Source organism: Bombyx mandarina, chromosome 15 (assembly GCF_030267445.1).
Source record: "Bombyx mandarina strain Sakado chromosome 15, ASM3026744v2".
Lineage (NCBI taxonomy): Eukaryota > Metazoa > Arthropoda > Insecta > Lepidoptera > Bombycidae > Bombyx > Bombyx mandarina.
Genome location: NC_143221.1, coordinates 14,024,141 through 14,096,229, shown reverse-complemented (window position 1 = coordinate 14,096,229; position 72,089 = coordinate 14,024,141). Strand labels below are relative to the sequence as shown.

General features: G+C 39.9%; 3 protein-coding genes across 3 annotated transcripts; 1 reads left to right on the top strand and 2 right to left on the bottom strand.

Moving 5' to 3' along the window:
• Positions 1-20,644: 20,644 nt before the first annotated feature.
• On the bottom strand, positions 20,645-35,779 carry LOC114248606 (gustatory receptor for sugar taste 64e). Its single transcript, XM_089732870.1, has 13 exons — positions 35,605-35,779; positions 33,381-33,456; positions 33,203-33,273; positions 32,160-32,316; positions 31,965-32,083; positions 31,320-31,496; positions 30,791-30,945; positions 29,851-29,973; positions 27,477-27,634; positions 25,102-25,161; positions 22,065-22,227; positions 20,904-20,993; positions 20,645-20,704 (listed from the first exon to the last, which is right to left on the bottom strand). Exons 1-13 carry the CDS (start codon positions 35,627-35,629, stop codon positions 20,645-20,647), a joined length of 1,434 nt encoding a protein of 477 aa, XP_089588996.1. The 5' UTR covers positions 35,630-35,779.
• A 7,782-nt stretch (positions 35,780-43,561) lies between these two features.
• Gr8 (gustatory receptor 8) lies at positions 43,562-50,399 on the top strand. Its single transcript, XM_028181855.2, has 10 exons — positions 43,562-44,159; positions 44,237-44,355; positions 44,653-44,838; positions 45,317-45,477; positions 46,121-46,243; positions 47,337-47,494; positions 47,771-47,824; positions 48,706-48,862; positions 49,326-49,415; positions 50,259-50,399. The coding sequence occupies exons 1-10, from the start codon at positions 44,002-44,004 to the stop codon at positions 50,304-50,306; spliced, it is 1,254 nt and encodes a 417-aa protein (XP_028037656.2). The 5' UTR covers positions 43,562-44,001; the 3' UTR covers positions 50,307-50,399.
• Positions 50,400-53,289: 2,890 nt separating this feature from the next.
• Positions 53,290-70,013, bottom strand: LOC114248607 (gustatory receptor for sugar taste 64f). Its single transcript, XM_089732845.1, has 11 exons — positions 69,736-70,013; positions 65,277-65,395; positions 64,122-64,307; positions 62,595-62,755; positions 62,107-62,229; positions 61,083-61,231; positions 57,709-57,871; positions 55,040-55,126; positions 54,319-54,391; positions 53,726-53,886; positions 53,290-53,325 (listed from the first exon to the last, which is right to left on the bottom strand). Exons 1-11 carry the CDS (start codon positions 69,888-69,890, stop codon positions 53,290-53,292), a joined length of 1,413 nt encoding a protein of 470 aa, XP_089588971.1. The 5' UTR covers positions 69,891-70,013.
• Positions 70,014-72,089: the final 2,076 nt, after the last annotated feature.

Sequence of the window (72,089 nt, the reverse complement as noted above, 5' to 3'; positions counted from 1 at the left end):
ATGAAGTTGAATAAATAAATAAATGTTAAGTATAAAAGCGATCACAAAATTCTATGCAAATATAAAATTATCTAGAATATAATTAAAATATAATATCTAAAGGGACGGATGAGTAAATACTTTGGAAACAATTAGCTAGTTCGAACCATTTATTCAGTGGGATAGTTTGAATTGGTCTACAATTAATTATGTTGTTTATCAGCACTCTAGTCCAACTTTGAAATATATTTCAAAATACCATAAAATAAAGTAAGCAAGCGTGATATTTATTTTAAAAAAAATCACAGTTTAATTCCTTTCAAAAATAAATCCGCGACGTTGTCATAAAGTAACTTTTAAAACACCATTTTCCCCTTGATTAGATAAGAAAGCAATTAGCGAAGTTTCCTACCCACCTTTTGTTTTACACGGCGTGATGAATCCCCCGGGTCCGGTGACGTGATCTCAATATCTTAATGACGCTCTCACGTTTTATTCAATCTAAATTGAATTTAAAAAGAAATCTTGCCGCAGATTGACTTGTTGAAAAAGCTTATATAGGTAAGGTTTTATTAGTTTAGACGAAATTTTCAGGAAGAAGCAAAACATGAACGAAAGTTTTATTAAATTTCCAAAATTTGGTTTTTCAATAAGAAAACTGTGAAACCTATTAATTTTAATAACATTTTTAATAAAAACTTAATTTTATATTATGTATGATACATACTAATCGTATTAAATTGTCCACAATCAATTAGAGCGTCGCTTAAGGAACCATTATTTGCAATAGCTATAGCTTAAAGTGCAATAATATAAAGTAGTGATCCCGCAGTAGTCGAAATTCGACTATAATTAATTGAAATTATAAGCTTGAACATTATTATGGTTCAATTGTCAAAAACTATTATACTTCTATTTATATTTATACATATTTATATAATCACAGATCTCGCCAAAACTACACTGTAGGCAAATAATATTAAAGATAAACAATATTATCCTATTTTCAATTTGACCACAGGCTTTTTAAGCAATAACAAAAGTTTGACGAAAGTAAAGCATGAAAGAGGAGTGCACGCGGCAGAGATGCGAATGTTGAGATGGATGTGTGGAGTGACAAGAATGGACAAGATATAGAATGAGTATATCAGAGGAAGAGTGAAAGTGGCCCCGGTAAGCAACAAATTAAAGAGCGGACGGTTAGCGTGGTATGGACATGTGATGCGTAGAGAGAAGATGCATGTGTCTAGGAGATGTATGGAAATGGTAGTGCAAGGTAGAGGGGGAAGAGGTCGACCGAAAAAGGATGGAGTGTGTGAATGACGATATGAGAGAGAGAGGAGTGAGTGTTGAGATGACGGCTGATAGAAGAGAACGGAAGAGAAAAATTAGCTGTGCCGACCCCACTTAGTGGGATAAGGTGGAGAAAAAGAAGAAGAACAAAAGTTTGACAATAAACATAGAGTCTAAATATGGGTGTGTGTCAAATACATGGTAGTGTGTCATAATGTTTTTTTATTGATTTAATGTATTATTAATGCATAATTTAAAAAAATATATTAGCAGTATGCTCTCCTTCACTGCATTCTCTATAAGTGTGAGAAATTTCATAATCCTCCGTCCGCGCAATTTTCGTAAAAAGGAATACAAAGTTTTTGCTTCACGTATTAATATATAAATAAATGCATGGATTAATAGGTCTTCACTAATTTATCCAACTAAAATTTTATTCGTTCCAAAGCCTAAGATCACCATTTACACTAATGTATATTACTCAAAAGTACTCTTGAAACTTCGAACATTAAACTTTTCAAGCCAAAACTCATCTGGATAAGTGCGTGGCTTATATTCGCTCTTCATTCCGTAGGCTTCCTAACGAATTTAACTTTTCGGTGGAGTACCGAATGTTGAACAGATAATTAGACGTTTTCGTATTTAATTTTAAAATTTGTGGCTGTACACTATATATAGGTATATGTCGGCGCGTGTTTTTATAAACCACTAGCGACCCGCCCTCGCTTTGCTTCGGAAACATTAAAACACACATGAAACCAAAAAAATAAAAATAAAAAAAAAATTAAAAAAAGTAGCCTATGTTCATCCGGGACAATGTCGGCTTCTAATGGAAAAAGAATTTTTCAAATCGGTCCAGTAGTTTCGGAGCCTATTCGAAACAAACAAACAAACAAACAAATCTTTCCTCTTTATAATATTAGTATAGATTAGTTTATGACTAATAAAGATGGGACGACAAACAACACGTGCAAGCATTCATCGAAAACAACACGTGTAAGATAAGAATCGTAAACAACATCGTCCCACCACGATACCTTGCTATAAAAACGCTTCGTTGTTGTCTCTCGAGCTCAGCTCGCATTCCGATTTGAGCAACCGACGCGCGTGGACGTGCTCATTGTTCGTTCGATTGCCCGACCTCGGTTCGTGGCACATCTGGCGTCCAAGTGTTTTGTCGGAAGTGACTACCGGTGATAATAGATCATTGTTCGTGGCACATCTGTGGCCCAAGTGTTTCTCGGAATTTGTACCTGCGCCTAATTGCAAGGCATTGCCGCCCGGGAACTGTGCAGTGGTTCTATTCACTCTAATTCTATTCTATTTATTCTATTTACTAAAATTTCTAAAATTCCTAGAATCGCTTCGGCCAATTTAGTGTTACCGACGCAGGGGCCTCGCCGCAAGACGAGCGCGTGTTTAAGTCCCGGGGCCGCCCCCCCCGGGCGAAAATCACGTGAAGATGGAGGAAAAACTTTTCATCGACTTCATTCGGGAAAAATATCCGTCAATCGCGCCCGAATTCGAAGCCTATAGGGCCTCATTTGGTAAATATTCTCCCCCCGCATCTCTCGCCGCCGTCGCCAAACATGCCTCGCAGGCATGCCTCGCGTGCCCCGCCGCCGGTCCGTGTTCAAGCGCACGCCGCCGCCGTAGCGTCTAACGCCCCCGCTCCCGCTACCCCCGCGCCCGCGTCAATCACGTCAGTTTCGTCCGTCGCGACCTCAATAGCGTCTAGTTCAGGCTCCGATACCGAATCGGAGATGGACTTCGAGTCCGCGACTAGCCCTCAACCCGGAACCTCGGATGGGTTCCAAACTGTAACGCGCGGTAAAAAGCGTACTCGCGTCGTGGAGTCCCGGAGCTCCATGACGAAGCAAACCAAGTCCGCGACCGCCTCCCGACCGCAGGTAGTCGTAACGCCGGAGTCGGACTCCGCCCGCCGCGTAATCCCACCGCCGCGCCCAAAAACCGCGCCCGCGCCTGAAACAGTTGTCCCGCCCCCGCTGATACTCCAGGAGAAGTCAGCGTGGAATCGCGTATCCCAGGCCCTTCAGGCCAACAAAATTAATTATACCCATGCGCGTAACGTCGCGCATGGGATTTAGATTAAGGTCGCAACGCCGGGCGACCACCATAGGGCCCTCTCTGCTTACCTCCGAAAGGAGAACATAGGTTATCACACCTATGCTCTTCAGGAGGACCGCGAACTCCGCGTAGTGATACGTGGAGTCCCCAAGGAACTCGACATAGACTACGTAAAGGAGGATCTGATCGGTCAGTCCCTCCCAATAATTAGTGTGCACCGGATGCACAGCAGACGCGGCAGACAGCCGTACAATATGATTCTCGTCGCGCTAGAATCAACCCCGGAGGCAAAGAAAAGAATCTCATGTGTCAAAACGATATGCGGCCTCTCCGGGGTCACCATCGAAGCCCCCCATAAACGTGGTACTCCCGGGCAGTTCCACAGGTGCCAGCTCTATGGCCACTCAGCGCGTAATTGCCACGCGCGCCCCCGCTGCGTGAAATGCCTCGGCGATCACGCAACCACAGAATGTTCGCGTGTTAGGGAAACCGCGACGGAACCCCCAAGCTGTGTCCTATGCCTTAAGCAAGGACACCCGGCAAACTACCGCGGATGTCCTAGGGCTCCGCGTAAACGCCCGAACCACCCAGCCCCCCGAACCGTCGACCCAAAAACTTCGGCGCCTTCAGTGCCGAAACCAGCCTTCGTACCGGCTGCGGTTCCCACCGTCTCGGCGTGGAAAAAACCGCTGCCGTATACGAAGGAGGGAGCACAAAACGTACCCGAGCTCCCGCCTGCGACACGTCACGCGCCTCAGCCCCTGCTCGCACCTCGCCCCGCGCCCGCGTACCGCCCCCCGCAACCCTCAGTCGTCAACGACTTCGCGCTCGTGCGCGACTTCGTCACCGCGGTAAACTTTGACCGTCTGCGATCGTTCGCAGATGCTATCCGTAGGTCGGTAACCCCCGAACAGCGGCTCGCGGCCGCTTTCGATCACATGGACGTCTACGAGTCCGTGTCTCGCACGTTATAAAAATTCTTTACCGGTAATCAATGGCGCAAAAAGGTAGAGAAAAACCGTATTCCCTTACGTTAGCATTCTACAATGCTAACGGACTCGCGCGGCAACGCGATCAAATTTTCGAATTCCTCCGCGACAATCTTGTAGATATTTTGTTAGTGCAGGAGACCTGTCTGAAGCCCTCGCGTCGTGACCCGAAAGTCGCGAATTACGTCATGGTTAGGAATGACAGACTCACCGCCTCCAAAGGCGGGACTGCCATTTACTATAGGCGGGCCCTGCACGTTGTCCCTCTCGATACTCCCTCGCTCTTACATATCGAGGCGTCAGTGTGCCGTATCTCGCTGACGGGACACCAGCCGATCGTCATCGCATCCGTTTATCTCCCCCCGGACAAGCCCCTCCTGAGCAGTGACATCGAGTCACTGTTCGGCATGGGAGACTCCGTCATCCTGGCAGGCGATTTAAATTGCCACCACACTAGGTGGAACTGCCATCGTACGAACGTTAACGGTAGGCGTCTCGACGCGTTTATAGACGACCTCACCTTTGAAGTAGTCGGTCCCCCAACTCCAACATGTTATCCGTATAACATCGCGCTCCGTCCGAGCACTATAGACCTGGCATTGCTTAGGAACGTAACTCTGCGCTTACGTTCCATCGAAGCACTGTCAGAGCTCGACTCAGACCACCGACCTGTCCTTATGCAGCTCGGTCGCCCTCACAACCCAGTCACTGTTACGAGGACCATGGTGGATTGGAATAAGCTGGGCACGTGCCTAGCCGAAGCCGCTCCGCCAATCCTCCCTTACGGCCTGGATTCGAATCTATCCCCCGAGGACACCGTCGAATCCATAAACATCATTACCGATCACATCTCTTCCGCGATCATTAGATCTTCAAAAGAAGTCGATGTGGAGGACAGCTTCCACAGCATCAGACTATCCTCCGAACTTAGGAATCTCTTAAGAGTTAGGAACGCGGCAATCCGGGCCTACGATCGGCTTCCCACGCATTCAAACCGGATTCGGATGCGTCATCTACAACGCGAAGTCCACTCCCGCCTAAGCGACGCGCGTAACGATAATTGGCATAGTTATTTAGAACAACTCGCGCCCTCCCACCAAGCATACTGGCGACTAGCTAGGACTCTCAAATCCGAAACTACCGCTACTATGCCTCCCCTCGTACGCCCTTCAGGCCAACCACCGGCATTCGATGACGATGACAAGGCTGAGCTGCTGGCCGATGCACTGCAAGAGCAGTGCACCACCAGCACTCAACACGCGGACCCCGAACACACCGAGTTAGTCGACAGGGAGGTCGAGCGCAGAGCTTCCCTGCCGCCCTACGCGACTCCAGATCGCAGTAGCCACCATGGGACAGTGGTTCCGGAAGTGGCGAATTGACATCAACCCCACGAAAAGCGCAGCGGTGCTCTTCAAAAGGGGTCGCCCTCCGAACATCACTTCGAGCATCCCACTCCGTAGTAGGCGCGCAAACACCTCCGCCGTTAGTCCCATCACTCTCTTTGGCCAGCCCATACCGTGGGTCTCGAAGGTCAAATATCTAGGCGTCACCCTCGACAGAGGGATGACATTCCGTCCCCATATAAAAACGGTACGCGACCGCGCCGCGTTTATTCTAGGACGACTCTATCCAATGCTTTGTAGTCGAAGCAAACTGTCCCTCCGCAATAAGGTAACTCTCTACAAAACTTGTATACGCCCCGTCATGACGTATGCAAGCGTAGTGTTCGCTCACGCAGCCCGCACCCACTTGAAATCCCTTCAGGTTATTCAATCACAATTCTGCAGGATAGCCGTCGGAGCGCCATGGTTCCTTAGGAATGTGGATCTCCATGATGACCTGGAGCTCGACTCATTTAGTAAGTATCTACAGTCGGCATCGCTGCGCCATTTTGAGAAGGCGGCACGACATGAGAACCCTCTCATCGTAGCCGCTGGAAATTACATACCCGACCCAGTAGACCGAATGGTAAACCGTCGACGTCGCCCAAAGCACGTCATTACGGATCCTCCTGATCCATTAACGGTGCTCTTAGGCACCACAAGCACCGGTCACCGTCCTCGTCGAACCCGTCGCTTGCGACGAAGGGCTCGAGGAGCGAACTAACCCACAGACACAGCCCACTGAGTTTCTCGCCGGATCTTCTCAGGGGGTCGCGTTTCTGATCCGGTGGTAGATTCTGCGAAGCACTGCTCTTGCTAGGGTCAGTGTTAGCAACTCTCCGGTTGAGCCCCGCGAGCTCACCTACAAACGTTAGGGTGAAGCTGAAATAGCCTCTCAAGGCTATCAGCATAGGTAGGAAAAAAAAAAAAAAAAAAAAACTCTCGAGCTCAGAAGCGAGCGAGTCGCCGTGTCGGACGGAGCGCTCTTGACTAATATACGCTCTGAGTTCATTTCTGGTTTTATTGACTTACGAAGACCGCCCGCTTACCTTGTCGCTACCCGAAAGTGCAAATACTCCAACATCAGAACAACATCACCACGTGACGAAAAACGGCCTAACGACGTAATCCAAACTATGGAAAACAGAATGAGATTGCCGTGTCGGCGTATGAATTTCCATTAGAAGAGATCAATGAGATACAATTTTTGGAATGAGGCTTCTCTTTGTGTGCCTAAGTTTGAACACCAGCGTGGAGGCTTGGTTGTTGCAATATATGGTGTCGATACCCAAGTTAAGTATATCCCAATTTATCTCAACTTAGGTAATATGCAATGCTCGTTTAGACCTGAAATTTGAGTGCCAGCGTCGAGGCTTGGTAGCTCTTCTAACATCTTAGGGCCTTGGAGCCTGGAATCTAACTGCCAGCGTCGAGGCTTAGTAGCTCTAGATTATTAAGGCTTCCAGGCTTGAAATCTGAACACCAGCGTCGAGGCTTGGTTCTTCTGGTATTCTAGGGTTTCGAGACCTGAGTGCCAGCGTCGAGGCTTGGTAGCTCTTCTGACATCTTAGGGCCTTGGAGCCTGGAATCTATCTGCCAGCGTCGAGGCTTGGTAGCTCTAGATTAAGGCTTCCAGGCCTGAAGTCTGAACACCAGCGCTTGGGCTTGGTTGTTGATGCCGTGTAGGCCAGATTTTGAACACCAGCGTGTAGGCTTGGTTGTTGCAATATTAGTAATGGCGTGTAGGCCTAAGTTTGAACACCGGCGTCGAGGCTTGGTTGTTCTGGTATTCTAGGGTTTCAAGACCTGAAATTTGAGTGCCAGCGTCGAGGCTTGGTATCTCAAATGACATAAAGGAGTCGAGACCAGGACACTAAAAGTCGAACTCGATAGTAATTTAGTGTAATAGTTAAGTGAGATGATTTATGTGAAGTATATTATTTTGACGCAGGGACGCGTCATGAGCAGAATGGCCGTGTCGGCGCGTGTTTTTATAAACCATTAGTTCATGACTAATAAAGATGGGACGACAAACAACACGTGCAAACATTCATCGAAAATAACACGTGCAAGATAAGAATCGTAAACAACATCGTCCCACCACGATACCTTGCTATAAAAACGCTCCGTTGTTGTCTCTCGAGCTTCCTCCCGATCCACTAACGGTGCTTTTAGGTACTTCAAGCACCGGTCACCGTTCTCGTCGAACCCGTCGCTTGCGACGAAGGGCTCGACGAGTAAATTAACTCTCAGACACAGCCCACTGAGTTTCTCGCCGGATCTTCTCAGTGGGTCGCGTTTCCGATCCGGTGGTAGATTCTGCGAAGCACGGCTCTTGCTAGGGTTCGTGTTAGCAACATCGTCAGGTTTGAGCCCCGTGAGCTCACCTACTAAAGTTAGGGTTACGCTGACATAGCCGCTAGGGCTATCAGCTTAGGTAGGGAAAAAAAAAAAAAAAAAACTCGAGCTCAGAAGCGAGCGAGTCGCCGTGTCGGACGGAGCGCTCTTGAGTAATATACGCTCTGAGTTCATTTCTGGTTTTATTGACTTACGAAGACCGCCCGCTTACCTTGTCGCTACCCGAAAGTGCAAATACTCCAACATATATACATTACCAGTTTTTAAATACGACAACGGACCATAGTAGGTGATTCCTAGCACGATCGCTCTAAAAACATTTATACTCTACAAACCATATTTTAAGCATCCGTTTGAAATTGACAAAAAATTATTCCAAATTCAATACACATCCCTTTGAAATTCGCATTACGAGCAATAAAATCAAAATTGAATTATTACGTGTTTCGTTGTGTCGTTTTAAGCTGTGGGTGCACGTAATATTATGAAGTTCCTAATTGGCACGTATTTATGCTTCATCAGACATCACGACGTAAATATTACCACTCTGTTTCAACTCAATAATCATTTATGAAACGAATTTAGCTAAATGGTCAACGTGGATGGCTAGTGGTATTTGTGCCTATATTACAAGTATGAACAATTTTTTTTTATTGCTTAGATGGGTGGACGAGCTCACAGCCCACCTGGTGTTAAATGGTTACTGGAGCCCATAGACATCCACAACGTAAATGCGCCACCCACCTTGAGATATAAGTTCTAAGGTCTCCTCAAGTAAGTTACAACGGCTGCTTCACCCTTCAAACCGAAACGCATTACTGCTTCACGGCAGAAATAGGCAGGGTGGTGGTACCCACCCGCGCGGACTCACATGAGGTCCTACCACCAGTAATTATGCAAATTATAATTTTTGCGGGTTTTGATTTTTATTACACGATGTTATTCCTTCACCGTGGAAATCAATCGTGAACATTTGTTGAGTACGTATTTCATTACAAAAATTGGTACCCGCCAGAGAGTCGAACACCGGGTGCATCGCTCAACACGAATGCACCGGACGTCTTATCCCTTAGGCCACGACGACTTGAAAAGTTTCATAAATTTATGAATAAAAATTTGTAGCTGCTGAAACTGGGTGAAGACAACAATGTAATCATTCGATTTAACAATGTAATCATTTTTCAGTAGGTAGCGGCTTGACTCTGCCCCTGGCATTGCTGAAGTCCATGGGCGACGGTAACCACTCACCATCAGGTGGGCCGTATTACGGTCGTCTGCCTACAAGGGCTATAAAAAAAAATCGGTTTACTGACGATAGTTGAACGTGACAACGTCATAAGAAAATACTGATGGAATGGTTTCATTTTTCAATTATCGCAATTATCGTTGCTATAAACAATTGACACACCATTCACTTTTCACTGAACTTCATACTTGACGAAAACATGTAAATGTATAAGTATTATTGTATAGCAGCTGTCCACGCGGATGCATAGCTCATTCAAGTAGGAGAGAGACAGATGTCGAACGCTGCCGAACGCGGAGGCCGATTGTGCCTCTTAGTCGCTCGTTGCGCGCTCTCGCTTGCACTTCAAGCCTTAAATGGAACGCCTCAGAGCGAGGTAACGCCGCATGAGTCATGTTTTTTCGTGCGTGCAGCCGGCTTCATCGAAAAATAAGACGTTGTCAAGTCAAAAAAATTTGACACACCTAATTTTGAAAGAAAAAAAAAATGTTGCTAGTTAAATAAAATAATGATTTCAGTCGGAATTTATTTGATATAAATAAAACGATAAAAACAGTTCTGGTTTTAAAAAAAATCATCTTTAAAATGGTATATTAAAATGAAACAAAATAATTATGAATATGGAAGTATAGGTAACGGCTATGACTTATGTATTTAATTAACAACCCAATAAAAATACAATATTTTAGGATCGACTAGAAAGCAACAAACAAACTATATTGTCGTTATCTCTCAAAAACGCTAATAGCTAAGAGGCATGAAAAAATTTCGGCTTTTCATACATCGCCTGGGGTGTACTTGATGGAGCACTGGAACAAATATTATTTATATTATTTGGTTAAACGTGCGAGATTTCGAATAATTGAAGTCTTTGGTTAAAGACCGGTAGAAATTTGCCGAGAATTGTGATCACCAATTTTTTGTTATTTAGTTTTAGAAAAGCAATAAAATTAATATTTCTACCTTGTTGAAGGGCACTACATATTTAGTGCAATAAGGGTCAATATCCGCAATTGAAAAACAGTCTAACAATCACCCTAATTTGGCGGTTAATAAAACCCAGAGGCACAACAACGCGATTTCGCATTATATCTTCGAAAATAACGGTGAAATTGTTCTTTGAAGTTGCGGTCTTGTGATTCAAATTTGAAATTATCCGATTTTGTTACGCATTGATACGGTGAATTTGATAACAATGAGAAAAGAGATAATCATGATAAAAGAGGGCGAGTGGATGCTTTTAGAAAGGAATCTGGAACATACAAGGAATCTTAAAAAAATATCGGTAACATCAATTTTTTTAATAGTGGCGGACCTGAAATTAGCTTGGAGGAAGAGGAAGAGGTAGAACTAAGAAAAATGGATGGACTGCGTGAAAAACGACATTTGTAAGAGGGAAGTGAGCGAAGAAATGGTATATGTATATATAGGTAAAAAGAAATGGCGGCGTTGGCGGGGCTAAGGACCAGTAGAGCTAGGAACTGTCCCACGGCCAGGGCAATTGCGCTGTTAAACGAATTTATTTCCCAAATCCAGGATATTGACATGTTTGCCGATAGTTGGGGAATACTTTTAACACAGTGGGTAGTCTGGCGCTCCGTTTACAACGGGATTTTTGAACGGAACTTGGCGCCAGATTCTACCGAATCTGTGGATCTAAAATAATGTTACTTTTAGCATAATAATAATACTTAACAATTTTAGAAATGTTTTTGTGTTATGGAGTTAGACGTTTTGATGCAAACTGTAAGTCTGACTTTGTATTGAATTGAATAAATATGTTAAAGGAGTTTTTTTTTTTATTGCTTAGGTGGGTGGACGAGCTCACAGCCCACCTGGTGTTAAGTGGTTACTGGAGCCCATAGACATCTAGGACGTAAATGCGCCACCCACCTCGAGATATAAGTTCTAAGGTCTCAGTATAGTTACAACGGCTACCCTTCGAACCGAAACGCATTACTGCTTCACGGCGGAAATAGGCAGGGCGGTGGTACCTATCCGCGCGGACTCACAAGAGGTCCTACCACCAGTAATGGAACCAGTATGGAAGGAGAAAACATGTTGCGCCGATCCCAGGTGACTGGGAGAAGGGCAGGAAAATGATGATAATGATGATGGATCTGAAATGGACTTGAACTGGACCTAAGCCCAGTATTGGGCGTCAAAGGGCTGAAGATAAAAAAAAAATGCTAGCTTCTAACGTTAATGCTGCACGAATCAGTTTTTAATTTTGTACTTCGCTACTACATAAACGTTATAATTTTGTATCACAGCATAAATATCATGAAGACAAAACCATGCTTTTAATTTGAGACCGTTCCCAAGACTCATAACTCAAGTAGCTGACGACTCCCTTGAAACGAATTAATTATGAAGAGAACGCTACATTTTACAAGACTTTTCAAGAATTCATCTTTAAGGTATCTACAGCCAGATAAGAAGAAGAAGAAGAAGGGTCGTCGCACCCCCTTTCGGGGGCACGGAACGGGCCTCGGGGCAAACCCCACCGCCCGGGACGAAGCTCCCTGCCACATAGGGCAGGGGTGAAATGATGCAGGGAGGATTTGGGGATAGGTACGCTGTTCGCTGCGTGTTCGGCGGCAATTTACATCTATATATACTTATATATAATACGATGGGCAGTCTGGTGACGGCTCGATGCCCGCGGCGGTGACGCCCCGACGCCGGCTGCTGTCCTCTGCTTCCTTTTTTTTTTTTTTTTTTTTTTTTTTTCGGGTAGACGGCCGAACCTCCTACGAGGTCCCCGCGCAATAGGGGCGCGCGAGGTATGTGAGACTCAACGATCTGCATGGTGTTGTGAGCAGACCGCGGGCCCAAGGATTTTAGGACCCACCCACTAAACGACTCCCCTGCACTCTTACACCCGACGTCCGATCCCCTCCGAGGTCAGAACCCGGATGAGGTAGGGGGGCTACCGCGGTCAACACTACAACCAGACGGCGCGGCTCACCCCAAGGACGCCCAGCCGACGGAGCCTTCGAGGCGAATCGAAGGCTCTGAAACTTCGGCCGTCTCGGTACGGCAACCCGTCGGGCCGCCCAGACGGTGCCGCTGGTGTCCCGGAATACCCCGCTGGACCAGAACCAGCCTGCCGGGTCGGGACGCGATACACCGTGGACCGGTTGCTCTATTCACTCCACGGCAGCGCGCTAGAGTGCTGGTAGCGCGCCGCGCGGCCTCACCCCCTCAGGTCGCCACTTGACCTTCACCGGGGGGATTCCTCTGCTTCCTAAAGCTCAGATTTTTTTTTTTTCCAGTACAAAACCAAAACCTTTGCATCCTCGAAATTGCCGCAGAGGGGAAGTTGGATGACGCGAAGTAGGCGCTGTCGTCGGCAAACAGCGCCAACTTCACGTCGGCTTCCCACGCTTGGAGGTTTCCCTCGAGCGTGGGATAGGGATATATCGTTGGTATAGAGAGCGTAGAGGAATGGTGCCAGGACGCTCCCCTGCGGAACTCCGGCCGTGACTGGGCGCACCGACGACTTGGCGCCCTCGGCCGCGACAAGGTAGGATCTTCCCTCCAGGTACGACCCCAGCAGTCGCACGTAGGTGTGCTGGAGGTCCGTGTTCTGCAACAGCTTGTAGATCAGTCCCGCATGCCAGACACGGTCGAAGGCCTTCTCGATGTCGAGAAAGACTGCGTCCGTGTATTGGCGCGCGTTGGACCGATCCGCCAAGTGATGCATAATGCGGACCAATTGCAGCGTTGTCGAGTGACCGCTACGAAACCCGAATTGCTCGGGTCTGAGAAGGATGTGCGGCGACACCCTTCTCAGCAGCAGCCGCTCGAACAACTTGCCCACGTGCGACAGCAGCGTGATCGGACGGTAACTGGAGGGATTTCTCCTGTCCTTGCCGGGTTTGGGCAAGGCGATAACCTTGCCCAATTTCCAAATTCCCGGGAAGTGTCCTATGGACAGAATGGAGTTGAACAGCCGTGTCATATATGACACGAACGTTTCAGGGAAGTGGAAAAAAGCGAGGGAGGGAATACCGTCCTCGCCCGGCGCCTTGCGCCTCTTCATCCGCTTGATGATGAGGCGCAATTCGCTGGGAGTGATGAGATCACCATCTCCCAACGGTGGCACCGGGGAGGAGAGTAGGCTTGCTACGCTCTCTTCCACCGATTGGTGGAATGCGGCCTCTGAGGGTGCAGAGTCATTTGGAGCGAACTGCCGCTCCAGCATTTCGGCCAGGATATCGGCGCGGGCCTAAGCCGAGAAGCATCGGTTGCCCTCTCGTCCACGAGTGGACAAGTCGGGGCAGGCCGATTTGAGAGCTGGCGACAAAGCCGGTGGAGGGATACTGAGGAGGGGTCCTCGCGGGCCTCCTCGATCCTCTCCTGCCAGGCATAGCCCCCAAAGGTGCTAATCTTTGTCGCCAGCTCCGCTTCCAGCTCATTAAGCTCGCGCTTTATCCTGGGACAACGAGTTGTCGCCCAGAGCCTCCTCAAGCCCCTCTTCCGGCGAATAATCGCCTTCAGATGGGCCGGGAGTATACCTCTGGGCCCGCCGCTGGGCACAAGAGTCGTCGCCTGGTCGATCGCTCCCCTGATGGAGTCAACAAGGCGGATTGCCGTATCGTCGACCCCATCAGGGGTGTTGGGGTCCTGAATCACGGGAAGGTCGACTAGTCGTCTCTTAAAGAGCTCCCAGTCGACCTTCGGTCGTAGGGGCGAGGTCGCAACCCGGGTGAGCCCCATTCCCATTGTCACCAGGACAGGGAGATGTGGGGTACCCAGGTCGTACAGTGCCTCGATCGTTACGGGGCACCGTAGCCCCTTGTGCACACACACATCCAGCACATCGGGCTGATAGCGCGCGGCGGTCGGGATGTGTGTGGGTTCGTCGGGGCCGACCACAGAGTAGTCGCCCCTATCGGCATCTTTTAACAGCCGCCTGCCCACTGCTGGGTTAAGTCGGGAGCCCCACGCGACGTGCTTCGCGTTGAGGTCCCCGACCAGCAGAGCTGGGCGGCTGTCGTGTTTCAGGGCCCGTCTTATGTCCTCAGGGTGAAATTCAGGCCCCGGGGGTCTATACGCGGCATAAATCCGCATATCTCCCCCCGAGGTGTGTACCCTCACACCGACCGACCTTGTCGATGTGAAGGACAGCAAATCCAACTGATCATGTACCACGTCCCGCTTGACGAGGGCCGCAGTGCCCCTGAACGGCCGCCCGGCAGGGGTAAGCTCGTCACGTCGGTACATGAAGTAGTTAGGAATCCTGAACGCATCCTGAGGACGCAGCTTGGTCTCGCCCAGGAGCACAACCTCTGGGTTGTACTCCTGGGCAAGAACAAGCAGGTCGTTCTTGCGGGTTTTTACCCCGCCGGGGTTCCAATAAATGATGCGCAGCTCCTGGCTAGCCATTGAACTGCGCAATCATTCGGTAGAACCCCGACAGAAGCGCCCCGAAGGGACTGGCTCCCGAGACGATCTCACGGATTACTCCGGAAATCACCTCGGACAATTTCTCCCACAGAGCGAGCAGCCATGCAGCAAAGCCGGCAGGCTGGGAGGCCTGTCGACCGCTGCGGCGCTCGCGCTGAGGGCGGGAGTGAAGGGGGGGCTGGCTATTTAATTTGTAATTGATATTGCCTTCGCCCGGAAGGGCTGAAGGCAATGGTTGACTTGATGTCGGTTGGGCAGTAAGGGAGGCCTCAGAGACCTCCATGGTTTCAGTGTTGGTTGGTTGGGGTTCTGGCACTATAGGCTCAGATATACCCCTTAATCTTTCTCTTTCCTCCCTTTTTTTTAGCTTCCTTTTTGTCTTCTTCCTTTTATTCTTCTCCCTTTTGGTGGACGTAGGGCCGCTAGTCGGGCGTGGTTGAGGTAATGATATACCAGCAGTGGTACGACCACGGGGAGCAGGAGTAGGTTTGGATTTATTTGACTGCCGTGGCGGGTTGGCCTTTTTTTTTTTTTTTTTTTTTCGGGTAGAGAGTCTTGCGCGGGGTATGTGAGACTCAACGATCTGCATGGTGTTGTGAGCAGACCGCGGGCCCAAGGATTTTAGAGCCCACCCACTAAACGACTCCCCTGCACTCTTACACCCGACGTCCGATCCCCTCCGAGGTCAGAACCCGGATGAGGTAGGGAGGCTACCACGGTCAACACTACAACCAGACGGCGCGGTTCACCCCAAGGACGCCCAGCCGACGGAGCCTTCGAGGCGAATCGAAGGCTCTAAAACGTCGGCCGTCTCGGTACGGCAGCCCGTCGGGCCGCCCAGACGGTGCCGCTGGTGTCCCGGAATACCCCGCTGGACCAGAACCAGCCTGCCGGGTCGGGACGCGATACACCGTCGACCGGTCGCTCTATTCACTCCACAGCAGCGCGCTAGAGTGCTGGTAGCGCGCCGCGCGGCCTCACCCCCTCAGGTCATGGCGGGTTGGCCTGAGCCATCAGCGTAGACGCCGATGGCAGTGCCTCCACCACCACAGCAGACGGAGCGGAGTGGGAAGGGGGAGGGGGCTGGGAAGTTTTCCCTTTCCCCTTCCCCTTCCCTTTTGCTACAGGTACTGAAGCCGGAAGAGCTGTACTCCCGGCTCGAGGCGCCTGTGGGGCAGGAGGAGGGACGGTTACTCCCATCATCCTGGCCCGTTTGCGGAAGACCGCACACCGTCTGTCGACGGCGGCGTGGTCCTTCCCGCAGTTGGCACAGGAGAACGGGCCGTCCCTCGGCCTCGGGCAGTCCGCTACGATGTGCTCCCCGGCACACCTTACGCAACGGACCGCACGATGACAGTTGTAGGAGGCGTGTCCGAAGGCCTGGCAGCGATGACACTGCGCAGGCCCTCGGATTGGACGCCATCCTTCGACCGTCACCCCCGGCAGGTACAGCAGTTCGTTGACTGCGTACAAGCGGGCGAGGTCGTCCTTCGAGAGGTAGTCCAGGGCTACGTGAAACACGCAGCCCGGACGCCCTCTCTGGGACCTAATACACCTGGCATATCGAGCCGGGAATCCCAGCTCCTTCAGGGCATTGACGATTTCAGCCTCGTCGGTGTCGGCAGGGAGGCCCCGGATCGCCACCTTCGAAGGCATCTCCTCCGCCAGGGCGTAACAGTACCATTTAATGGCACCGTCCCTGGCAGAGGCCTCCGACAGGTAGGCCTGGACCGCCCTATACTCCTCCACCGACGTCGGCAGAAATCTAAAACCGGCGCCGAAGGGTCGCGCCGAGGGGGCGCGGCCTAGGCGCTCCCTAATGGCCACCATGTGGCGGGACCAATTTGGAAGGGCCTCCACCATAATTGGCGGGTGCCGGCGCAGTACCTCCTGGGCACGACCCTTCGGCCTCGGGGGAGGGACTTGTGAGGATTGGGAAGTCCTCTGGGTGGTGGGAGCACCTGGCCGAGCTGCCATAGCAGCATAGGAGGTAGAAGGGGTGGGATTGGGCTTTGGGACGTGTGGTCTGGTAGACTCGAGGTCCATGTACCTGGTCGAGTCCAGGTTACCCGCCGTGCCGCTTAGGGCGGGGGCACCTCGGGTTGAGTCTACCGGGATTGGAGATAGCGTTGGGGAAGGAGAGCGAGGAGGGGATCTTACTTGCCTTGGGGCTGTGCCTGTCCTGGCGGGAGCCCTAGGCTTCGGAATTGGTTGAGCTGGAATTGGACTCCCAGAGGGGGACGAAGACCTAGATGAGGAAGGAGTGACCGATTCGGTTGAAGAGTGTGCAGAGGATGTGGTCGCACTTTCCTCTCCCTTCGATCTAAATGAGGGGCCTATTCTAGGACGCTTGTCCTTTTCGCTCGATGAGCCTCGGTCAGACTCGGACCTGGCCCTATTCCGCGGCCGAGAGGGCCCACAGGGATCGGCCAACGGGGCAAGGACATCTTCCTCCGGTTCGATCCTCGGAGTCCTCGGGGCCGCGACCGGAGTCCCGGGCCGGCTGTCCGTCCCGAGTCCCATCGAGACTGTACGGGTTGCTGGTGCTGGTCTGAATCTTAGACTCGTCGTAACTTGGCGTCCCTTGCGGGACGGGCCGGGGGTGCTGATAATGGGGGGCGATGTCCCCCCAGACATGATATTAAGGTCTAGCAGGCTTAATTGGTCATTGGATCCCCAGGGAAATCAATTCGGTCAAGCTGAATGTTTTTGTTAGTTACCGACCGACCATATACATATAGTTGTCGGTATTCAAAATAAATTGGTAACAATAAACAAAACTTGAATTTCTATATTATTAGAATAACTAAATTTTAATATTAAATAATAAGATAAAAGACTGTAATTTAAATGGACTAATACAGCCAGATAATCAATTACAGAAGAGTGTACACTGAAGATGTGGCGCTCGAAGAACTAATCAAGATCGAAAAACAGGTAGAGAGTCACCAATTAAATTTCTTGAACTATAAGCATTTTGCTCAGTTTTCACGAATCATAAACACAATTAAAAATACTTTTAGGGTTTAATTTCACGTTTTTCATTGTGATTAAATTATTTTCGATGTTTCCGGTATTTTATAGTCACTCACTTAATTTGCCTCAGCTAGCTCTAAGTATTTTAATAGATTTAATTAGATGGGTTTCATGTTAACGTAAATGGGTTGAAAACATAAAGGTTCATCGGGTTACTCAAGTCCATAGATAGCATGATCAACTTTCTCACCTTGAGATCAATTCAATGACAATCGAAAACTCTCTCTCAAATCTTTTAATCTGGAAATTTTTGTTTGCCTACTCACCAAGATTTTCATTGCAAATAGCTCTCCTAGCGTGACACTCGTTTACGTAATAAATGTACGCTTTCTTATATCTGCTGTACATCATGCAGATTGGCTGTCGATCGAACTTAGGAAGATCCATGCAAACGTTAGCACAATTGTTTGGTTTTAAGCTTGATTGCATTTCATTATCAGGAGTTAACGTCAAAGCGTGAACTGAGGAGATAATGTTGATAAATAATTGGTCGTTAATTGGTTAAAAGGCCAAATTCCCAAAATCCATAGATTACTCAGTGAATGATCTTCCATTGAGTGGGCGTTTTTTCATCAGCAGACCGAAGGTTTTTTATAGACTTAGATTATAGGAGCGTGGGGCCCGCTTTGTATTTATTGTCACCTAAGGACTATATTGCGACTAGTCGGTGCAACGTTACTACTTAGTCAACATTTTAAAAACACCATGGAACCAGTGTATCTCCGTCATAAAATATAGTATTGAAGACTCTTTTTGATAATTTTTATGTGCAGGTAAGCTGTCACTGCAGAACTTTGGTTCAGTATGACTTTGTCTGATTTGTGTGTCCCTTCTATTGTACTGTTTGTTTTTTTCCTTGAAACTAACTTTAGTTTAATCTTAATTTGAGGAAAATGGTACTTAAAAAAATACGATTTGAGAATATATCTAATTGTTTAAATATTTTAAATTCCCTTTGAGAGATGAATATTATGTTTTTCTTTTTTTCTTTTTTTTAGGAAGGGTCGTGCTTCTTGAAGTACCTAGAAGCACCGTTAGTGGATCGGGAGGATCCGAGATGACGAGTTTTGGGCGACGTCGACTGCTTTCCATTCTTTCCGCAGGATCGGGAATGTAGTTACCGGCGGCCACGATGAGAGGGTTCTCGTGTCGTGCCGCTTTATCGAAGTGGCTATTTTAACAATATTTCTCTATTAATATTTAATATTTCTTTCCTAGAATACTAAATTCGAATAAACCATAAAAAAATACGTTACGTATCAATTATAAGCCTTCTCTAGAGTAGAGTTTAGTACTGAAGTGGGTACCCAGTGTATATAATATACATTAAGTATGTATTTATATCAGTGATATTATATGGCATCTCCTGTGTTTCAATATTATAGTTTTCCGCAGACCTGTGGGTGTCTTTTGAATGCCATGTCTTTCACTGTATTTTCTTTCAAACAACAATTGTTTATGATTCCATAAATCCTTTGCTACAAACAACTTCATGATTCCTTTCTTTGAAATTGCCAGCATTCCCTAACTATTTACCACAGTGGCACCAGCGTGAAATGCCAACTTATCACAATCTAGTTTAAACGTAATTCAACTATAATAAAAATACAAATCATTCGTACCTGAAAACATAACATTCGAGTTTACAAATACAAATAACAAAACTTTTATCGACATTGAATTATATTTTGTTTAAATCCAAAAAATTCCACTAAATTCAACTTGAAAATAAAATACAATCATTTCATTTTCACATTATTGATAAAAAAACAATAGCTATTTATGATACAAAGAAATGCAAGAATACGTTTGTTTAGAAAATTTTTTTTTTGTAACAAGTTTACCTTATTTAAAACAATTTATGGACTTTTTCACTCTTGTTACATTAATTTTTACAGATGTCAACTAATGTAAGGAAGTAAATAATTTAAATCTAATTCTAATATTTTATATAGAAATTATAGTACAGGTGCAATAGGCTATAGTTATAGATTCGATTTTAATCTTTTTAAGTATCTTATCTTATCTTATCTCTTATACCTTTAAACGAGCAATTCTTGTATAACTAAATATAATCTGAATCTCGGAAACGTCTCCAACGATTTTCATAAAATTTAGTATACAGGGGATTTCGGGGGCGATAAATCAATCTAGCTATGATTTATTTTCAGAAAATCTTGTTTTATTCGTGTTTTCAATAATCAACTCTTCCCGACATCTATTGGCGAATAATAATACTATTTTTCTTAATTGAGGGCAACTAACCGCTTTAAAAACTCAACAAGATGGCGTTATTAAAAAGAAAAGCTCGGTCATCATCTAGAGTATATTTATTCGAGACAACAATTTGCCCACGAATAATTGGAAGGCAGGTCATGGGCTTTTTAATAATTCCTAAATCCTTATTAAATATGAATTCATTGGATTCATCTGCTCCGATGAGTAAGTACGTTATTTTGAAAATATTTTAGCTATTTATTATTCAAATTCTCAGTCTGTTTGCCAATGGTAAACTAGCGTTTTAATTAATCGTGAATTCAAAATTCTAAATGTTTAATGTTATTAAAAATATGAGGCTAATTTAGGCATTATCAAAACAATAAAGTGAAAATCACCCGTTTGATTAGTTACTTGATTTAAAATAATATCTGCCTTTGAAGCTATTAAAAACAGAATAACATTAAGAGAATGCGAGGCTTTAAAAAAACCCGTTTTGAAACTTGGATGGATATAAGCATGCAGTTTTTTAGTAACCATATGAGATAAATTTTATCTGTATTATAATAGTGAATCGTTATACTCATATTAATTTGAATTTAATTAATTGAATTAAATAATTAATTATTGTTTGTTGTTTAATCTTCATTGCTAAATTGAAGCAACACCAGCTCGTAAGTGACAATAGTGCCAGCAACCTAAAACGAACGGTATTTAGAAAATATAAGATAATAATAAGACTAAAGAGTAAATAGCAATATGTAGACGTTATGAATAAGCTTAAAATAGAAGATTCAACTCTCAATAGAAGCATATTAGAATTAGAAGATTCAACTAACGAAGGATCATAAATGATTGGTTTAAATAAATAAAATATTAATAATGTAATTGACATACCGACAAAATCAGGTCTCTGGTGACGTAAAAAAAATGAAGTCCGCTCAATGCGACCTTATCACCATGCACTTGGTCCAAGAACCTTTGAACCTGAAAACAATTACAATATTTCAGTATCGAAGGGCAGGACTATTATGATTTGATTAAGTCCGAAGTCGTCGTGGCCTAAAAGATAAGACGTCCGGTGCATTCGTGTTGAAGCGATGCATGGGTGTTCGAATCCCGCAGGCGGGTACCAATTTTTCTAATGAAATACGTACTCAACAAATGTTCACGATTGACTTCCACGGTGAAGGAATAGCATCGTGTAATAAAAATGAAACCCGTAAAATTATAATTTGCGTAATTACTAGTGGTAGGACCTCTAGTGAGTCCGCGCGGGTAGGTACCACCACCCTGCCTATTTCTGCCGTGAAGCAGTAATGCGTTTCGGTTTGAAGGGTGGGGCAGCCGTTGTAAATATACTTGAGACCTTAGAACTTATATCTTAAGGTGGGTGGGCGCATTTACGTCGTAGATTTCTATGGGCTCCAGTAACCACTAAACACCAGGTGGGCTGTAAGCACGTCCACCCATCTAAGCATTAAAAAAAAAAAAAAAAGACTCCTGATGTACTTTATTACTGGAGGTAGGAACTCTTGTGAGTCCGCACGGTTAGGTATCACCACTCTGCCTATTTCTGCCGTGAAGCAGTAATGCGTTTCGGTTTGAAGGGTGGGGCAGCCGTTGTAAATATACTTGAGACCTTAGAACTTATATCTCAAGGTGGGTGGCGCATTTGTGTTATAGATGTCTATGGGCTTCAGTAACCACATAACACCAGGTGGGCTGTGAGCTCGTCCACCCACCTAAGCAATAAAATAAAAAATGTACCTAATCTTATTGGGAGAGGCGATTATATCCAGCTTGCAAGTACCAGTCAGATTTTATTAATGACCTTCAAAATGAAGGAATCTATAAAATCGTATAATAAAAATCAAAGAGGCAAAGTTTGCCTAATTTGTTGTAGGGCCAAAGTAGGGGTGTCCTATAGATTTAATTCTGGAAATCACGAGACAAAAACAAGAACGCACAGACCCTGAATTTCAAACAACGGGACAAAGACACTGTCCACTAGACCAAGCAATTACCATAGTTCTGAACAACAAACTTCATACTTACTTCCGAACAGTACATATTTCGTGGTATGTTATACAAAGCTGAAGCCGGTACCACCGAAGCAGAATGTACTTTGGCTGCGATGAGCGAGACGAATAGTGAACGACCCAATAGGAACGACAGAGAGAACAATAAGTACATTATGTGTTCGTAGCCGCCTAATGGCCTGAAAGAAAACAGTATTTTTTAATACGCTTTTTTATTAGCTTCAGACGTATGTATGTTAGTATGTAACGGAAATCAGGAGACTGGGCCTCGACGTGGCGCTCAGTAAATCCGAGGCCATGTGGTTCCACAGGCCCCGGAGAGTGCCACCGGTCGATGCCCATATCATGGTTGGAGGCGTCCGTATCGAGGTCGGGGTGCAGTTGAAGTACCTCGGCCTCATTCTGGACAGTCGTTGGACCTTCCGTGCTCACTTTCAGAACCTGGTCCCTCGTTTGTTGGGGGTGGCCGGCGCGTTAAGCCGGCTTCTGCCCAACGTGGGGGGGCCTGACCAGGTGACGCGCCGTCTCTATACGGGGGTGGTGCGATCAATGGCCCTATACGGGGCGCCCGTGTGGGGCCAGTCCCTGGCCGTGGGGGTAGCGAAGCTGCTGCAACGGCCGCAACGCACCATCGCGGTCAGGGTCATCCGTGGCTATCGCACCATCTCCTTCGAGGCGGCGTGTGTACTGGCTGGGACGCCGCCTTGGGTCCTGGAGGCGGAGGCGCTCGCCGCTGACTATCAGTGGCGGGCTTACCTTCGTGCCCGGGGCATGGCACGTCCCAGCCCCAGTGTGGTCAGAGCGCGGAGGGCCCAATCTCGGCGGTCCGTGCTGGAGTCATGGTCCAGACGGCTGGCCGATCCTTCGGCTGGTCGTAGGACCGTCGAGGCGATTCGCCCGGTTCTTGTGAACTGGGTGAATCGTGACAGAGGACGCCTCACTTTCCGGCTCACGCAGGTGCTCACTGGGTATGGTTGCTTCGGTGAGTTCCTGCACCGGATCGGAGCCGAGCCGACGGCAGAGTGCCACCATTGTGGTTGCGACTTGGACACGGCGGAGCACACGCTCGTCGCCTGCCCCGCATGGGAGGGGTGGCGCCGTGTCCTCGTCGCAAAAATAGGAAACGACTTGTCTTTGCCGAGTGTTGTGGCATCGATGCTCGGTGACGACGAGTCGTGGAAGGCGATGCTCGACTTCTGCGAGTGCACCATCTCGCAGAAGGAGGCGGCGGGGCGCGTGAGAGACGCACAGGCCCGCCGTCGTCGAGCGGGGGCCAGGGAGGCGGATTTCGCCCAAGCCCTGGCCCTCTAAGTGTTTCGGGTCTCCCTCACATGTCGGCCTGGGGACCGGCGAAGGGGGCCTAAGAAGACGACGTGCAAGCTGCTCTGCACGCGTTTTATGCATGAGCATCCGGGTGATGGAAGGCCGGCTATCCTCAACCCACGCTGGTTCTGACCCAGCGGGGTATTCCGTAGGATAGACCATTCTAACCGGTGCCATCTAGGCGGGCTTCGGATAGCCTGCCGACCGAGAGGACTGGTGGTCGTGGCGCCGACGACCGCCAGTCCGGCGCCCCGAGGGGGAGGGTGATGGGAGAGATGTGCTCCGCACTAAACGCTTCACTTTCCCCCCTTTGCCTTTTCATTAGTTCTGTCTCATGCGAGGTTTGGACGTTGACGTTGGTTGTTGAGCGACAGGAGGTTTTAGTTGGTTCGACTCCGACATGCCCCGCCCTCCATCCCCAGTGAAGGGCGGAAGTCCGGCGATTTCCTCCTGACAAAAAAAAAAAAAAAAGTATGTAACGGAATCTTTGAACATGTTTTGGACCCCCATCCAAACGTCAGATTAACTCAAAATTTGGTATTAAGGACTGATGACAACTCAATATTTAAAAAAAAATTAAAATAATAATAATATTTGTAAACATTGAAATTCAACTAAACAATGAAAAATAAATAATAGTTTAAAAAAAACTAACAAAATACGCTTTTATAGAAAATCCAACTAAAAAATAGAAAATAAATTTTAATAAATTTGAATTAAAAATTGTGTAAGAAAAAAATCTTTTATTGTAAAAAAAGGGTAGGGTGCATGGTATCAGTAGTTATAAATAAATTATGAACATATATGAGTAGAAGGGTTATTTTAATAATATCCTGAAAAGCACCCCACGCTTTTTTACAATAAAATCATTTTTTCTTACACTATTTTTAATTCAAATTTATTAAAATTTATTTTCTACTAGCTGACCCGGCAGACTTCGTAGTGCCTCAATCGATAAATAAAACACTTAAACTTTGTATACAAATAAACTTAAAGCAAACCAAAGGAATCCGTACGATGGGGGACACATCGAAAGAAAAACAAAATTGTTATTTTTATATAATTCCGAGCATTTTCATATTTATCTACCTTTTAAACCTTCTTTGGACTCCACAAATAATTCAAGACCAAAATTAGCCAAATCGGTCCAGCCGTTCTCGAGTCTTAGCGAGACTAACGAACAGCAATTATTCATTTTTATATATAGGTATAGGTATATAGATAGATTTTTTAGTTGGATTTCCTATAAAAGCGTATTTTGTTAGTTTTTTTAAACTATTATTTACTTACTGGATCAGTTCAGAAGATGACGTCACTCTAAAGCTAAACCTTGCACTCTGCTATCAAAACTCATATCCACCCAAACGTAAATGCAATAACGCACCTTTAAACAGTTTTGTAAAGTCTTAATTCGTTTTTGAGAATTAAGAATGATACTGAATCAAGATACAAGCTTGGGTACGAATCTTCGCAGTGAGTCGCCATTCCAGTGGTCTAGAATCTATTCTGCGAAGCACTGCTCTTGCTTGGGTTAGTGTTAGCAAATTCTCTCGGGTTGAGCCCGTGAGCTCACCTACCCCTCCGGGAATGCTGGAATAGGCCCATAGGATACCACAAAATAGGTAGGGTAAAAAAGCTGTGGTCAAGGTCGCAAGACCGTATGTTCTGACTAATGTGATAATATTATTTTTAACTTATTTCAAATCACACAAACACCCATCTAAACTTACCCTGACGGATAGTTTGGGCACGTTTCCTTCAATAAATAATACTTCGATGTTACACTGTTACTGAAAACAAAATATTGAGAGTGCACAATTAGAAAGGACATGGGCCATTTTCGGCCCAGCTACTCGTGCTCACAAGGACACGAATGAAATATCTATAGAAAAAAACGTTTCATTTTTACATACTTATTATAAAATTTAAGGGTATTTTAATGGCGGGATAATTAAAGTCATAAATAAATAGAAATTAGCATGACTAAGCTACATTGATAATATTGAAGGAGTTGCCATAGGTAAAATATATTTATATTTTAAACAATTCACATTAAATCTTCTTAAAAATACATTATATTGCAAACAACTAGCAAAAGATATTCACATATTTAATTAGTGGATTTTAAAACTAATATAAAACATTATATCTAAGCAAAAATCTATATTAATACTTTTAAATCCGTAGAATAAATCATTACATTGATCAATAATTTATGATCTTAAACAAAAAAACAAAACACATTTGATCAGTCGTTTTCGCACTCGTGCGCATTGCGTGCGCATTTTTTTTTTTTTTTTATTGCCTAGTTGTGTGGACGATCTCACAGCCCACCCGGTGTTAAGTGGTTACTGGAACCCATAGACATCTACAACGTAAATGCGCCACACACCTTGAGATAGAAGTTCTAAGGTCTCAGTATAGTTACAAAGGCTTGTGGATTGTGGATCTTATCAAGTGTTTCGTTGCGATATACCTGCTTATTATATTTTGTTGTGCATAAAATTAAGTCTTCGCGTTCATTGAATGAGATCTGTGTCATAAAGTATAGTATAATATAAATAATATTTAAGCTGATGATGATGTTTAAGTGTAAGTGTATTGACAGCAAATCATATGATTTAAGTAACCTAAAAATCTTATCTTATTTTTTAAATATCTCTGTATCCCCATGAACAATATTGATTTTAATTTATTTATTATAAAAGGGATAATATATAGTCTGTTATTTAAACTTAATTTTATTACTGTTCTTGAACTTCGTGCAGTGGGCCGTGCAATGTATGGAGAGTGGCCCATGTCCTTTGAGTGCCGATTTGAGCCAATGGGCTTACTTTTGTCATACAGAAACTCAATAAATATAATTTATGTTTTTACGAGAATTTTCTTGAGTAATAAAGTATTAACTAAGTAATTAAGTCTTTTTTTATTGCTTAGATGGGTGTACGAGATCACAGCCCACCTGGTGTGAAGTGGTTACTGGAGCCCATAGACATCTACGACTTAAATGCGCCACCCACTTTGAGACATAAGTTCTAAGGTCTCAAGTATAGTTACAACGGCTGCCCCACCTCTCAAGTCGAAACGCATTACTGCTTCACGGCAGAAATAGGCAGGGTGGTGGTACCTACCCGCGCGGACTCACAAGAGGTCCTACCATATTCATTCTAGTCTTACTAAATAAGTGATTGCAGATTTTGAATGACTTCGATAAATTGCAAATTACTCAGTATCAATTTTATTGATTATTTTGTTTCTTCAAGAAAAAACTTGTAATACGTATTTGATAAGCGTTGAAACCTGCTGGACGACCTATCCTTTTTATTGCACTTGTAGGTAGACGAGCATACGGCCCACCTGATGGTAAGTGATTACCGTCGCCCATGGACGCCAGCAATGCTAGGGACAGAGCCAAGCCGCTGCCTTAGGGTAAGTACTCTCCACAAGCCTCGTTTGAAGAAGGATATGTCATAGCGCTCGAGAACCGAAGCCGTATGGTACGTTGCAGGAAAGATCTCTGGATACGCACTGTGGATGAACGCAATGGTTCTAGGTACATTGTATGGGCGGTGGCGGGGGCGGGCAATACGATGGTAAAAACGACATGGTAGCACCATCTCTAACAATTCTTCAGAGCATTCCCCATGGAAAATACAGTACAAAATAGAGAAAAAACCGAAGTCCCTCCGCAGACCAAGAGGCTCCAAAAAGGTTCCAGTCGCCCCAAATATAATCCAAGCTACAAATCTATTATCTTAGAAATTTAATGGCTGATCCGAATTGCATTCAATTTGCATATTGCTTACTGACCCAATGTCACCGGTGGTAGGACCTCTTGAAAGTCCGCGCGGGTAGGTACCACCACCCTGCTTATTTCTGCCGTGAAGCAGTAATGCGTTTCCGTTTGAAGGGTGGGGCAGGCGTTGTAACCATACCTGAGACCTTAAAACTTATGTCTCAAAGTGGGTGGCGCATTTACGTTGTAGATGTCTACGGGCTCCAGTAACCACTTAACACCAGGTGCCCACCTGTGCCACTGTGAGCTCGTCCACCCATCTAAGCAATAAAAAAAAATGTTTGTTACAATAAAATCAGTTATACTCACGATAGTATATTGTGCAATTGTAGACATATAAAGAACAGATTTGAGGCAAACGATAAAAATATAACGCTGCTAATTGTATCGTCGAAGCTGCGAACGAGACGCGTTGCTCTTGTGTAGTCTTCTCGTAGTGTTCGCCAGAACGGTATAGGCAGATGATTCTAGAAAGTAGTGGTCATTGTTAAATTGGGTTCGGTTGAATTTTTACTGACTATTTATACTTCTATACGAATATTATAAAGAGGAACGATTTGTTTGTTTGTTTGTATTGAATAGGCTAAGAAACTACTGAACCGATTTGAAAAATTATTTGACTGTTTAGAAGCTATACTATTTCCGAGTGACATAGTCTTCTTTGAAAAAAATTAGGGATCCTAAACTTCAATAATTAACCCAATGTGTAAAAAAATACCTAAAATATTCTTTACATCGCGTGCCCTGCGAAAACTATTGATGATAGAATAAAATAATGTACTACGACTTTGTAGAACACATTATTATTTATAAAAAGTGTCGCTATAGCATATGTCTAACTATTATAGTTATGCCGCAATAAGTGTTATTTTATTTTAAAAAATAAAGCAACGTCAAATATCGTTGAAATTTTTGTTAAAGACCCGAGCGGAGCCGGAGCCAGGCGCTAGTTTTTAATAAAGTGTACTAAAAACTATTCATCAATATGATTCGTTCTTGTGTTTGATATAATTACGAATAATATGAAAAGAAACATTTTGGTCCAGACAGAATCGAAGCTAGTTCTAAAATGACGTAACAATTTAAACATTAAAGATGGCTGCCTAATTTTAAAGTCGTCTCTTCTTTAAGCATGACATAAAGTAGTGACAGTGTAATAAATACGGAAAGCTCATTAATTCAATATTTTAGTTAAGTTTTTCGAATTTGCTGTATAATAAAAAGTAGCAAAGCATTTTTTTTTATCTGCAATCTTGAATATCAATAAGATCAATATAACGATTAAAAGCTAGACGAAGCCTAGATTCTAAGCAATTTTTTTAAATGAAATATATTTTCTGGATTTTAATATTTATAATTGGCGATAACATAAGAATGTGCATACTTCTAAAGACGTAAACGAGTTTCAGTAATAAATGGGAGATAAACAGAAAATTTGAATTTTAATAGTGAAATCTTATTCCAATTAGGTAGTCTTCCGTTGTCCGATATAAATTTACTAGTTTTTTCATGAAGTTGACGATCCAGTAATTTATATGTTTTTAATGTGTTTGGATGGATATAATTGGGCTTGAGTAATGTGGTTTTGAGTCAACAAGATGCGATAAGCGTAAACGCTCTTAAGCGTATCTCGACTAATGGAAACTCCGTAATTCTGTAATCACTGTGTGTAACCAATTAGCTAAATTGAATTAGATAGCAAAATGGAAGCTAGTGTTTGAAAAACCGGAAGAAACAAGAAAAAAGATATATAGAGAAAAGAATATCGCCTCAAAGATCTCTTATTATTTTATACTAACTATCAGGTGTATTAAAACTAAACTACGTTATATACGTGATAATCTCAGTACCATCCGTATAAATACGAGGAATAGGGAGGAACGGGATCCAATAAAACATTTAACTACAACAACATCATAGTCAACGTGGTCATGAAACCTCACCCTCATCGACACGATTCCATTACTGCCATAACCCTTTGTAGCAGCAATATTTCTGCCATTTTTCCTTACTTGGCACAAATACGTACATTCATAAATATTTTGTAAGAAAATGATAATAAAATCAGCAAAACTGTAAATGATAATGCTTTATTCTAGATCGATCGCATGTAGCTATGAATACTGAACCGTGTTATAATCAACCAGCATACGCCAGTCATTTGCTGCTAGATTTTAAAGTTCTCATAATAACATCTATACATATAAGTAAAATTGGAATGTCTGTTTGTAATATTGAAATAACCGCTTTTTACTACATGCATATGAATATATTATATACGGTACATACACCAAAATAACATTTTTTACAATTTTTGTCTGTCTGTCGGTCCGTCTGTCTGTCTGTCTGTCTGTTTGTTCCGGCTAATCTCTGGAACAGCTGGACCGATTTTGACGAGACTTTCACTGACATTATATAAGGAGTAACTTAGGCTACTTTTTTTAGACTAGCTTCTCCCCGCGGCGTCACCCGCGGTACGACAATAACCGCGGGTAGCATCGCGGGACTCAACTATCAATAATAAAATTTAATGTTCCGAAGCGAAGCGAAGGCGGGTCGCTAGTATTTAATAAAGGAAAACGATAAAAATGCACAAAGCACCCGAAGCATAGTTTATGAGGTCATTCCAATTTACTCATTCAATAATTTTCCTGACTTTGCTTACGCAATAAAAGATACTCACGGATTTACCAGCCATCTCTATTTTCTTGTTGATCTGTTTTAATATGGATGTGAGGTAAATGCTCATGCACACTATGAACAGATCTGAGTAGCTCCAGTTAATCGTTGAAATCAAAGTCAGGAACTGTAGTCAAATTAAAACAATTAAATCTACCTGATTCCACTATAGCCCCTAGAGTTTGATCCGGCGTAAAGTTTATGCTTGAAGACATTTCACATTGATTGAACAATTGGCAACTGATACTATATCGATGGGAATAATAAAATAAATAGCCAGAAGTGTCAAAATCATACGAAGAGTGAATGGTTTTCGAAAAAAAACTAATTTTCGTTATTGCTCCAGTAGGTATATGTAAATTCCGTTTGGGAATTACAACGAGTTAGTTTGAATAAAGTCATTGTCATAAATCTGAAGAAGCAAATGCCTTTGTAAAATATTAATTTCTCTTGAAGTTCCTCTTAAAATATACCGTACTTGTTATATGATAAAGGTTTTAGATTTAACTGTAGGTATTCATTATATCCATTGACTCTTCCAGGCACTCTATATTGGAGTATTTCGTAAAATAAGCAGTAAAAAACTCAAGCCATACATAATGTCTTCAAATAGTTGGCAAGACTAGAACCATCGACTATCCGAGGGCTTTATCGTTGTTTGGAGTTCTGGAGAAGTGAGAACCCTGATCCTGTTGTTTTTACTGTGCATTTTACTTTATCCTGTCGCATGATTTATAAAGTAGAAGCCTCTAAGTGGGAGCTTACTAACGCTTTACGTTAAAATGACACAAAACGCCCAAGATGTCAAACACTAGGATTTCAATGCTTACAGTGCACATAGTAAACTAAATAGGTTCCGACAAAAATATATCCACGGTGAATACACAAACTCAATAGCCTCATGCTCTCTATAATAAAAATATTAATGCTATTTTGCTATGTACCTGCAGCATAATTCCAACAGGCAGAGAATACGGGACATCAAATTCGAACAGCCATGGAAAGTTCCTGATGATGTACTCTTCAAAAAGATCACTGCCCTCTGGTAAACAGTCCATCGTTATAACGAATCTTGAAAGCAAAGAAAGCATGTGCTCCGCTGAAAATGTTCATGCAAGGTGTAAAGTATTTTAGAATTCTTGATGCCGAAAAGGTAATTTTAAATAATGTAGACGAAATATACGATTAATCCGTTAAAGGCTCATCGCAGAATTTGCGAACATATTAGGCCCTATAAAACTTTTGAATCAACGACTTAATTCACTCAACCTTACATGACAGCTAATGGATTACTCCGAGCTTATCAGGGGTCATTGATCGTGTGCGATACCCAATTTTAAGCGTAATTTTTAGATTTTTAAATAAGCTACTTAAAACCCGTATACATTTTTATATTTTTTAGAATCAGTTATTTTCTCTGTTACATTATTTAATTTTGAACTGAACAAAATTATGTATTAACTAAATACTCACTCATTGATAGTGAAAAGAAAATAATGTATGCGGCAAAGCACTTGTTTTTAACTTTGACATCGATATAGCTGTCGAGCTGAGTTTCGTACACGTGTTTTATTAAAGTAGGCCATTTTGATGCAACTCTCAAAAATATGAAAGTATTGCAACCAGTGGATAGATAGAATGCAAAATAAGCTGAAACAATTTTGACAAAGTCTATAATTATTACGTTGCTTGACCGACTTTTGACTTGAACGAGGTTGTTCCCAGCGGCGAGTGTATTTGGCAGTGTCCATGCACTACAAACCACACAAGCTATCAATTAAATCAAATCAAAATATAAAGATGAAGAACAAATTTAGGATAGACTGCTACTGCTACTGGTAGTAATAAAATGTTGGCCTAGTACCCTAAAAAAGGTAGTGAAATCCGAAGAGTATGAATTTAATCCTTAAAGTTAGTTAAAGCCCTGGTGCGAAGTTGACGGATAGTAAAATTGAGTTTTATCAAAAGAAATATATGTTATCATTAATATATATTATGAAGGATTAACGAAGGCAATTGAGTTTGTAGCTCAGACGTCTAAGTATCTGCTAACCCTTAAGGACTTTTCAAATTCATACACAATTTACAAATAAAGAAAATCTAAATTATTAAGCTTACCTAACACAATAATAGTAACACTATCCTTCAGGAGTTTATAGAAGCACAAAACTGTGACACATGCTTGGGCACTGCCAATTGTTACACCATAAACAAATTTCCAGGAAAATACTGTGAACCTATTAAATGTAAGTGATTAGTAAAACATCGTTAATATTCTATAGAAAATCATAAAAAAATACTAGGGTCCCATACCTTATTTTAGTCGGGTTATGATCTGATATACGACTAACTGGATTCAGACCCACACATTGACCGCTTATAAGTAAAAGTTTCATGGCAGTCTGGAACAATTGGAACTGACAAGTCAGAGGTATTTTACCGTTTTCTTGTATGGTTACGGGTGATATTTCTGAAATATTATACACATATTATTATTTTTTATTATAACTTTTTTTTTAAGTTTTACTTTTATTACATCGTCTCAAATTTTTCGTCTATGTGTTGCATGTCGCGTGACGGTCAGCCGCGGAGTAAGGCTAAAGTGAAAGGCGCTCGTCACAGCAGCCAAGGCCAATATGGCGGCGCCTATAGTTAGCAGCAACTGACCGTGTAGTGTTTAGACTATTTGACTCTATTAGACTATTTGACTATTTGAGTGTATAGACTAATTTGTGCCAGTGCTCCACGCCTCCTTTGTTTTTGTTTTTGTCAGTGTTTAATGTAAATGTTGTTTGTCAGAGTTAAATGTCTATAATGTGAAAAAACTTTCACTTTTACCGTGGTTTCATAAAACCACACAATCCTTTTTTCCCTACCCAATCACTGGTAGCCTAAGGGCTATTTCGGTCACGGACCAGTAGGTAAGCTTACGGACTCAACCTGAGAAAATTTGCCAACACGGTCCCTAGCATACGCAGGGCTTTGCTGAATCTACCATTGGATTGGAATCACGAGCTACTAAGAAGATTCGGCGAGAAACTTAGTGGGTTGTGTGTATGGGAATTATAATATTACTTGTATTGTTTAAAGTCGCCTTTTTTATGGCACTATATAATTTCCGACGTTTCTAGTACCTACTTTACAGTTTTCAAGGTCAAGGATGACTTGGACAGGGGTGAACAACCTGTAAAAATATGTTTAATTTGTCTAAGCTAGCTAAATATTTGAATAGATTTCACTCACTGGTATTGACGTGGTGAGATCGCCTTACAAACATCATTGGAGGACTCAAAACATCTGAATGGCTATTTTTTGCTACATGGCTAAAGGCTTGAAATTAATTCAGTTTTACTTACTGTTCTGTATTTTTCTCAATATTCGCTTCCTGAAATTTCCTCTGGTAGTAGATTTAATGTGTTTACGATTTCTGAAAAATAAATTTCACTATAACTGATTTTAAAAGGGTGACATTGAAGTTTTAGCTGTCGATTTTATAGTAATAAATGAAAGCGAGGAATGAAAGGGTATCCTCACCTATTGAGGTTAATGGAGTTGTCTGACAATAACGTCTTGAAATTAAGCACTTCCAGCTGGTTCGACAATCCTGAAACTATGTGTTTTTCGATACTACTAACATTTTAATTAGCACATATAAAATATTAGGGTTTTTTTTGTAAGGAATTTTGGGCACTAAAATGATACGGGATCTTCGAAATTTCATGAGCACTGTAACATGTTCTGTTAAAGTGGTTTTCAAAGAGTTCTTAGTGAAGATCAGGTACTTAGCTGCGCCCCTGACTCTCCTCTACTCCTTCACGGTAGAAATAGGCAGGGTGGTGGTACCTACTCGCGCCGACTCCTAAGAGGTCCTACCACCAGTAATTACGCAAATTAAAATTTGCGGGTTTGATTTTTATTACACGATGTTATTCCTTCACCGTGGAAGTCAATCGTGAACATTTGTCGAGTATATATTTCATTATAAAAATTGGTACCCGCCTGCGGGATTCGAACATCGTTGCATCGCTAGGTACGAATGCATCGGACGTCTTATCCTTTAGGCCACGACGACTTCAATTATGACTGTTCCGAATCACATTATCTACTTTACTCTCATTTTGCCTTTGCCATGTCTTAGCTATCATCGGTCTCAGAGTATCGAACTTGAATATGAATCGAAATTGAATTTTCTTATCTCCGAATATTTATAGTAGAACATTCAGCACTGCGTATTGAATTTATTAAAATAACTTAGAGATATTCTCGCTTCTCACTAGAAATATATAGGTTCCAGCAAGAAAAATACCCTTGAGCGTATGCTACGAATTTCATCGCATAATAATTCAGAGAAACTCAAACTACATTTTCATATGAGTAAATATTTGGTCTGCTATACTAAAATATCCGAAGCAAAATTATGTCAATTTAATAAAATGTTTTGTACTTTTATTGACGCATGATGAGCCTGATAAAATGTCGGATAAATAATCACAACATCAACCCTACACGGCTACAGTATGGTTGTACTGCCGATTCAGTGATAAAGCAACTATTATTTGGTAACAAGCGTACATATACGCCATATACGCCAATTTATATATTTTTAAACAAGACACAATTTGATTTAACAACTAAAAATTGAACTCAAACTTAGTATTGTCTAGAAAATGGCAAAGAATCACAGATGGAAATTTTTTTAAAGGTATCACGCGGATTTGCGTTATTTTACGGCGACGAGTAGGCACCATTTATACATTAATTTCTATTTTTAAGAACGATAGAGGACCGTTCTCCAAAGGAACACCGAATTTAAGTTTAATTTAGGAGAATCTTCTTTTTTATTGGCATATATATGCGAAGCGGCTACAAATACAAATAAACTGAAACTTAAGGAACCAATCAACTGGTTGTAGGACCTCTTATGATTCCGCACGGGTAGGTATCACCACCGTTCTTAATTCTGCCGTGAAGCAGTAATGCGTTTCGGTTTGAAGGTTGGGGCAGCCGCTGTAATTATACTGAGACCTTAGAACTCTTATCTCAAGGTAGGCGGAAGCATTTACGTTGTAGATGTCTATGGGCTCCGGTAACCACTTTCTACCAGGGCTCGTCAGAAAAAAAAACCATCAGACTAAGTACCAACGTAAGTAAAACTGGAAAAGAGAATTAAACGAAGTAAACTAAAGCTTCCGAATAAATTCTGTCCGCAAGCAAAACATTTTATCAAGGGAAATGAATGGAGCGCCCAGATTCACGACGCGTGTTCTAAAGTATCACTTAGAACTTGCGGCTTGTAAAAGACGAATGGATCATTATTTAAACGACAATCAATTGGTTGATAGAAAATTATAGAGAGTGAATAGATTGATATTTTCTGGTGGTAGGACCTCTTGTGAGTCCGCGCGGGTGGGTACCACCGCCCTGCCCATTTCTGCCGTGAAGCAGTAATGCGTTTCGGTTTGAAGGGTGGGGCAGCCGTTGTAACTATACTGAGACCTTAGAACTTATATCTCAAGGTGGGTGGCGCATTTACGTTGTGGATGTCTATGGGCTCCAGTAACCACTTAACACCAGATGGGCTGTGAGCTCGTCCACCCATCTAAGCAATAAAAAAAAAAGTAATCGACATAGCAATAACACTGGGACAACAGTAAATATAACACAATTTATGAACTAAATAACCCGCTTTATATCTAAAAAACGGACACTGACGGAAAATATACATTTTCTTAATTTCAAATTCTAAAGATTCCCTTACCGATAGGTTGCTTGGTGGTCTCCATGTTTGACAATGATAGAATTTTAGACGTAACAAAACAAAGTGCTAAATGATGAAGAGTTCAACCGAGCTTGGATGTTGTTGTATAAAAATATATTATTACTAGCTGTACCCGTCCGCTTCGCTGGGCATTTAAAATAACATTATTATTTCTCACCCCCACAATGATTTCAATCATTAACGCCCCCGCAACTGGGGTAGGGAGTCCAACACTCATATAAATATTAGCCTATCCATTAAGTACATGTATTTTCTACATGGTTACCAAGTTTTAAGTCAATCGGATGCGTGGTTCAGTAATTATAACGGAACATCCGTTAAACCACTGTAGATTTATATATTAGTATAGCTTTTGTTCAAAGATCACAACAAATACACTAAATTTATTTAACACTAGCGACCCGCCCTCGCTTCCCTTCGGAAACATTAAAACACACATGAAACCAAAAAAAATATATAAAAAAAAAATAAAAAAAAGTAGCCTATGTTCATCAGGGACAATGTCGGCTTCTAATGGAAAAAGAATTTCTCAAATCGGTCCAGTAGTTTCGGAGCCTATTCGAAACAAACAAACAAACAAATCTTTCCTCTTTATAATATTAGTATAGATAGAAACTGACATATTTTATATCAATGGCGAAATTAACGCAGAGAAGCACGTAGTAAACGTGAGATTGAATACTAGAATCATTTCCAAAAATAGCAGCGTGAAAGTCATTCATAAAAAAAATTATTCAGTGCCTGTTATATTTTAATTTTAGATGAAATAAGAACGTGGAAATCAATTGTGAATATTTGTTAAGTACGTATTTCATTAGAAAAATTGGTACCCGTCTGCGGGATTCGAACACCGGTGCATCGCTAGAAACGAATGCACCGGACGTCTTATCCTTTAGGCCACGACGACTCGCCCGTATGGTAGAGGACCGGAGTTCGTGGGAGGCCATGGCTGGGTTCTGTGGCTTGGTCGTGGCGCTTCGTGAGGCTGAGGAGCGCGAAAGGGAATGGGATCCCTCTTCGGTTCTTCAGCGCAGAAGGCGGGGTGGACGGCGCGTGCGAGAGGCCGCCGCTCAGCCCTCGTAGGGACTATCGAGTGCCGGGTGCGGGGGCGCCCGACACTCAACTGTTAGTCCGGTGGTGAAGCAGTGCAAGGTGGCTCTTGTGCGCCGCTAACGGTGTGTCTCCCGAGACAAGGTTCTTCGGGATTTTCCCGGGGATAAGATCCCGTCTTAACATTAGTACGGGTACCGGCTAAGGCGAGACTTTCGGCGCACGTCTTTCGTGTAGTCGGTGTGGTGGAGCTCGATGGGGTTTAGTCGGTAGTCGTTCTGCGGGGCAAGTGCTTCGCGCGCCTTTTTCAAGGCGTAGTCTCCTGTGAGAAATTGGGGGAGGTGAAGGACCTCGGTCCTTCTCTTCTCTCCTTCTTCCTCTCAGGAGGTGCCGGAGTCCGACATAAACCGGTCCGTTACCCCCCTCGACCGTAAATGGATTCCCGAGCGTTAAAAAAAAAAAAGGCCACGACGACTTCAACTTGTGCCCTGAACTGGAGTGTGCTGTGTATAGCGAAATAGTGATAATGTGTAGACCCACTAATCAACCCGGAACTCTGAACTTTCTTACTGTCTTTGTGTCAGCATTTGAAAAACGTATTATTTTATACGGGACCTCTTAAAAATATTTGATATAAATAAATAAATATTTACTAACAGTCACGCCACGTTAACTGGTCCCGTGATAAGTTCGTAAAGAACTTGTGTAACAGGTACCAGATAACGGAAATAAATATAAGATTTTTATTATACACATACAGATATTTAATATACATCAATAACCCTGGAAAAGACATTTATATTTATCATACAAATATCTTCCCTTGGCGGGATTCGAACCCGCGACCCCCTTGTGTAGTGACCATGTCACTTACCACTACACCAGACGGCCGTATGCTACGATAGAGAGAATACCGCAATTGTTTTTGTCCGTTTATTTGGATTAATGATTTTAAAACTACAATTAAACAGTGATCGTTCGTTTTAGAACCGCTTTAACTGTCGCTCGACTATTGCTCACGATAAATAATTTATTTATGTAGATGTCTGAGTTATAATGTTATGAATATTTGATGATTTTGTTAGTCGAAGCACGTGACAAGTGACAGCAAATAAGCGTGGGCGATCAAAATTGAAACTTGTTTTTGTTTTGTTGTTTTATACAATATGAAAATTATATCGATTTATTGTTTGTCATTATTATTTTTGTGAGAAAAATAGTGGGTGCGGCAGATTTCCGGTGAAAGTAAATTTGATGTCAAAAATATATGATAATCGTCTGTTAAGCTATCAAAATACTTTTACTGGTGGTAGGACTTCTTGTGAGTCCGCGCGGGTAGTTACCACCACCCTGCCTATTTCTACCGTGAAGCAGTAATGCGTTTCGGTTTGAAGGGTGGGGCAGCCAACTATACTTGAGACCTTATAACTTATATCTCAAGGTGGGTGGCGCGTTTACCTTGTAGATGTCCATGGGCTACAGTAACCACTTAACACCAGGTGGGCTGTGAGCTCGTCCACTCATCTAACCAATAAAAAAAAGACTAAACCGGCGTGGCTATTTCTGCGGCGTTCATGTTTCAAAGAAAGAACAGCTACTGTATTGTAAGCTACTGCACTGTATTAATTGTAGACTTCTGTCTTTTGTATCAAGTGCTTAGTCAGCTTGTTCACTAATTGTAATTTGAACTCGGATTCGAGTCCTAGTGTGAATCAGTAAAATCGTTAAACTAATTCAGAGTTCGGATCTGTGTGTACTTGTTTTTGTTTCACATGTAACTAACTACACATGTATGTCAGCAATTTCTGAAAATTCCGATTTGGACATATGTATAAAATGTAACTGATAAAAGTTGAGTTTATATTTTTTATTTTATTTTTTCGTTCCACACCTGCAGCGTTTTTGAACTTAAACGAGTTTGTTTATTTATATTGCTTGGACGCGTAGACGAGCTCACAGCCCCCCTGGTGTTAAGTGGTTGCTGGAGCCCATAGACGTGTACAACGTAAATGCGCCACCCACTTTGAGATATAAGTTCTAAGGTCCCAAGTTTAGTTACGACGGCTTCCCCGCCCTTCAGAACGAAACGCATTACTGCTTCACGGCAGAAATAGGCGGGGCGGTGGGGAGGAAGACTTGTGACACAAGACGTAATCCCAGCAGTAAGGTGGTATATTAAAATGCGCAAATAAGATCAAGATAGTATAATTAAATCTTAATAATACTAAGCGATTTGTGAAACCAGAACTATTTACTCTGTGTTCTTTTGTTTGTATGTGTTTTGTGTCAGTGTAAGTAGTGTTTAGCTACACGTGTACGAGAACCAGCATTTTAAATTATTCTACAAAACCACAATTATACTGTAAACAAAAACATCGTAATTCAATTGAAAAGTGCAAAAGGAAAATCTCATTCGTCAATTGAGTTTAATGTTCGAAACAAAAAGCTTCAAAAGCACATTTCGAATAAACGCGCACGGGGCATTATCATTTGATCGATAGGTACTTTATTGTACGACATATCGTAGCGATTAATCGTGTCATTACAATCGAATACTCGATTCCATTCCGATTAAAACGGGCTAATAGACAATCAATAGAAATTTGAAACTAGATGTTGACCGGTTTTTTTTTATAACACCATCTTGTTGTGTCTTTAAAGCGGCTAGTTGCCCTCAATTAAGAAAAATAGTATTATTATTCGCCAATAGATGTCGGGAAGAGTTGATTATTGAAAACACGAATAAAATAACATTTTCTGAAAATAAATCGTAGCTAGATCGATTTATCCCACCCGAAATCCCCTGTATACTAAATTTTATGAAAATCGTTCGATCCGTTTCCGAGATTCAGATTATATACATATATTATTATATTAATATACAAGAATTGCTCGTTTAAAGGTATAAGATAAAGAATAATCTAGACTCGTGGACTCAGGCTGGGTTTACATCAGCGATGTATCCAGCACTATTATTAATCTTTATATATGAATACATATACCCACAAACACAGCCCACTGAATTTCTCGCCGGATCTTCTCAGTGGGTTGCGTTTCCTATCCGGTGGTAGATTCTGCGAAGCACTGCTCTTGCTAGGGCCGGTGTTAGCAACACTCTGGTTTGAGCCCCGTGAGCTCACCTATATGTTAGGTTAGGGGGAAGCTGAAATAGCCCCTCAAGGCTATCTATTTCTTCTTTGCGTGTGTTTGTCACTGAACTCTTCCTAAACGGCTGGACCGATTTAAATTAAATTTTCTGTGTACCTTCAGGTGGATTCGAGAATGGTTTAGATTTACAAATCAGTCCTAGCTAGCCGCCACAGTATCCAGCTTATTTATCTTTCCTAGAAATAATATATATGACAAAACAACGTTTGCCGGGCCAGCTAGTTTAATATATGAAGAGAGATGTGAAGAGTTTTATGGGGTAGTAAGATAAACTTCTTATGAGCTTGTGAGTAGTGATCACCTGCCTATTTTTGCTGCGAAGTCGGAATGCGTGCAGCTTAAAAAGTGGGGCAGGCTTTATAATATAATGATAGAACTAGTGTTTAAACTGCTCTTAACATTAGGTGGGCTCATAACTCGATCACCCGTCTAAGCATTAAAAATTAGAATTGCATTAAAAAAACTACGATGAAAAATATTCCTCCAAAATGAAAGGTTTATAAAAAACAAATTACTATCTCTACATCAACAAATCTATACATTTTCTAAAGATTTCTGAAAATATAATTTTGTAGTGATTATCGTAATTAAAAACAAAAAAAAAAAATATTATCCATTACATAACAGGACACCAGTGGCGTGGTTGTGCACGACTGTTGTTTGCTGTTGTTGTTGTTGTTTTAGTCTAATTAGAAAAGAGAAACTATTCTCACACAGTGTCGATTTTTAAAAAGCTAAGTAATGTATTTTACATGTGTCCTTCATGTCAGATATGAACGTCATCAATTTCTAGCTAAATAAAAACTACATATCTTTACGAAAATAACCTTAATAACCAAACAATTTGAACAAAACGGTTGATAGTAAAAATATATAAATAACGGAATATAGGTATATGTAATTACTAAAATAATAAATCATTAAATTTGTATGGAGACGTTAATGTCAAATCGAATACGTTATTGTTGAGAATAAAATGTCGCGTGATGAATAAAAATGTAGACGTGACACTGTTTGGCGGAGTAAAAACAAATATTTGTCGTTCAGTTTGCTTAGTGCGAGTTTTTTAACAAACGGTGTGGTGTGTATAAAAAAATACGTGGTGATCTCTCCGGATTTTGGGAAAAAGTTGTATTATACTAGTATTATTATTAATTAATAATATAATAAAATAATAATAATAAATAATAATGAAGCTAATGTGGGAGATACCAGTGCAGGCAGACGTTACAATAAAGTACAATAGACCAGACATAATATACATAGACAAGACAGAAAATAAAACCTACTTAATAGATATAACTGTACCATCTGACTACAATATAGGACCAAAAGAACTGGAAAAACTTAGTAAATATCACTCCTTAAAAATAGAACTAATACGACTCTGGAATACATACACAGAAACCATCCCCATAGTAATAGGCGCAACAGGCGTAGTGGCAAAAAATATACATAGATACATAAATAAACTGGAAGCAAATATAAACATACACATAATACAAAAACAAGCAGCCATACACACATGCACAATAATAAGTAAAGTTTTGGATAATACAGTTTTCATAAATTCAAGGGAGTCCGAACCTCCTCTTCCCTGAAGGTTTCACAGGGCGGGAGCTAGGACCTAAACCGAGTAAAGAACTCGAGAGAAAACTCAATAATAATATTATTAAACGTAGTATTTCACGTAACACTGTGAACTCGTCAAAGAATCTTGAACATTAAAAAAAAAACTTGATAATAGAAATAGACCCTGCGTTCTATGGCACAGAGCTTACAAACCTCTAAAAATCTTTCCATAAAAAATTTAAACCATCAAGAGATAACTAAACTTAAACAATTCTGGTAATAGAAATAAATCTTCTTGTTAATCTAGTTAGTGACTCCAACGAATAATAATATCGGTAATATCTATATTAAATAAATGTTATAGCAGTAGCTGAGATAGAAGAGAAATCTGGAAAAACATTTGAATCGTGCTAACACCATTCACATGACGAGCTGGCATATTTCCAAGTTCCAAGCGATATTACCCGTTCGGTGGAAGTTCTTGCTTTCTTTTCTTACCTAACGTTGGTAACCTAAGGGGTTATTACGCGCAGACCGCGCAGGTGAGCTCACGGGTTCAGCCTGAGAGAATTGCTAACACTGACCCTTTTTTTTGAATGCTGGGAATCCGTTTTCTGAAACCCGCACGAGAGGGGTAGCAGACCGGGTTATGTCGGACTCCGACGCCTTCAGAAAAGAAGAGGGAGAAGAGGAAGACTATAGTCCTCCTCTTCTTCCAATTCATAACGGGAGACTACGCCTTGAGAAAGCCGCGCGGAGCGCTGCGCGGCGTCAGGCACGCAAGACCCGCCCCGCAAAATCGACTACCCACTAAACCCCATCGAGACCCACCACTCCGACTCCACGAAACGCACGGTACCGCACAGTGCGCGCCGAAGGTTCGTTGTCACCGGTATCCGTCCTTTTTTTTTTTTTTTTACCGGTATTCGTCCTGACAATAGGACGGGATTCCATCCCCGAGAAGATCCCGCAAGACGTCATCTCGGGAGACACACCGTGAGCGGCGCACAGGAGCCACCTTGCGCAGTCTCACCACGGTACCAAACCCCCCCCCCCAATTCCCACTCCCTTTCGCGCTCCTCAGCCTCACGGAACGCCATGACCAGGTCGCAAAATCTGGCCATGGCTTCCACTAACACCGACCCTAGTAAGAGCAATGCTTCGCTGAATCTACCTAGTGGGTTGTGACTATGGGGTTCTTGCCTTTGTCGTTCGCTCCAAAAAGTTACTTGGCCTTCCACATACAGTTTTGTTTGTACGTTTTCGTTCTCATAACATAAGGGAGTCTCATAATATGGTTCAAGAATCTATTGTCATTATGTATTTTTTTTAAATAATGTTTGTTGTTTTATTTATACATTCAAATTAACTTTTATAACACTAGACTGAACATAGGTAAATATGCAGACATCGGTACGGGGAGTATATTATGAACATTTTCTAAAGATATAACGCTACAATTGAAGTCGTCGTGGCCTAAACGATAAGACGTCCGGTGCATTCGTGTTGAGCGATGCACCGATGTTCGAATCCCAGGCGGGTACCAATTTTTCTAATGAAATACGTACTCAACAAATGTTCACGATTGACTTCCACGATGAAGGAATAACATCGTGTAATAAAAATCAAGCCCGCAAAATTATAATTTGCATAATTACTGGTGGTAGGACCTCTTGTGAGTCCGCGCGGGTAGGTACGACCACCCTGCCTATTTCTGCCGTGAAGCAGTACTGCGTTTCGGTTTGAAGGGTGGGGCAGCCGTTGTAACTATACTGAGACCCTTAGAACTTATATCTCAAGGTGGGTGGCGCATTTACGTTGTAGATGTCTATGGGCTTCAGTAACCACTTAACACCAGGTGGGCTGTGAGCTCGTCCACCCATCAAAGCACCAAAAAAAAAGCAATTACAATAATAATATAATAATCATTTATTTTCTTTCACACAGAGTTAGATTATTAAAAGTAAATAAATAAAAGCAAAAAAACGCCAAAAGAGGTGGCTCAGCTGATGCTGTTCAAAGTGGACGCACTGAAGAGGGCTGATTTTTCAATCACCCTCTTTCCCCTTTGGTTTATTACGGAATTGAAGGCTAATTGCACACACACAGACCTCAAACGTAGTATAAACTACAATAAAAATAAGAAGAAAAAAGGATTGTGTGGTTTTATGAAACCACGGTAAAAGTGAAACTTTTTTTCACATTATAGACATTTAACTCTGACAAATAACATTAACATTAAACACTGACAAAAACAAAATAGCGCGGAGCACTGACACAAATGAGTACTAGTCTAAACACTACACGGTCAGCTGCTGCGAACTATAGGCGCCGCCATATTGGCCTTGGCTGCTGACTAGCGCTTTTCGCTTTATCCCTACTTCGCGGCCGACCGTCACGCGACATGCAACACACAGACGAAAAAGTTTGAGACGATAAAAGTTTCACTTTAAAACACAAACATTCAATTAAAAGCCGAATTCAAAATATAGATAAGGAAAACAATTGTATGTTTTATTCATTGGTCAAATAGCGAGCGTGTCTGTTCTGTGCATATTCTACACTTAAATATCGGAACATTCAAACATGGCTCTTCGATCAGTTCGATCTGCGGTCGGAACTTCCAAAAAAGATTTGTTAAAAGGAGGATTTTATGAGACCGTAAGGATACCATTATGTATCTACAGACTAATAGGAATACTGCCTATCAGTGGACTATGGCATCGTTCTTCCAAATACAATCGGTAAGGTTCATGAGTTTTTTTTTCCGATGTTTTGAATCTAAATACTCATTATTCATTTTTTTTGTACTTTTTTCCAGTTTCGATTTAAAATCATTTTACACAATTATATATGCGTCGACGCTTGTCATGCAGACTTTTCTATTGTTAGTTCATATCTATGATCTTTTCGCGTTTTTTTTCGGGCATCAAAGGCTGGGTAAGTGTCTGCATGTATCTAGAATGTTTCAAGATCTTTTTTAATAACATTTTCCCGTACTTATAGTAATGGAATGTATTTGAATCTCACACGGGTAGTATATAGGCATTATTAACTGCCTCCCTATTTTTGGTGAGTGTTGAAACCGTGGGAGATTGTCAAATATTGGGAGCGCCCCACGCATTTCTAACGTAGATGAGCAACGGTGATTACTTACGGTAATATGAGACGTATGCTCAGTTGTTGTAGGCCGGATTGCACCAACAGGTATTATACCAACAGGATATTTGTTTTCAGGTCGGCTTATTTATCACATGAACTTCTACACAATCACCATCCTCATATTCATGGGGAGTAGAAAGTGGAAGAACGTTATAAAGGAGATTGAGACTATCGAACTCACGTTACCACGGTTAAGAAACTCCAAGAAAGCACTCGCTCTTACGAAATCATTTGTTTTTGCATTTTTTGTTTTCTCACTGGGTAAATATGCGTTTTTTTTGAGGCACCATAATAATATGAATAGATTATCAGTACCCTACTAACCTAGTTGGTCACCAAATATATCATCATTACCAACCTTGGTTCGCTAAGTCGCATCCCAAATGTATTTATGCAACATGGCCACAGTCAAGCTCTTAGAACAGAAATTTGCTTCTGGAAGTCACCGGTTTTCGCGTTTACCTATGAAAAGTCCGCAGACAGAATCAAGATTTATTAATAATATTTGTTTTATTGCTAAGATGATTTTAAGTCGTCACTGTAATCCATAGACATCAACCACGTCTACCTTGATACATGAGTTTTAAGTCTCAGTTTGTACGGTACAACGGCTGCCCTAAGCTTCAAACCGATACGCATTACTGCTTCACGACAGAAATAAACAGGCCGGTGTTACCTACCCACCCGTCTGGGCTCTCAAGACAAACGACCACCTATAAATTATTTAATAACATTTCAGCGGAGGTTGTTCTAATTCTACAATTCACGCTACGACTGACGAAGCAACGTCACGTTCTGCCCGGAGACTCGGGATTGTACCTCAGATCGTACTTTGTGTATATATTTCCTTATCTTTACGATCATTTCCCTTTTAGTTATGTGATGGGATTCATTGTTCAGGTAAATTTTAAGGTTAATAATTATTACCTTTCTGGTTGCAGGGAAGTTTGAGTCTGGAATTGCTACTGGTAGGGCGGCTTGTGATAGGCCTGTTTCTGCTGGGAAATAGTGATGCGCTCCGGTTTGAGGCAGCCGTTGTACTATGGAACAGAGACTTAGAACTCACATATCAGGCGGGTAGCCGTCGTACTGTTTGAATCTGAATGTTGGGCGACGAAAGTAAAGCATGAAAGAGGAGTGCACGCGGCAGAGATGCGAATGCTGAGATGGATGTGTGGAGTGACAAGAATGGACAAGATAAGGAACGGATATACCAGAGGAAGTGTGAAAATAGAGAATAGTAAAAAGCCCCATTAATGGAAAATTAAAGAGTGGACGGTTAGCGTGGTAGGTATAGATATGTAATGCATAGAGAGGAGGTGCATGTGACTAGGAGATGTGTGGAAATGGTAGTGCAAGGTAGAGGAGGAAGAGGTCGACCGAAGAAGACATGGATGGAGTGTGTGAATGTCGACATTACTAAAACTATATATGACCCGCTTTTAAATATAAGATTTCAGTATTATGTGTATCGACAAAATACGCATTTAGAAGTAGTTGGAAAAAAAACAACAATAATATATACCAATGATTTTTATTTCAGATTATCAAGATACAAGGCATAATTACATTGAACATGGTAAACTGTATTGTTGTAGTTTTGAGCATATATCTAACGAACAGATTGAAACATTACAACAGAATTGTATTCGCTAAAGCAAGTAAAGTAAGTGACATAATTGAAAAATTCTAAATTCGTCAAGTTTCTGTTATTTGGAAACATGCTGTTCATTAAATCCGAAATTAGTGGTGTCAATAAATAATCACTGTACATAATTATAAAAAAAAAACTTAAATGTGGCTCAAAATGTATCTAGGGAGTTACAACACTCCGTAGTCACCGATGCAATAGCGACTTCTTTCTACACGAGTAGTAGATAGCCGTGTCATCGGCGAAGAGCGCTAGAATCTCCTGAGACCGGGTAATAGCAATAGTTCTCAGATTATTTCTGTATGGCATAATCTGATGATTACCAGGCATTACCACTCATGCATGTACGCAATGTTGCAAGTACAGCCAAATTGCCGACTACCATTGAGGACTCTTCTCAAAGCTTCTTTGTAGAAGGATGGCATTTAGGGTTCTTAATAGTATAAGCACTGACGACACACCAGGTGGGCGTTCTATTGTCAGCTCATAAAGTAGCTATTACCAGATATTTATGAAACAAATTTATTTATTTTTATAGCCACTAACAAAGTCTGACATTTACGTCTACTCGGCAATTTCGATACCACGTATTACCCGAGTTCGCTTACTTTGTATTTTTGTTGTGCACTATAATAAATACTATTTAACGTTTGTACCGTAAAGTATTTTCTGAAATTTATTTCTATTAAGTGAACAGAGGAAATGACTCATCGCTTTTGAAGTTTTCAACAATTTCTTGAACAGAAACTCTATTTCTAATTTATTCATCTGGTTGAACAGCCAATTTTCCAAACAGTTGAGATTTGGTCTTCGTGGCTCAAGTTGAGTGATGATATTCACGTTCTAGTATTGAGCCATCGAGGCTCAACTCTATTGCGCTTCATGTGGGTCCTATCGTCAAAATAAAACTGTTTTTGGCTTATAGTCAGGCCATAATATAGACACTTTCACTTGTAATTTCTTTACCAGCGGCTTGGACATAGGAGAGTCTGCAAGAAAGTACAAGGCTTGCTCTTTTTCAATACACACAGATATGTCCATCGTATTCCTCTACTTAAATTCAATAATTTTATATTTTTTAGTTATAATAAAGACAATTCTTTCACAGACAAATAACACCAGACTGAAGTGGGTCGAACTGAATCTTCTATACACGAGGATATCTAACTTGGTTAAGATTATAGATAAAAATCTGAACCCTTTCGTCTTTATATCCTTTACCGCTAATTTAGGTTATATCTGCGCACAACTGTTTTACATATTGAAGTAAGTTAATGTTAATTAATATTCTCTTCTCTAGTTCTTCTCTAGTTAAGGTAAATTTGAAGACTTTAAAATTGAACGTCAATTTTAGCTACAGATTTAAATTTAGCAGTTAGAATTTAAGAAAACTGAACCATTTGGATTTGCGAAAGTTTTTTTCTTTGGGTGTAATTTTACAAACGACAAACTTGACGAGATAGATACTGATTTGATTGAACGTTGGTTATACAAATTGAGTGTATGAAAATTATACTTAATTATTTCTAAACATTGTTTCAGTAAATTAACAAGTAGCAGGACTGTCAAAATCACGTCTTTTCTAGAGGATAAAAGGTAAGTGTTTCATCGCCGAATCTACGAATTTGATTCCTACAAAGTAATGTAAGTCGCTTAGAATTAGATCGCCCGTCTCTATCCGTCACTGTCATAATAGGCAACCACGAGATGCACTGGAGGATTGGCATCAACATTCTCTGAGAATGATGCCAGCACAATGCTATCGCCTTGCGTGTGCTCGCAGCGGTAGGCAGCGACTTGGCTCTGCTCCTGGCATTGCTGAAGTCCATGGGCGACGGTAAACAGTTACCATCAAGTGGGCCATATGCTCGTCTGCCTACAAGGGCAACGAAAAAAAAAACGTACTGAACCCATTTCTAGCGTGACGCAGTCATTACAACACTATCGAGCCTCGAACCTCATGTTTCAAAGCGGTACTTTTCCGTTTGCCGGACGTAAGTGTCGTCAACTGTAAATCAAACCCAATCCGGCCGTCTGGTGTAGTGGTAAGTGACATGGTCACTACACAAGAGGGTCGCGAGCTCGAATCCCGCCAAGGGAAGATATTTGTAAGATAAATATAAAACATAAAAAAATCTTACATTTATATCCGTTATCTGGTACCTGTAACACAAGTTCTTTACGAACTTTTCACAGGACATGTTAACGTGGCGTAAAAAAAAAAAAATTCCAAGTCGCCAATAGAAACCAATGATAGTAATGCGTTTCGGTTAGAAGGGTGGGACAGCCGTTGTAAGTATAGTGAGATCTTTGAACTTATATCTCAAGTTGGATGGCGCATTTACGTTGTAGATGTCTATGGGCTCCGATAACCACGTAAAACTAGGTGGGCTGTGAGCTTGTCCAACCATATAAGCAATAAAAAAATGACACAAAAAAATATTAAAAGTTTATTTCAAAAATTAATCCTGTTTCAGATCTGACTGGGAAACATTACTGTACATATCACTTTCCTTCGCTTTGGTTGTGTTGAAAGTGCTTTTGGTCTCCATCATCGCCGCTGAAGTCCACACGACGAGCAGAGAACCATTGCGGCTTCTTTATACGTTGCCTACTGCTGAATATACTATCGAAGTTAGTTTTGTGTGGTATTAATCTTTAATGGTGCCCGGAAAGGTACCCAAAATATTTAAAGTATTGGGTGTCTTGTGCGATCAAACCGCAACCACTTTAACCTTTGTCTTATATGGAAATATTCGTGATTTTTTTAATACCTTGAAGTTCTTCTAAGATCTAAGAACAGAGATTACAAAAGCTCTATGAGCTTTAAAGTCATTTTTAACTTTTGCTTAGAAGAAAGAACGCTTTAATCACTGTGCAATGCAAAACATAAAAATTATCGATCGTTTTTTGTGTCAAGTCATTAATTTTAATACTTGACAATGTTTTTATACATATATGGTCCACTTCATTCGGGGTCTGATCGCAAAGTAGAAGTTCAACCAGGAAATTGGCTACCGCTAAAGATTTAGCCTATTTAGAAACTACCAGAAATTCTAATCCATTTACTAACATGTATTTCCTCGTTTAATTTCAGACGCAGCGGTTAATGACCCAAGTTTATTACTCAAATTTATCTTTGAGCGGACTCAACTTTTTCCATATTACGCGTGGAATGTTATTAGGGGTATGTATTTAGATTTGTGTTTAATAACACAGATAGGCGGTACGGTGAATAGGATGGCGGTACATGGTCGTAAAGCTTTTTCGACGTGACAACGTCTTACAATTCGATGGAGCCGGTTGCACGCACGAAAAAACATGACTCAAGCGGCGTTACCTCGCTCTGAGGCGTTCCATTTAAGGCTTGAAGTGCAAGCGAGAGCGCGCAACGAGCGACAAAGAGGCACAATCGGCCTCCGCGTTCGGCAGCGTTCGACATCTGTCTCTCTCCTACTTGCGTGAGCGATGCATCCGCGTGGACAGCTGCTATACAATAATACATTTACATGTTTTCTTCAAATATGAAGTTTAGTGAAAAGTGAATGTCGTGTCAATTGTCCATACAAAATATCTATCAAGCAAATAAATTTAAAATTTTCTTTTGAAAAATGAAACCATTCCATCAGTATTTTCTTATGACGTTGTCACGTTCAACTATCGTCAGTAAACTGACTTTACAGACAACCGATTTATTTTTATTTTTAGGTGGTTGGACGAACTCACGGCCCACCTGATGTTAAACGGTTACTGGAGCCCATAGACATCTACAACGTAAATGCCGCCACTTACCTCGAGATATGACTTCTAAGATTTCAGTTTTTACAGTACATACAACGGCAGCCCCATCTTTCAAACCGAAACGCATTACTGCTTCACGCCAGAAATAGGCAGGCTGGTGAGGCTTATTAACAAATACTAGCCAGTAGTAGAAGTGAGCTAAATTATTCAATTACAAAAACGAAAAGGATCATTTCCTTAGAAAGATCACTCAATTGAAAAACTCATGTTAATCTTGTTCTTCCCACAGATGGTGGCGACTCTGTTGACGTACGAAATAGTCTTACTTCAAATTTAAAAATCGAATGAAGTACATAATATCTTTTCTAAAGTTTTGACTATAAAATTATTATTCCTGAAATGAAAATCACGAAGAAATATTAATAAAACTGTAGAGACAACAATGTTTTTTTTATTTTTATTGCTTAGATGGTTGGGCGAGCTCACAGCCCACCTGGTGCTAAGTGGTTACTGGAGCCCACAGACATCTACTAGCGTAAATGCGCCACCCACCTCGAGATATAAGTTCTAAGATCTCAGTACAGTTACAACGGCTGCCCTACCCTTCAAACCGAAACGCATTACTGCTTCACGGCAGAAATAAGCAGGGTGGTGGTACCTACCCGTGCGGACTGACAAGAAGTCCTACCACCATTTTTTCAATGATTCAATGACGTTCATATCTTACAAACACTGTTTTATCGTGTGTATGTAAAAGCTAAAAGCTACAAATACGACTAGCACAGCACTTGCTTTGGTCTGTCATAAGCTTGCACTGATCTAACTTTGGGAGAATATCGAGAGACCTTTTCACTGGTGGCTCTGAAATAAATTATTCTCCTCGGTAGTATCGGAGTGCCCTTCTTCAAACGTGCTTTGAAAAGAGTTCTTAATTGTACCTAGGCAGCGCCTTGGCAATGTCCCTAGTATTGTTGATTTTCATAAGAAACGATTTCGCTTGACCTCAGGTAAACTAAACCCCGTCTAGACGAACTAATTATCGGATAATAATAAAAAATAAGGATCCCAGTGTTTTCACTAAAAATACAAAATTAAATGATCTTTATTACATTAACATATTCACTACTAATTAAAATGAGTTTCTTTGAAATTAAAAAAATAGTTAAATGCATTTCGGATTTCATATAAGGGTTCTGTAGTGAAGGCTTGTTTGTGAACTCTCAATAGCGTTTAACCAATAAAGTTATATAAATATCCAAACGATAGACGCTAATACGCAAAGCGTGGATGGGGCAGACAATTTTACGACAGTATTTTTGGAACGAAGTTCCTTACGGCAGGCTTGGAGGAGATAGGGATTTTGCTGCGCGGCCGAACTGAAAAAAATGTGATAGTAAAACCGTAAGAAAAAGTCCGTGGAATCAAGGGCGGATCTAACTTTGGCGCCAGGAGGGGGTCACATAGTCAAATTTAGATGCGTTCGTTCCCAAACGTTTGCCATTATACAAAGTTATTATATTATATTAAATTAATTAAATATTGAAGGTATGTAGTTACATAAAATCTGTATGGTGACAAAATATATGCATAAATAAAATCATTAGGTATATTCAATCAGTGGTCCATCTAAGTCCTAGAACCAGCTTAGGGGGTGGTCATGACCCCCTTGACCGCCCCCTGGACCCACCATTGCGTGGAATAAAACCGTTAAATGACACGTGCGCAGGCGCGACATTCCGTATACACAAGCGAGTAGTGTATAATACCTTTCTCTTTCTCCTTCTTTCGTTTCGTTCTCTTATCCCTTCTCTCTCTATTTTGTAATTATTTCTATTTCTATGTAATTTTATGTTGTCGAACAAAAATAAAGAGACATATTTTGTTATTTTAATTGATTAATTTGAATTACGATTTTATTTTTATTTTACGTAATTTATTATTTCCTAAAATACTAAATTTCCTAAATACTTTCCTGTACTTAAATAAAAACTAAGCAACAAAATTTAAGAGAATAAGAGAAAAATCAAGAAAACCTACATAAAATTGAGCACGATCTTTTTTTTGTAAATTGTGTCGATTCTACATTAGCCGAAGGAACTTCGCTCCTACCTGGTGTCCCACGACACCACATCTTTTTTCTTCTTCTTGCTTAAATATTAAAGGTAGCCTCGGTAAGAAACTTTAATTTTATTATACAGTCTCATTAGACCAGATACGGATATTTGCTTTTTATTTTTCCATTTTGTTGCTACGTCACGAATTACTTGCAGCATATTACTAAACTGAACTTCAAATCGGAACGCATTACTGCTTCACGGCAGAAATAATTGATGGTACCTACCAGTGAGAGCTCACAAGAAGTCTTATCACCAGTAAATACTTATATACTTACTTTACTTATACATTTATATACATGTGGCACATTAAGTCGTCGTGGCCTAAAGGATAAGACATCCGGTGCATTCGTGTGTAGCGATGCACCGGTGTTCGAATCCCGCAGGCGGGTATCAATTTTTCTAATGAAATACGTACTCAACAAATGTTCACGATTGACTTCCACGGTGAAGGAATAACATCGTGTAATAAAAATCAAACCCGCAGAATTATAATTTGCGTAATTACTGGTGGTAGGACCTCTTGGGAGTCCGCACGGGTAGGTACCACCACCCCGCCTATTTCCGCCGTGAAGCAGTAATGCGTTTCGGTTCGAAGGGTGGAGTAGCCGTTGTAACTATACTGAGACCTTAGAACTTATATCTCAAGGTGGGTGGCGCATTTACGTTGTAGATGTCTATGGGCTCCAGTAACCACTTAACACCAGGTGGGCTGTGAGCTCGTCCACCCATCTAAGCAATAAAAAAAATTAAAAAAAATGTGGGATTTTGAATTCGGGGTGGGCCAGTGAAACGCTCGATCACTTCACAAAAACTCGATGTTTTATTATAAGTAACTCCAATACAACGTCTTTCGTCTTCCGGGTTACACTGCGTCTGAGCGTCATCGCGTCCGAAAACTACTCTCCTGTCGCTTATGAAATAAAAATCGGTGTCTCGCGTTCATTCACCGTCTTTCTTACTTCCTAACACGACATCTCCTATCTCTCTCACTCAGTCATGCTCCATATCTGTCATTCATCCACATCGCTCCGTTCCGTTCCTACATACATACATAATTATTTACAACACATGAACAACGATATCGATGTTAGCTCCCTCATACAAAGAGCAAACTAAAATTAATGTTTGGTCCAAGTGAGAATCGAGCTCACGACCCTTGGCATGACATTCAAGGGCTCTAACTAAATCTAAACTCCAACTAAATCAGTTAAACATTATTCTTTGAAGCTCTAATTTCTCCTGAACACATTCAAAGTATTTATTAAGGGTTAAGTAATCTTAATGAAATCATCAACTTCTTGGTAATAATATCCCGGATTAAGGACCATGGGTCAGTGAACCGAGTTTCAACTATTTCCGCCAAAGATCAAAGCTTACCTTCTAACTTAGTTTCACCCTAATGTGGAATTCTTATTAAGGGCCTACTCTTGTTAAGGGCTTTACGTTTTTGAATATTAAAATCGTTGACTCCCATTAAAGGTTAACAGTATTTTGATTTTTTGTTACTTTTGGGAGACCAGCGCTATACAATACTATTACATATAATATGAACTATATAGCTAACCGATTTATATACCAATAAGAACCATATACCAAGAATTTAGTCTGTCGCCGGCTATTAACTATCGAAGCGATTTACCCAGTCTTCGGGGAACGTGTTTGTGAGCTGTGATTTAGGAGTGATGCGTCCTACCGGCTGGTGCTGATCGACCATGAAGACCAAAGGATCAGAGAAGAACCGAAGGCTGAAAGCCATCATTACAAACCCGACTTGGGTATAGCCAAGTAGACGGTCATCATCTACCCCGCATAGCCATTTCATTATTTCACATTATTTCAACCATTTTTTAATACACTCTATGGGTGAATGCACTCACACCCTACTGTGAAGTGGTTAGAGGAAATCGGAGTGTTAACAACAGCTTCACCCTTAAACTGAAATACTTGGCAGCTCCCCAATACGAATAGGCAGGATGGTGGTACTAATCTGGATGGACTCTATTCGCTGTAACACCAAAAAAAGGTTTAAAGGTCATTTATAAATCTCGATTTAAAAGTGCTTCATGTCTTAGCTTCTAAGTTAATCAGGGAGCCATGAATAAAATACCAAGTCATCGTCAGAAATATTTATTCAAAGCCAACTAACTCTACACATAGACACGCTGTTTTAATGTTGTACGCAATAAAAACGATATCATATAAGATGTTTCGGAAAATAATGATCTCTAATACCAGTTTCATGGTCGAGATTTTTTTTTGTGAATTGAATCAGCACTAATTCGTATGTCACGATCGTACCGATGACCTAGAAACAGGGTTTCATCAATCAGGTTCAGGTTTCGTCAATTCTTAGCCAGCGTGCAAGGAAATAAACCACTCCATTGTTCGTCACGTTAGATAAACTGTATAATCATTTAACTGAGTATTCAGAATTCAGGTTTTTCGGTGATTTGCCTAACTTTCGGGCCAACGTTGGGATTTTTCTTCCCATATTAGAGTCCATTGCGAAAACTTTATAAAATGCTGAAAATTACCTTAATGAAATTTCATTTTCAACATCGAACTAAACCGTAACAACATTTACTTCTACTATTTTAAATCACAGAGCTTGTCCACAGTCTTATTTCCGAGGACATTTTCTCATCATTGCTTTCTGACTGATATGACGGTTCATTCTCCGAAATAATTTTAGGAAAAAGCTCTTAGTAGTAATCAGCAGCGGGTTATCATAAATAGCTATCAACGGATGGACCACCTAATAGATAGCATATGGCCCAGGTCAATTTAAGTGTTTGCCGAAGTGTTGCGACGTTCACAATGTAAACACAGCTATTCACCATCACATTTAAAATGAAGACTAACTTGCTACTTCACAAAGAAATAAGCAGGATCATCAAACTATTTGGATTTACAATACGCCCAAACTAATCAAGGATCTCGTAACTAAACTCACCCTGAGTATCATTCCTTTGGTCACATTAAAGTACACCCCACCCAAACCGACTGTTGTATAACGAAGCTGCAACTGAAATCTCTGCACCTGATAATAAAAAAAAAGATATGTGGTGTCGTGGGACGCCGGATAGGAACGAAGTTCCTTATTTATAAAAATATTAATTTTAAGTTCCATTCGAGGTATAAAGAGAATAAAACTGGAGGTTTCGCAATAACCCACGGTCATTTGGTAGCGTGCGAACTTATTGTGGTACACTTCATTCACGGTTCATTGCATAAGAGTTAGTGTATTGCGTAAACGAACGCATTGTGATCGTGGTCAATGAATAAAAAAAATATGTTATTTTTTGTACGTTATTACAAAGTTAAGTCGTACACTGCACTACAATGCAAACCATTACTAATAAAAATCTTACGTTACAAAAGCTTTTTCCCGGTTAGAGTGCCCTCCGCATCGTCCCATAAGGAACTTCGTTCCAAAACTCTTACTTAGTATTGAAACTGTTCACATGCCAGTCTGTGAGTTAACTCTTCAAGCATAAGCAATTCAAACTACCTTGCAAATAAACTCTATAGCACCTATGGTCACAGTACATAAGACTAATCTAATGAAATTAATGACTGCGTTACTCATATTAATAAAAATAAATAATAGTTTAAAAAAACTAAAGCGCTTTTATAGAAAATTTTGTAGAAAATCCAACTAAAAATAGAAAACAAATTTTAATAAATTTGAATTAAAAATAGTGTATGTAAAAATGATTTTATTGTAATAAACCGTGGGGTGCTTTTCAGGATATTATCAAAATAGCCCTTCTACTCATATCTGTTCATAAAATATTTATAACTACTGATATCATGCACCCCACGCTTTTTTTATAATAAAATAATTTTTTCTTACACTATTTTTAATTCAAATTTTATTAAAATTTATTTTCTATTTTTTAGTGGGATATTCTATAAAAGCGTATATTTTTAGTGTTTTTAAACTGCTATTTATTTTTTTGTTGAATTTAAATGTTTTCAATAAAAAAAATTAATATTAAATTGATATCGGTCCTTAATAAGTATACCAAAGGACAATGCCCATTTTCTTAGGGCGTTTGGGCCCCTAAAAAAGTTGTCGGGTTTTAACTTAATTTGATAGACAAAGCAATATCGTTTCATATTAAGAAAACGATTTTTATATTCTCACCCAGGTTTAAGAAAAATCTATTTTTTTCTGCAGCTAAAATTAGGTTGTTAATTGTTTTCTTCGAAATCAATAATCGCTCTCATCATTATTTACAGTATTAAATAAGTTAATTGTGGTTAATGTTGCTAGAAATAAGCCCTTACGTACATTTTATTATTATTATATCCTCATAATAATAATAAAATGAAATGAAAATCCGGAAGCCGGCAACGATATTGTTGTTGTTGTTTTTAAATTCACCAATAAGCAGGCAAAGAGCGTAGCCTATACAGCCTAGTCTGTCGTAGTTATATATATTTTTTTCAATAATAAGCTGGTGTATCTCTTTTTATTGCTTTTTAGGAGTTTTGACGCCAACTCGATGAATAATAGCTCATTGAGTGAGCGTGAATTTCCGCAGACCTTTTATCTTGAAAAAAAAAAACAGTCACTGCTATGTTAGCCACAGTTTTATTCCAATGCCTCAATAATCGTGAACGTTTAATACACAAAACAACACCCAATTTGTATATTATACATCACAATAAACTATTAAAAAAACATTAAAATAAAACTTCAAGTGACGCTTCACTCGGGTTGCTGCCAAAACTCTCTGATCATATATAATAAGAATAGAGTAATGGTAGGCCATTGAGATTTTTACTAATGGAATCAATAATATCTAAAAATATGAAATAATTCATGGTTTTAAGTAATAATTATTATTACAATATATAAATATTGAATTGAACAAAAATAAACTAAAAAGTGTGAATTATAACCATTAGCTATTTTTTTTAATTTGTTGTTCAAGTCACAGACAACTCTTTCGTTTGGCAGCTTAAAGGTTTACTACAAGGCTTTATGGTCTAAGCCCTTTGCCTATTGGCGAATTTAAAAACTATGGCACTTAGTTTTGGGATGTTATCAAATAAGTAATTTATTTTTTTGTAAAACAATGCCAGGTTGAAAGAAATGTTGATACATAAACTAAACAACGTGAAAAAATAAGGCATAGTTTTTCAAGTACAAATAGTTTTGACATATAGTTGGCCCACTTTTGGGTATTGTCCTTTCGAGTTAATCCGATGTTTTTAAGGGGGTTAAAATCATGTTCAAAGATTCCGTTACATACTAACATACATACGTTTGAAGCCCCCGGTAAGCGTACTCGTCAAACTCGACAAAGAGGTGCAACCTAACCCATGCATCAGCTCCCTGAGTTTGTCACCGGATCTTCTCAGCGGGTCGCGATTCCGATCCGATAGTAGATTCATCCGCGAAGCAGTTGCTCATGAGTTGTTGGGTCTCCTTCGGAGGCGCTCGGGCAGCTGTTAGCAAATCTCACCCCTTCTGGCTGAGCCTTTGCTCGCCCACCTGTCCTGGTGAAACTGGAAAGGCCTCCGGGCCACCAGTAAATTTTCAATCATAAAAAAAAAGCGTTTGAAGCTAATAAAAGCGTATTAAAATTGTATTATAAAAACAGTACTTACATCTAAGCTGTAATTAGCGGTGGGCACTTCGTATAGAGCCAACTGCGGGACTTGGGCATATGAATGTACGTTAGCGGCCATGATGGATAACAGTAACGCGCGCATCACGAGAAATAAAAACGAGAAAACATAGTACGTCAAATACGTGAATGAAGTTGTTGCACTGAAAAAAAAACATATTATAATTTATTATTCACCGCACTTACTCCTTGATAACAAATATCCACATCAGCTCGGCGTGTGATGTCATTAAAAGCAACCTTTGAAATGGTGACTTAATCGGCGATCCCTACTTGAATCCACTCACACACTATTAACACGTCGAACCCTTGATTTTGAAGTGATGATTCACTTGTATTCAACGTCCGTTAAAAAAGGATCCATACCGAGGACCGTAACAAAAGGCTCGTTATGATGAAGTTCAGGATATCAAACCGAAACAGTATTATCACGGGTCCCACCCATGCATCAGTCCGTTGAGTTTGGTAGTAGATTCATCCACGAAGCAGCTGCTCTCAAGTTGTTAGGTCTCCTTCGGAGGCGCTCGGGCAACTGTAAGCTAATCCCACCTCTCCTGGCTGAGCCTTTGCTCACCCACCTGTCCTTTTTTTTCCTACCTAAACTGATAGCCTTGAGAAGCTATTTCAGCATAACCTTAACTAGTAGGTGAGCTCACGGGGCTCAATCCAGAGTGATGCTAACACTGACCCTAGTAAGAGCAGTGCTTCGCAGAATCTACCGCCGGATCGGAAACGCGACCCACTGAGAAGATCCGGCGAGAAACTCACTGGGCTGTGCCTGTGGGCTAATTCGCTCGTCGAGCCCTTCGTCATGAGCGACGGGTTCGACGAGGACGGTGACCGGTGCTTGTGGTACCTAAAAGCACTGCTAATGGATCGGGAGGATCCGTAATGACGTGTTTTGGGCGACGTCGACTGTTTACCATTCGGTCTACAGGATCGGGTATGTTGTTTCCAGCGGCTACGACAAGAAGGTTCTCATGTCGCGCTGCCTTCTCAAAGTGGCGCAAACACCTGTCATGGTGAAACTGGAAAGGCCTTAGGGCCACCAGTAATCCTTCAATAATAAAATAAATAAAAAATATTATATTTGGTCCCGTAGATAGTTTAATAAAAACATATTTTCTCCAAAGAAGCAATAATAATTAATAGATTTTTTTTATACATACTGCTGCTGCTAATATCCATGAGCGGCAATTAGCCCTACCATCAGTTGGGAGACTAGAGACTTGGCTAGATTTTATGACAGAATAGAAATACCGGTTTCTCTACAAATCAAGCGGGAGACAGTAGAAGCTGAAGTAATCCTTGGTCAGAATAAGTGAGACGAAGTCGAAAAGTACTCAACTACAATGACCCTTTGATCGTTTATGATGATAACTAAATTTTCAATCCTATTTATATCCTTAAGAAAGTAACTTACATATTATACGTGTTTTCATTGCATACGTCGTTCGCATAGTAAATGCGGCTGAAAAAACAAATCATGGATAATAATTCAGAAGCAAGACGAGATCAAAATTGTAATTTAAATATAAAACAGCAAGCCATAATTATCTCGTTCGATATGAATAACGTTGCGACGAAATGTTTAAATCTAAAAGCCTAATTATTATAAGTTTGTGACATTGTAACAATGATGTCAAGTGTGGCTAAAACTTTTGAGGGTGTGTGTTTAAGACATTTATGAGTATTGATTATGCATTAAATATTTAAGCGAAAGTCATTTTCAATAACGAAAATAATTTAAATTTGAGAATTTATGTTGTTATTATTGTAATAGATTGTGTTATCGTTTTAAATATGTATACCTAGTCTTGCCGTAAATACTGAGACAAAGGGAAAAAAAAGTTACTATTGCAAATAGCATTTATTACTATTGCAGCCAATGGAGACCACTTCGAATAAGCTTTTTATTCTTTAAATTGTATTATATTTATGTATTAAACTAACAATTTAAAGAATAAAAAGCTTATTCGAAGTGGTCTCCATTGGCTGCAATACAGTCCTTTAAACGTTGAGGCCAGTTATCAATAGAAGTACGTACTCTTTCCATGGGAAAATTTTCACTACCAATCGTACGGATTGTTTTATGAACTCCAAATTATTATGGCGTTTAGAGCAAGCCGTATCTCTAAAACTGGCCATAAATCATAATCCAGCGGATTAAGATCGAGACTAGACGACGGCCAGTCTTCAGCTCTGATGAAGTCCGAAACGTTCCTTTCCAACCCAGACTGCGTAGGCCGAGCTTTATGACCTGGCGCCGAATCTTGCTGGAAGGATCATTCTTGATTATTAAACATGGTGTTGTTAAGGGGCTTCACTACCTTCTTAAGAATGGTGTCTTGATACACTTGTGCCGATGTTTTGATACCTTTTTCACAAAAGTATGGCTCAGTCATTCCTTCATAGCTAATACCCCACCAAACCATCACTGAAGTCGGATAGTGCCCACATTGCATTCTGTCGACTAATTGGGAAGCTTCCTTAGAGCTTTGAGCATAAACACGGTCATTTTGTTAAAATGTTGCTCAAGAAATGACCAGCACGTCTCTTATAGGCTGCAAGTCCTAAGTCATCTTTTAAAATACGCGACATGGTTCTAGGTGCTATCTTCATCTCCCGAGATAAAATATTTTGCTTTCGGACAGGATTTCCTCGAATTCTTTCCCTTACTGCTTTGAGCACCTTTTTCGTACGAATACTACGTGGACGGCCAGACCTTTTTCTGTCACAAACAGAGGAGATGAGACACCTATTAATAGCCCGGTACACAAACATTTTACTAATACCAAGCGTATGGAGAGTTTTAAAAATTGCATTTGGCTCCATATCTACTTTGTGTAATGCAATCACAGCGATTTGGTTCTCTTTATCACCCCATTCCATTTTAATATCGCAAAATATTGTACAATGTTTTGGCGCCAAAATGAGAAAACTCAATGAGCAATCATATAAAAATGACAGATTCCAAATTCAAATGTAATATTTTGTTTATTTTTAATTGTAACAGTATTTATGGCCAGACTAAGTATATTTCTCCTGTGCGTGTGTTTGTTACTGAACTCCTCCTAAGCGGCTGGACCGATTTGAACGATTTTTTTGTATGCGTTCGGGTCGATAGTTTAGATTCACAAATCAGCCCGGCACATGGCGCTGCAGTCGGTATTTAGATTATTTATCTTTCCTAGAAATTAATTATATGGCAAAACAACCTTCCTCCTATGTCTTAAATTGGGTTTTGGGACTTATGTCTTGGTGTCTACTTACTTTACTGGCCCCTAAGCGTGAGGTCTAAATCTGTCTGAAGAGCTTTTCAATCATGAAATTATTACGGAAGAATATACTCACTTCAAAGAGTTGTATAATTGGAAACAAATGAAGAACAGATTCGTGAAATACGAGATCAGTACAAAACAATTTAGCTGCTCGTCCATTTGCTTTACTAATAAAACAATTTGGGAATACTGCACTCTCAGAGTACTCCACGGAACTGTTTTCTGAAAACATTAAATAAATAAACCCACATACAACATTAGAATGGACTTTAAATATCAAAATTGAGAAACAAATTAATAAGTGCTACATAAGAAAAATATTAAAAGACTGGTGGTAGGATCTCTTGTGAGTCCGCGCGGTTAGGTACCACCACCCCGTCTATTTCTGCCGTGAAGCAGAAATGCGTTTCGGTTTGAAGGGTAGGGTAGCCGTTGTAACTATACTGAGATTTTAGAACTTATATCTCAAGGTGGGTGGCGCATTTACGTTGTAGATGTCTATGGGCTCCAGTAACCACTTAGCACCAGGTCGGCTGTGAGCTCGTCCAAACATCTAAGCAATAAAAAAAAATAAAAAAAATACTGTACTGAGCTGCAGGGAATACCTAAATAATCAGTCAACAAAATTTATAAATTTACAACCCCAATGTCGACTGAAATACATATTTCTTATGAAATGTATTTACGTTTGGCCATTTATGAGATTATTCTCATAAATGGCCAAACGTAAATACAGCTATTTGTGGAAAAATGAAAACCTGTTCAGAAATGAGGTAGAGGGCAGGCAGAATTCACACAATTTTATAAAATGATGCGAACCTGCGATAGCGTTGTACAAACACTCACGTAGCGGGAAAAAGATGCAAAATTCCCTTTCGACCTCCCAAAAAAAAAGAGATAAAATCTATTTTCTCGTGATTATTTCAATTCACATAGTACAACAATGGCTAAGCATTTTGGTTTTAGTAAATATGAGAATCAATTTATTGTATCATCAGTCACCACAGAGAGCTATGTGTTAGACGAATTTTTAGCAGTTGTCTTGATGATGACGCAGATGAACTTCAAATTGTATTAGGAACAAAAAAATTACTCACCTTTTTCATGAAAGAACTAACGGTACTGTTGAAATCTTCGAAGAAGGACGATAAATAATTGCTGAAACACATTATCAAGACGTCTGTGAAGCTCCACAAGAACGTGGCTTGCATACAGAGGAACTGTAATAAAAGATTGAATCAGAACTATCTCAGCTCCAAGTCTGATTTAGAGATTTTCAAATATTTTACTAATGTTGTTTTCTTTGGCCTCAACCGTAAATTTGCTCTTGAAACTTGCAAATTGGAAGTAATTATTTTGTGAACTTAATTGCTGATATTGTAAATTACTATCTAAGAAAGGGGGCCATTGGTTTAGAGATTTAAATTAAAAATACAATCATATTCGATTATGAAATTGTAGATTCTGAATACGGTCTAAGTAAATTTATTTTAAGTAGATCATTTTTAACAACATTTTAGAAAGAAACTAATAACTAAGGAAACTAATGCTCATTCCTTAAACGAGAATTGTAAATTAAACATACCTCGGCGATAAATCCCACAAAGAAGTTATAGGAAAAGTAATCAAGGACAAACTTCCATTTGAATTTGAAGTAATTGTTCAATACTGTGTGATTTAAGCTGGTTTCTCCCAAACAAAACATGACAGACCTAATGTTGAAAACTTTGGATAACACGTACTCGACTGGAAATAAATGCGATGTCTTTCAATAATAGTAATAATGTTAATAATGGCACGGATTTTTGTATTACTTACATTTTTAACAGAAATTCTTTTTTCTCTATAAAATTTACTGTAGCTATTAACAACTAGAAGATTGCACAAAGTGGGAATGAGTTGCTCGCTCCGGACATTGCAATAATTGTTACGTTAGAATACTCATTGTAAAAATGAATATTTAAAAAAAATCTAATATTAAAAAAAAAAGACATGCCCGCTGACTTTCTTGCCAGTTCTTCTCAGGACGGAGGCTAGTTTTTGTGTATTCGCGGTAGTTCTTTTTGACGTTCAACAAGTATGTATTTTCATTTATGTTGAATATATTTTCTTTTTATTTGATTTGATTAATTATTATATGAGAAAAACGTGAACGTGAGAAAAAAGTTCTTTCGTCTCATAACAAATTTTTGTATTGTCTGTTGCTTTTTGGCTGACCCTTTGTCATAATATTATAATTTTATGTGTTCATTTATAAATGTTGGTTACTTGTTCCCAATTTGTGACAGTAACTAATTAAATTAATAACTATAATTATTTTTATCTCAGGGCTATCTTTAAGTCTAAGCATTCGGTTAGATGAAGTATTTAACTTTATTTATCTCATATAATTTCATTACATATATTTTGGCTATGTATGTTCGAAAATTTGTGACGCTTCAAAAATCTAACTATCTATAATATGTAGCTATAGTTGATTGGTTTAAATCCTTCACAGTATATTTTTCTTATAAATCACTAGCTTCATCAGAAAATGGTCTGACAATGAGACAAAAATGAATAAACTCAGAGCCACCACCCAATAAAAAGTTCAATTTTTGTGCAGTCGTTTCAATTTATACTAAGATATTTGGCATAGATCCATGAAAACACACGTGCAAGTTATTTCAATTATTGTATTTCATATTAATTCAAAGTTACAGCCCGATTGCCCGAAGCCAGGATCATAGAGTTCAAATATAATTAATTGAAGGCGTTAAAAGTGAGACCTTACAAATCATGCCTCAAGGTGGGTGGCGGCATTTACGTTGTAGATGTCTATGGGCTCCGGTAACCGCTTAACACCAAGTTTGCTATGAGCTGGTCAACCCATCTAAAAACAAAAACAAAAAAAAATAATTATGTTTCAGTCAATCATAGTTCAAAATAGAAAGCGGTAAGCAGCGGCTTGGCTCTGCCCCTGGCATTGCTGAAGTCCATGGGCGACGGTAACCACTGACCATCAGGTGGGCCGTATACTCGTCTGCCTACAAGGGCAATAAATAAATAAAAATAAAAAAAAAGAATCAAAGATTGACTTTTGGTAAGACTCAAGATATTTTAGATCACTTACTCAACGCAAAAATCAGCACTACATAGGTCAAGGTATTGGTTCTCGAAACTAGATTTCTCGTTGTTCGTATTTCAGTCACGCTTTGTTCGAACTCCAAAGTTTTCGATATCAATGCTGACCAATTCTTGGACAGACGCCACAGCAGTACCAACGTCACGTAACTAGTAAAATAAAATAGGAAATTCGCTGAAAATACAAATATTTACGCGTTTAAAATTTAATTAGACACAAATAATGTAAGCTAAAGAATAGTTGAGATGAAAACTTAACTCTGCACATTTAAATCTATACTAATATATAAATCTACAGTGGTTTTTACGGGTGATCCGTTATAATTACTGAACCATGCATCCGATTGCCTTGAAACTTGGTATCCGTGTAGAAAATACATGTACTTAATGGATAGGCTAATATTTATATGAGTTTGGACCTACACCAGTTGCGGGGGCGTTAATGATGAGAATCTTTGTGGGGGTAAGAAATAATAATATTAATTTTAAATGCTCAGCGAAGCGGACGGGCACAGCTAGTTACTTATATAACTATGTAAATTTAAAGGATGATAAATGAAAAACGGATTTACGACACAAAGGATTCAGAACAAATAAAAAGAATTTTAGGCAGAAATCAACAAACAAGATCAGAAAATAACAGAAGATTAGGTATACGTAAATTCAAAACTCAAAAGAATATTATGACGATAAAGCGCAAAATATTACAAAAGAATAAAAACTTAATTTTGGGCATCAGAGGCATCGACCAGACAATATACAGTCGGAACTACTTTTGACATAGTTTTTATTTGTATTCGAGAAAAAAATTTAGATTTCTTGTTTTTCCGTCCTCTTCTACATTCAATTTAAGAATATATTTCCATCCCAACCACATTCGCTATAGATAAGAATCTATCACTCTTAAGTATATACATATTATAACTACAACGGGTCAATCCTTGCGGAGCAAAAAAAAAATACGGTTCATAAATAAGGAAATGGCACGTAATTTTTAATGCTTTTATAATATATATTCTAGATATATTCCATAAAATAAATTAGAATCAATTGCAAAACAAAATTTGAACACAAAATAAAATCAAGGGTGTTTGAACTTATATCTCTGATAAAGGGAATTGTAAAATTAATTGATACAACTCACAGACTACATTCAAGGACACGTTGCTATCCACAAAAGAATAGAATGCCAGAAACGTCATCACCGTTTGTCCGACGACAGTTATTGCGTGGTATAAAGCGTACAGTGATCTGAACTCGAATCTTAAATCAAAGATACGTGTTTATTGATCACTTGTAAGTATAGTGTTACTAGTCGCTCGGAGGCCTTCCCAGTTTCACCAGGACAGGTGGGCGAGTATAAGCTCAGCCAGAAGGGGTGGGATTTGCTAACAGCTGCCCGAGCGCCTCCGCAGGAGACCTAACAACTCAAGAGCAACTGCTTCGCGAATGAATCTACTACCGGATCGGAACCGCGAAACTCAGCGAGCTGATGCATAGGTTAGGTTGTACGTTGACCTCTTTGTCGAGTTCGACGAGTACGGTTACCGGGGTTCCTAAGCCTGCTCCTAGTGTTAGAGCTGAAGGCGTCGGTGACTTGTAAGCTCCAATAATTGGAATCGGAACAATAAGTGATAGCCTTGAGAGGCTATTTCAGCTTCGCCCTAACGTTTGTAGGTGAGCTCGCGGTGCTCAAACCGGTAACTGCTAACACTGACCCTAGCAAGAGCAGTGCTTCGCAGAATCTACCATCGGAACGGAAACGCGACCCACTGAGAAGATCCGGCGAGAAACTCAGTGGGCTGTGTCTGTGGGTTAATTCGTTCGTCAAGCCTTTTAGTCTAGTCAACAAGTTCAAAAACGTGTTAAATAGACATAAAGCTCCTAAAAATATGTACGATAGCTCATTGGATGCGGAATGATGTCTACAAAAATGTTTTTCAAGGGCTTGTTAGCACATAAAAAATTGCGATTGTTATAAATAAAATAAGATTTAAAAAAAAAGGAATTTGGTTTTTCCTTAATAATTTCTAAAATAATGATATTTAAGTAATTTTGAAAAAAGATCCTGAAAGAGGAGGAAATTTCCAATAAAAAAGTCCCAACTCCCGGAATTCTATCTCTATTATTTATAAAAAAAAATTAAGGCTGAAAATAGCGCTCCGCGAGGTCGTTACGGCATAGGCGCGCCGTCTAAAAAGCCGGTATATCACCTAAAATATTTTTTTTATAGTATTAAATAACAATATAAAAATTTGAATAAATTATGGTGTAATCTAAACACTTGAACGAAAAAAACCTCGGTTGAAAAAAAATTTTATATCGATTTTTCAAAAATTTACACCATTGTTAATTAACTAACTTTTTTCCAGTCTCTGTTTTATAAATTACGGTATAAAAGTTACAATAATTCATCTATAAATTTTTCCCTTCGTGGAGCTCTTATCATTTAAGTACTTAATAAAGTAATGCAAAAAAAATTTTTTAATCTTTATTATTTTGATAATTATAATTTTTTTTAATTAACAAAAAATTAAATTTCAATTTAATGTTATGAAAAATAGTTTTTTTCCGTAATATCTTAATATTGCTGTTTTTGCATCTACCATAGGTATTAATTAACAATTAAAAAAAAAATTACGCTATTTGTTAAGAAATTGTTTATAAACAAATAGACTATTTTGGGATTTTTAAAAAAAATATTTTTACCGTTTTATTGTATAGGTGAAATAATGATTTAAAAAAAAAAAAATCTTAAATGTTTTAATTGTTTAAAATCGTTTTTTTCATATTTCAATTGTTTAAATAATTAGTTAAGAAATTATTTTTTTCTTAAAAATCATCATTGACTCTTTTCAGCGGATTAACAAAGAAATACATTTCAACAAATTATAAGCTATGAAATTTAAAAAAATATCAAAAAAATCTTAAATTTTTATAAACAAATGCTTATAACTGATAAACAATAGTTACAGGATCGATTTTGAATTTATTTTAAAGATAAATAAATCTATATCTATACTAATATTATAAAGAGGAAAGATTTGTTTGTTTGTTTGTTTCGAATAGGCTCCGAAACTACTGGACCGATTTGAAAAATTATTTTTCCATTAGAAGCCGACATTGTCCCTGATGAACATAGGCTACTTTTTTTAAATTTTTATTTATTTTATTTTTTTGGTTTCATGTGTGTTTTAATGTTTCCGAAGCGAAGCGAGGGCGGGTCGCTAGTCCTTTATAAAAATGACTTGAGTGTCCTTTACCGTATCTCTTATAGTTTAAAAGTTATAACAATTTATCACTTGACAAATTATGTAACGGCTGTAATTTCATTATCATATAATATCTAAAAATGCTGTAAAAAATAAAATTTTTTTTTTCTATATTTTGTTATGTATGGTTGTTTTTGTAATTTTTTGTAGTTTTCGAAAAAAAATATATCGATTAATATTAATTTTTTATAACAAATTGTTAAGTTAATAAACAATGAAATTATTTATAAAAAAATGTATTTCTTTGTTAATCCGCTGAAAAGAGTCAATGATGATTTTTAAGAAAAAAATAATTTCTTAACTAATTATTTAAACAATTGAAATATGAAAAAAACGATTTTAAACAATTAAAACACTTATTTAAGAAATTTTTTTTTTTTAAATCATTATTTCACCTATACAATAAGACGGTAAATTTTTTTTTTTAAAAAATCCCAAAATTGTCTATTTCTTTATAAACAATTTCTTAACAAATAGCGTAATTTTTTTTTTTAAATGTTAATTTATACCTATGGTAGATGCAAAAACAGCAATATTAAGATATTACGGAAAAAAACTATTTTTCATAACATTTTTTAGAAATTAAATTTTTTGTTAATTAAAAAAAATTATAATTATCAAAATAATAAAGATAAAAAATTTTTTTTTGCATTACTTTATTAAGTACTTAAATGATAAGAGCTCCACGAAGGGAAAAATTTATAGATGAATTATTGAAACTTTTATACCGTAATTTATAAAAACAGAGATTGGAAAGAAGTTAGTTAATTAACAATGGTGTAAATTTTTGAAAAATCGATATAAAATTTTTTTTTCACCGAGGTTTTTTTCGTTCAAGTGTTTAGATTACACCATAATTTATTCAAATTTTTAAATTGTTATTTAATACTATAAAAAAAATATTTTAGGTGATATACCGGCTTTTTAGACGGCGCGCCTATGCCGTAACGACCTCGCGGAGCGCTATTTTCAGCGTTAAATTTTTATTATTAATAATAGAGATAGAATTCCGGGAGTTGGGACTTTTTTATTGGAAATTTCCTCCTCTTTCAGGATCTTTTTTCAAAATTACTTAAATATCATTATTTTAGAAATTATTAAGGAAAAACCAAATTCCTTTTTTTTTTAATCTTATTTTGTTTATAACAATCGCAATTTTTTATGTGCTAATAAGCCCTTAAAAAACATTTTTGTAGACATCATTCCGCATCCAATGAGCTATCGTACATATTTATAGGAGCTTTATGTCTATTTAACACGTTTTTAAACTTGTTGACTAGACTATTTCGTCGCAAGCGACGGGTTCGACGAGAACGGTGACCGGAGGGGACACTTACATTTCATACTTTATTTACTTTTAGTAGTTAGGTTATAGCTATCGTAATTCTTGAAAAAAGTAGGACTTGCATTAGCGAAACGGAAGAAACTTGTGAAAGTATTGACTTTTGTATTGTACAATAAGGCTGAGATACAAATGGCTCTAAACTCTATGTAGGAAAGCAATCACAGAAAATCGAGGATTGATGTTGTAACACATCAAATTGAATATATATAAGCCAACGACAATATAAATGTTCAAGTAACAAAAGTAAGATGATTATAGTTCATATTTTTTTGAAGACTGAGTAGATATGTCAGCTCATAAAAGAAATTCTAGTCGAAAAGGAAAGGACAAAATGAAACTTTTCAAGGTAACTAAGTAACTGCCAATAACAGAGATCCAAAGAAATAACTTTTAATTTGACATTTTTTTTACTTTTGATATCGATTTTTGTGCGTACATATACAGCTGGGTTTCTTATTCATTGCTTGGAAAGATTAACAAGCTCACGGCCCATCTGGTGTTAAGTGGTTACCGGAGCCCATAGACGCCCTACGTTGACACATTACCGATTGTATTGATGCGTACGTACGATGGATACGTACTTGACTGACTTCCGCGTTGAAGGAATAACATCGTGTAATAAAAATCAAAACCCGCAAAAATATAATATACGTAATTACCGGTGGTAAGGTGTCTTAAGGCGAGTATGTACCACCACTCTGCCTATTTCTGCCGTGGAGCAGTAATGCGTTTCGGTTTGAATGGTGGGACTGAGACTTAGAACTTATATCTCAAGGTGGGTGGCGGCATGTAAAAGTCGTAGCTCATAGGGGCTCTGGTGATTACTGAACGACAGACGGATCGTAATCTCGTCCACTCATCTCATCAATAAAAAATTATGAATAATGTAATTTTAAAGTAAATTACACTTGCATCAGAAGTTTGAAAAGCATCAATCATCGCTCACCTATTACAACCAAACGACATATTATATCGTACATACATACCTGACGTCATCAGGATTGGTTTGCGATAAGCCTTGAACAGGAAAAAATCCCACCCAGCGCGCCAACCGCATGAGATGCCTCAAGCCCGCGTGGAACTCACAGTAATTGGCTTTCGCTGTACAGTACTGTATTTGTGTATGCGCTTCCAAAACCATCTCGATTATTTGACTCTTGATAAGAAAGTCTTCGTATAATTCTGAAGTTATTATTTTGAATCCCTAAAAATTCTGTTCGACAAAGTGTGAATTTAATATGAGATATTAGCGTGTAATGTGTTCTTGAATTTAGTGATTGTAGAAGTGTCGCAGTCTCTGTCGTAGATATACTTTTTTTATTGCTTAGATGGGTGGACGAGCTCACAGCCCATCTGGTGTAAAGTGGTCACTGGAGCCCATAGACATCTACAACGCAAATGCGCCACCCACCTTGAGATATAAGTTCTAAGGTCTCAAGTATAGTTACAACGGCTGCCCTACGCTTCAAACCGAAACGCATTACTGCTTCACGGCAGAAATAAGCAGGGTGGTGTAATTTGGTTGTAATAGGTGAACGATGATTGATGCTTTTCAAACTTCTGATGCAAGTGTAATTTACTTTAAAATTACATTATTCAATTTTTGTTATTGCTGAGATGAGTGGACTAGCTTAACGGTCCGTCTGTCGTTTAGTAACCACCAGGGCCCATAGACATCAAATACGTAAATGCCGCCACCTACCTTGAGATATGAGTTCTAAGTCTCAGTTCCACCATTCAAATCGAAACGCATTACTGCTTCACGGCAGAAATAGGCAGGGTGGTGGTACCCACAACAGGTCCTACCACCAGTAGAGGTCCCACCACCGGTAGAGTACCATAAGTCATCTGTATTATCTGATCAAGTGATGTGAATATGCAACCACACTTTTTCCTATTTCTGACGCACTAACTATACTTGAGACCTTAGAACTTATATTTCAAGGTGGGTGGCACATTTACGTTGTGGATGTCTATGGGCTCCAGTATGAAACGTTCGGACACATGTAATAAATAAATAAATCTATAGCCTCGTATTTCGTAGTTGGTCATGTTTCGACTATGACCCCTTTTAGAGATTAAAGATCAAAGAAAAACTTTAGAAATATTACTTCTCCGTTGTTCTATTTTTTAGTATAGAGAGTCAATCGGTCCGTTGATTTAAAAAAAACTAGGTACCTGTCCTTATAACTGTAGCTAAAACAAATCTCAATTGGCAATGAAGCAGCAGCCTTTCAATCTTTCTGATCGGAACCTTGTTTATGATCATGAATTAACAAGGGCTAAAACTTGATGCATCGTGTAATAAAAACCAAACCCGCAAAATTATAATTTGCGTAATCACTGGTGGTAGGACCTCTTGTGAGTCCGCACGGGTAGGTACCACCACCCCGCCTATTTCCGCCGTGAAGCAGTAATGCGTTTCAGTTCGAATGGTGGGGTAGCCGTTGTAACTATACGGAGACCTTATAACTTATATCTCGAGGTGGGTGGCGCATTTACGTTGTAGATGTCTATGGGCTCCAGTAACCACTTAACACCAGGTGGGCTGTGAGCTCGTCCATCCATCTAAGCAATAAAAAAAAAGCATTTATGAAACCATGCAACTTACGCAGTCCCACCATCATCCCCATCAATATAGGAATCAAAACTTTCTTATTTACCTAACTTTCCTACCTTTCATTAGTTACGAATTAGTTAAGACAATATCCTTAGCATACTAGATTTAATAACGAGTCATAGGAGGATAATAGATACTATAAGTTTTTACGTGATATTTGGTGTGCCTTTCTACTAAGCTAAAAGTAGCAGCCATTAGGGTTTCAAAATTTCAAAACCTATGGAAAACACGACACGAATTAAACTGCACATCTAAAAGATCCCAGAAACATTATTATTCCAGTGAAAATGATATTACGTAAGTTTCAGATAATTGTCAATTTTCATTATAAGAAATAACAGTTCAGATGTATTTTTACACCTCTGTCCTATAAATGGTATGACTGCCGCTTTATAGGCTATTGCAAAATGAATCATTGATTTGGTTAACATCACCAATACACTCGCTAAATGATACTATATTTATCATAGACTAGCGACCCGCCCTCGCTTCGCTTTAGAAACTGTAATTTATTATTGATTTCCCCACTATTCAATGGATGTTATTATACATATAAAGCTTCCTCTTCAATCACTCTACCTATTAAAAGAAACCGCATCAAAATCCGTTGCGTAGTTTTAAAGATTTAAGCATATATAGGGACTGACAGATATAGGGACAGAGTAAGCGACTTTGTTTTATACTATGCAGTGATATTTTGGTATTTCACCTTTAATTGTT

Bases quoted from the DNA above. Each gene is read 5' to 3' on its own strand.
- LOC114248606 (XM_089732870.1), bottom strand. From the start codon at position 35,629: ATGGAGACCACCAAGCAACCTATCG. The intron at 32,317-33,202 runs GTAAGTAAAACT...ATAATATTTCAG, and splicing joins ATTGAGAAAAATACAGAACA to AAATATCACCCGTAACCATA. The intron at 27,635-29,850 runs GTGAGTATCTTT...ACTACTTTCTAG, and splicing joins TAGAGATGGCTGGTAAATCC to AATCATCTGCCTATACCGTT.
- Gr8 (XM_028181855.2), top strand. From the start codon at position 44,002: ATGGCTCTTCGATCAGTTCGATCTGCGGTCGGAACTTCCAAAAAAGAT. The intron at 44,356-44,652 runs GTAAGTGTCTGC...ATTTGTTTTCAG, and splicing joins TTTCGGGCATCAAAGGCTGG to GTCGGCTTATTTATCACATG. The intron at 45,478-46,120 runs GTAAATTTTAAG...TTTTTATTTCAG, and splicing joins TGATGGGATTCATTGTTCAG to ATTATCAAGATACAAGGCAT.
- LOC114248607 (XM_089732845.1), bottom strand. From the start codon at position 69,890: ATGGTTTTGGAAGCGCATACACAAATACAGTACTGTACAGCGAAAGCC. The intron at 65,396-69,735 runs GTATGTATGTAC...CTTTGATTTAAG, and splicing joins ACCAATCCTGATGACGTCAG to ATTCGAGTTCAGATCACTGT. The intron at 62,756-64,121 runs GTAAGTGATCTA...ATTTATTTCCAG, and splicing joins AGTGCTGATTTTTGCGTTGA to TCGAGTACGTGTTATCCAAA.